The following is a 71,524-nucleotide window of genomic DNA, read 5'->3' as shown; positions in this document are numbered from 1 at the left end:
TTACAAGTAACGCGTTACTGTAACGTTACAAGTAACGCGTTACTGCCCATCTCTGCTTAGAACTGAAGAAGCTTCTCGGATGAGAGGTGAAACGTCTTCAAGCAACTTAAAGAAGTCCAGACGCTTTTCTTTGCAAGCTCCTTTGACTACGGTGACCTGGATGACTGAGAACCTTCACAGACTTATTTTTTAATATTTTTCCAAGCATTAAATGTTTTCTTTTAACTTGTAGACAAAGCCAGGATAACAGTTTCTGTGTTTAACATCTTTGTCTATAGCTAAGCAAAGCAAATAGGCTTCCTCTTATTTAGCAGATGGACATGAGAGTGGTATCAACTTCTGTCTTCTAATTAGGCAGCTGTCACAGTCGTGGGTTTTGGCCTGGTGTTCTTAGCTTTGTTCTTGGTTCAGTTAGTCATGTTCTTTAGGTTATTTGGGTTGATCTTGTTCTAAGTTACCTTATCTATGTTGTTATCAGATTTAGTTCAGCTGTGTGTTCATCGGGTGTTTCCACCCTGCCCTCATCTCCTCCTTAAATTTAAACCCTCTGCCTCTTTGCATTCTCTGTTGTGTCATACTGAGTGCTTGCCTTCTTGGATGTGTCCCGCCTACATTTGGATTTTTGGACTTTGCTTGGCTGTTTGACTCTTCTACTTCTACACCCCAAATAAAGAATGATTTCCTGCTTTGATTTCTGTAATTTAAGTCTACACTTTCCACTACAACATGTTTCCCAAATAGCAAACCAATCATTTTAGAAGATTAACTTTTGAAGATCTTTGTGCCTTTTTTTTTTAAAATACTGACTGAAAATACAAGGGAGAAAAAAATGTGTAATTTAACAAATTTTAGTGACATTAAACCCTAAAATACACCATGTGTTTGTCACGTCAGCCCTCATGCTGGCAACACAGTAAAGTCAGGCAAATAACAGGTTGTGTTCACTGAATTTCAACATCTGTTGTTTTCTTCTGCAACAGAGGCATACTGACCAGTCACATGATTGTTGGATTCAAACTGATAATACACATTAAATCATCAAACTTCTGAGCCTGACGCTCTAAGGTAGATGCCTTAACAATGTGCTTCAAACAGCGGTCTCAGACACAGGCTGTGAGATATGATATTAAAAAAACGTATCATTGCCACCTGCTCGTAGCTCTTTATCCGCACTTACCTCGACATGCAGATCAGAGGATACCTCGAAGGGGAATTACAAAGCCTTACATATGACCTTGATATAGCATACGCATGCTGTGAACGCTGTAGCTTTTCGTGGCACATGACAACTTTGATCTAATTGCTCACAGGGTGCCCGACTTAATAGCTCCCCTGTTTCCACCAATTAATTGTGTAAATTTTATAATTTAGCTCCTAATGCCTTGTGACGCGCTCCTGAAGGGAGCTGACTCAGTGTGATGTAGAAAAAAAAGAAGAAAAAAACGCCTGCACACATATATTGTATATTTTCCACATTCTTTGAAAAAGATGCTTTTGACCAGCCAATCACATCTGCCACACGCTGCATTCTTCGTCGCAGCAAAATCACTTCTCCCACAAGGCGAATCCTCAAGACATCAAACCGAAGCTGGTAATGTACTCCTCTGTTTGGAGGATGAGCCTTACAAAGGACATTTGCTTTTTTAAAAACACACGGTGCATTATTGTAATTTCATCAGCTCACAAAGCCTCATAGCAGTCATCCAAACCCAAAAAACAAAACCCTCCTACGCTTTCCAAAACCCCCTCCAGGAAGATCCAGAGAAAAGAAACAGAGGAGCCTGTTTTGATCTCTCTGTTTTGTCACTGAGTTGTTGGACGTCTTAATTGAAAGAACATATGTAATATTTTATTCAGAGTTTCAGAACAACTGCGCTGCGTTTCTTCTCTGTTTTTTTTATTTTCTCAAATTTATCTCTTAGATTTTGCTAATACTGTAACAAACACGTCTCGCTGATTTTCTTGCTTTTCTTTGAATGAACAGTACGCATGACGCACCAAGAAACACGGACTTTATTGTGAGGCAAATCTGTACATTAGGAAGACACAGAACATCACAGCAAGTGCATTTATTCCATATTCTTGCCTGACAGAGCCAGTGATTCACTTTTCCTTTGTGTGGCATGGCTGTCTTATGAATGGAAAGAATATCAGATAATGCGCTCCACAGACTTCACCAGCATAAAACAACCTGACATCCGAGGACACACTTTAAAAAAACATGACGGTTCGGGACACTGATTCGAATATTTATACTGCAACATTTTGAGAAACACATGAAGGGGAAATGCTGCAGTTAATGTATGAGCCATGAATTAATACGTGACATTTCATCCTGTCGATGAAGTGCTCGGGCATGATATACAACCTCTCAGTAAAGAACTGTCGTGCAAATCATAGGGCGCTGACATTTTGGATATGTTATCATGCAAGCTCTGCAGGAAGTACAAGTCGTGTACGTCAAGTGCGTCACGTGATGCTATCTGAGCATATGATTGAGTACTTTTTTTCTCCCTGTGAGGAATAATTACATGGTCTCGTGTTGATGTGCCACAGCCTGCAGCAACTAGTGAAAAGGAGCGGCTGAAGTTGTCCATTAAAGTCACACGGAGAAGCGCCTGTTGCAAAGATTTGAGTCAGATCTAAACGCAGGTTTATTTATTTTTGTGTTTAGTGGGTTTGTCTTTCCTTTCTTAAGCACTATTCAGCATTTGGTTACTAACCGTGAGCTTAAATATGTCACAGTGGGAGGAAAGGCACCAGAGGTGGTGTGTGAATAGTTATTAAGGGGCAATTTTGGTGTCAAGGATCACTGGATGAGGTGTGTTTTTTGTACACCCTCCTGTTCAGAGTAAAAGCAGAAAAACAAAAAGGCAGAGCTCCATTCTGGGATTCAGGGAACCGCCTCAGCTCACCATCTTTATCCATCCGATCTGATTTATCAGTAGATAAATCCAAATAGCTCGCTTGTTTGAACACACATTTAATACATTCATTCTAGATGTTTACTCTACATAATGGCTGTGTATTTTGCTGCTTGTAGGCAGCATAATGCATAAAGTGAAGAGTGTGAAAGCAGTTACAGTCTCTTCATAGACAGTTTGATGGATGACCCGAACTGTCCCCGCAGTCTGCTGCCGCTTCTGTTTGGCTCGTCACTAAATTTCGCCGAACCGTCTTCTCGGACCAGAGCAGCATGGTAAGGAGGTGTGTGCGTCATCTCCTCCCAGTCTTATTCAAATCTGACTTATAGCAGGCCTGTAAATGCACAAGAACGTGAGCTTCCTGCTCCGCATGTAATTAAATCACCAAATTATCAAAGCTCAAAGCTTGTTTATAGGAAAGATTTGGTTGGCTATGACTCTAGCTGGTCCCGTTTTTGTCCTCTCCAGATTCCAAAGAATGTGCCATCTGGCCACAATTTTCAACTGTGAGGTTATTTCTGAACTTTGTGCCATTTTTCTGGGTTTTGCACCATTTGGAGACAAATAACAAGATGACTTGCTTTCCCCTGCTGATTTTTACAACCTCGTTTCCAAAATGTTGGGACACTATGTAAATGAATATAAACACGCTCAATTTGTTTGATGACAGTAGCATGTTTCAGAAAGTTGGGAGCATGTTTCCTATTTTGTTTCATTAGCTCTTTTTTTTTCTTTTTGGAACTGCCTTCTTTAAGTAGACTAATGAGACCAGCTCCTGTAGGAAAATACTTTAGTCCCATTCTTAGATAGTAAAGGATTTCAGCTGCTCAGAAACTCGGGCTCCTCTGTATTTATTTTATAACCCTATGATGTTTTCAGTGGGTGACAGGTCTGGACTATATGCTGGCCAGTTTAGCACTAGGACTCCTTTACTGCATAGCACTGATGCTTGCTGTTGCTCCAAAACATTTAGTGTTATTGCGTATATGCAAGTTACCCATCCCTGTGCTTTGCCTTTTGACCCATACAGTGATCAAAGCTCCGTGGTCCTTTCCCTCTTTACCCTAGAGCAGGGGTGTCGAACTCCACCCCTCGAGGGCCGGTGTCCTGCAGGTTTTAGATCTCACCCTGGGTCAACACACCTGAATCAAATGATTAGTTCATTACCGGGCTTCTGGAGATCTTCAAGACATGTTGAGGAGATAATTTAGCCATTTAAATCAGCTGTGTTGGCTCAAGGACACATCTAAAACCTGCAGGACACCGGCCTCGAGGCCTGGAGTTCAACACCTGTGCCCTGGAGGATATTTCTTCTATGATTTCCAAAGTAACAGTTTTCTTAGATGTGAATAATCTTAAAGTATTTTATTTTTGTGCACAGCTTTAAAGTGTATTTGTAGAAAATCTGGTCAGTGGTTCTCAGAAGAGTTTGTGAGCGTTTTAAACATCTGTTTTTAATGCCTAGCTGCCCGAGGGCCCAGGGATCATATAGTAATGGTTCTGAGTGCTGTCCCTTATATACAGACTTTCTTAAATATAAAATAATTAATAAATAAATCAAATCTCTCCCAGTCCCTACTTGCCACAGTGGCAAGTAGGGACTGGGAGAGATTTGATGTGCCCCAGGGCAGCTGTGTCTACAATGTAGCTTGCCATCACCAGTGTGTGAATGTGTGTGTGAATGGGTGAATGTTGTGTAAAGTGCTTTGGGGTCCTTGGGGACTAAGTAAAGAGCTATACAAATACAGGCCATTTACTATTTTTAAACATAAAATGAACATATACTGGGTTTTTTAGTTTTTAGTTTTGTTTGTTTTTAAATTTCATTTACATTTAACATGTTTTTAGTTTATGATAGGGATTTAATGATATGCAAATCATTACATTTGCATGTAATAGTATTCCAACATTTTTGGAAACAGGGGGATTAAACAGTATAAAGTGCCATGCAAAGTTTAAAAACAAAGAGCAAGACCTTTAATTAAGTGAAACATCATCAACTTTACATATTCAAAGATTTTATGGTTTTATGGTTGTGCCCTCGTACAACAACTAATAGGAGGTGCCTTGTAGGCTATTACAATATGAATATGTTAACATGTCGATTAATTCTCAGTATTACCTTGAGGGTATCATATTGTATGAAGAGTTTAACAAAAAAAGAAGAAGTAGTAACTAACTGAAATCTAAAAGGCTCTTCAGGATTTTCCACTCAGACTCTACAGAGGCCTTTTGTTCCCATCGCTGGCATAGACATACTATAGCTGTTTGCACAAATGAGGGTGCAGGAAGGAGAGATGATTCGAAGGTACATAATGTTATTTCTTGATGTACAAAAGCTTGAATAACAAAAGTAGTCCAGACACCAAGGAAGTGACACAGCAGAGTGTGTCCTGAATGAATGTGGCAACAAGGACCGGTCAGCCCGGAGGAGTATACGACAGTGCTGCTAGCTGTCAGCCCCTCATCTGTCCGCCTCTTCTTTATTCTGCCCGTCCATGCGCTAGTCTATTCAACATGTCTGTGTGACTGCTCGCCAGGTTACCATGGAGTTTCAGTGTTTATCACAAGTCTGAAAAGAGGGATTTTGGTGACCAAAGCGTCCTTTATCCAGTGCCACCAAGAGCTGAGCATTTTCCATTTTTCCATTTTGGTTTTGACACACTGATTCAAAAACCCCTGTGAATATTTAAGGACCTCGGAGAAAGAAAAATCTGATGTTTTGTGGCTTCTTGACTTGAGCTGGCACTATCAGGGCTCGATTAAAACACTCAGCTCTGATGTGTCATAAAAAATCTTTTAATGCTGACAATGAGATGCGTAATTTTTACAGAATCTTTGCGTAAGTACAACATTTTTACCTTTGGATTTTCAGCAACATCACATATCTGCATTACTTTTATCAGCCAAAATGTAAAACGTTAAAAAATTACAGTTTTAGAGAAAGGAAGTCAAACAGAGTTTTTTCATCCAAATCAAAGCTTCAAAACCCTTTAAAGTCTTTTCAGTAGTTATTGAAATACACGGTTAAAGCCACTAACACTTTTCTTTTTATTCAGTGTTTCTCTATAGGATCAAGTGCTTGTGAAGAATACTGTTTAAGATGGGAAACAAGATCTTTTGTGGGTATTTATTAGAAGCTCAATAATCAAAAAGTGGATGGTTTTATGTTGACAGTGTTCTAACAACATTAAAAAAAGTAGCCTATGTTCTCTCTTGTAAAATTTCTAAAACTCTGTTTATAATAGCCTCCATTACTTTTGGGAAAGAGACTGAAAAATAGAGTGTCAGGATCTATAAATTCACTCGCAGCAAGGTTTTTCACATCAGCTTTCCATAAGACAACTTAATGTAATATCCTTTATGGAACTCTCAGATCATTTCTAAGGTATTTAGTAAACAAATAAGAAGCTATACACTCAGGATTTCATGCAGAAAGATTGCTCAGATAAACCATGTTTTCCCCCCAATTAAAGAAACTCTCAAAATACTATATGTAAGATTATTAACCAAGCGAACTGTGTCATTAAACCAGTTGACATTTGACCACTGGGTGGTGGCAGCAGTTGTTCCTCTTGTCAGAGCCATAGCGGCAATGAGATGCCACTGTCAGTTATTGCTCTATGGTTGTCATTGCTCATGTGAAATCCATTTTCTCTGTTTGAATACACTCTGTCAGGGAAGAAAAGATCCAAACTAAAATCTTCTCTGCCCAGTTTTTGACAGGGAGCATCTGACAGCAAATGGCTGCCTGGCCTCTTCACAGCCGAGCGCCATCCATCTGTCCTGGACTGCCTGCTGTCTTTCACAATGGCTTCATTTTCTTCATACTGGTTTGCACTTACTTTACTCCTCTGGACTTGATTATCTGCCCTGCTGAAGGAGACTTTCACAGTCATCCGTTGAGTCATCCGTTCATATAGTAAGAATGTTTTTTTTATGCATATTGCACGTTATAAAATAACTCTGGTTAAACAATAAAAGGAAATCTATTTGTGTCCCATTAGATTTCTGCTCATATAGTCATAAACAGGGCTGCGTCTGCCTCGTATGACTGTGAGAGAGAAACTGTGATTGATGTTTTTCTGTTGCTGTTTTGCATATACGGCAACAATAGCTGTCAATCATCCGGTGATAAACATCAGTAATTTGATCCCTGTTTTGTCACACACTTTCCACAACAAAAATCTCTGCATTATTAGATATGTGTGCTGCAGGAATACGTAAGGACGAGGAGACTTATCCATGATGATGACTGCTCTTAACCCGGAGGGATTTCACAGAGCTCCAACCAATATTTGACCTGGCAGCTTGTACCCAGCCTGTCAGACACTGCCATGGCTTTGAAGGAACTTTCCCTCAATGTTTTCACACCATCATGACACCCCACTCCACTCCGAATCGTCCGAATCGTCCCAAACTCATGCGGCGTCTTAATGCCATTAGAAAGCAGTCGGAATGCCCTCAGCTGGTCGCATGAGAGGCCTTTTAAAGTCTCGAACAACCGACTGGGGTTCTGCTGAGTTAAAAATGAGGACGATTCGCGCACAAAAATGGGAGCGTTTCCACAACTGTCCACGTGCAAATAAGTTTGAAGGTAGACGTAACACGCCCGTGACATCTTTAGCACTCTCGCAAATGTGGTTGTCGGTCAGCAGCGCGGTTATTAACCTGAAACCATTTGGAAATTCAATTTGGTGACACAGCTGTGCGAGAATTGTTGAAACACATGAAAATTACCAGGGAGCTATTTGTGACTGATTAATGCAATAATGACTTTCATTATCAGCAAAGTAACACAATGTGTGACTGAGCTCTGAGCTAAATACAAAAAAGAAAACAGAAAAAAGAAGAAGTTAATTTGGTGCATTCTTTAAAAAGTGAGACTGAGTCAGAGAGGAGTTGGAGAGAAAAGATTGCCAAAGCCAAAAAATCCAACAGAATTCGTTTAGTGTGGGAGAGATGTTTGCATACACTGTGTGGGTTTTTTTTTCATTATTGCCTCCTCCTGCATACCTTTAACCTGTAAGATTAGAGGATACAATTAGACATGACTAGCATCAGAGCCCAGAAATGGTCAAAGTGATGATTCTGATATTGATTTTTTTCTTTCTGAGCGGACTCGCACGCTGCTTTATCAGTCCAGCTCATTTATAATACGCTGCCAGATCTGGGAAACTGCTTCAGAAAGGAGAGGTGATGTGACACTTTACATGATGTGTAAAAGGCCAGTCTCTGATAGTACAGCTGCTGGTCATGAGCACAGCTGCAGCTCCTCTGCTGGCTTGTGATGTTGTGGGTGGATGTTGCTCGGAATCTGGCTGTCACTGTGGGAATGTTGTGCCTGGGTGCGGTTGGTGTTCAGACTTCAGCCGTTGCTGCGCTGCTGCGGAAATGTCCTACTGCTACCATTTGAACGTCCTGTGATACGTGTCTTCCTCAAAGACCAGAGTAGTCGTAAACGTGCACGCACGACTGCTGCGTGGAATCGGTGTTGGACCCATTAAGAGCAACACGTCCCGTCAAGAATTGCAAGAAGCAAAGCACAGGCATGGCTACAGCTGTGTCAGAGCTAGAAGATCAGCGCTAGTCTCTGTGCAGATTTGTGCCTTCGCAGAGATTCTCTCTGTGGTCACAGCCAGTGGCAGTCTACTACATGCAGTAGTACATGGATGTGTTACCTTCTGTTATCTTTATAGAGGTTTTCCTCTTTGACATCACTTTCACTTTGGACTTGCAGTTTATTTGGTTTAGGCAACAAAACTACTTACACACAATGAGTAGTTGGGGAAATGTTTTCACTGGGCTGTAATTGGAAACCCGTAGTTATTTAAGGAGGAGTAGAGCTAATTAGAGAAGGTGACAGTAGAAGCTTTTTCAGAACTTACAAGAAACTTCTAAACTGCATGCACTGCAACTCACCGCACTCTCTAAAAACATTTCAATAAATTCCTTAAGCCAATAATGATTAGCTTAACCCACATGTTTAGAGAACTGGAGTAAAGCAACAGGCCTATATATGCCTGTGCTTGTTTATAGGAAGAAACTATTATGACTTTTTCAAGCAATTTAAGTCACTACAGCTTAAATAGGTGTATTTTGTTAAGTATACTGCATCACTATCTCACTTTGTTATTTAAAAATGTGACTGTACTGGGTTTGTTTATTTCACAGGCTCCTAATGGTGCCAGAGTTAAGTTTCTTAATTGCTGGGATTGTTGCAAAGCAAAAATTCAACACTATGATATTATGGGCTAAAACGACTTTCTTTGTCCTCTGGTGACTAGTCTCATACTTTTTTTTGTCTTAGAAATATAACCAAAAATAATATTTAAATAGTGCAATGTGGAATTATTTTTTTCACCAAAGTGTAGGAAAATTTTCCTTTTCTTAGGGTCAACTGACTTGCGGTGTTTGCTTTAGAGGCCTTAACAGGGGCACCATTAAACTGCCCCACTGAAAAATGGATTGGTATTTTCAGACAAAAGAAAACAAGAGCCCTCTCCAAAGACCACATTTTCGACACCAGAACTGCATAAAACAAATCACCGATGTGTATTCTCTCAAAGTTCGAAAAACAGTGATCGGAGGTATCACCTTCCATTTATATTTATTTGTCTGAGAGGCTGCAGTGAGCAGAATCAGTCATTTTTGTGTCTTTCACAGAGAGCGCTCCTCTCCATAACAAGCTGGCCACTCATACTGCTGACAGACATTAGTAATTAGCAGTTTGAGCTGTTTGCACAGACTTGACTGGCACTTCACAGTGCTGATACACGCTGATGCACAACATATACAAAACTTTGGGAATAACACAGTCGTGTGAAAAAGAAAGTTTTCGCTCTTTGCAGTCTTGTGGAAAACCAAGTGCACCCTTATTGCCTCAAATGGAATTAAGAGGGAAAGGAGCAGCCAGGTGCTGCTATAATCAAATGTACTTGATTAATTTATCATCAGCAAGTGTAACCACCTCTATGCAAGTTTATCAGTTTGCTCTTTAGTGGGAGACTAATGAAGTCATACACACAAGATTACGTTGAGCTATTCCCACTAAAGGTGGATCTGCATGCTACTGAATCATTAGGGTGCACTTAGTTTTTCTAGTTTAGTTTCTATTAAAACTTTCTTTTTCATCTTGTTCACATTAGTTACCACTGGAAATATCGAATTAATATTTCAGTCAGTGGAGTTTTTGCCATTAGTGTCACTTGGTGAGTCCTAACAGATTTGGCACGCAGGTCATTCTAAATGGCTGAGTCGCTCTGAAACTGTTTATGCACATATTTCTGATTGGTTGACTGCTCTTGAGGCGTTTTGGAAGCCAGGACTTGTCTCGTTCTCAGATAAATGGATAAAGGCTCCTGTCTGAAATGGATTTACACACATTTCAATCTGTCTAACCCAATTTAGTCATTTAGAAATGGGGTTTTTAAAGTAAAATCCCAAAGGCAGTAATAGAGGTTTAAGTGAGAGTTCTTTTCACCTTATCCAATTATTTCATCTGATCATTTGTTACAAAGTTGAATCAGCTCTTTTAGCCAACTTATTTAGCGTTAACTTTTTGGCAGCAAGTAGCAGGCAATAAAGGGCATTAGCAAAAACCCTGCATTAGATAGTCTACCAGCCTTTTAATATGTTTATGTTCAAGACAAATTAGGACAGATGAAAGTGACTTCTCGCAGACTATTGCAGTGAATGTAAGTTGGGTATGTCGGCACAACCGCTGACGACACCTAAAAAGTGAAGTTTCTCATTGAATATGTTTTGACAGACTTCCCGAAGATTATTTATACTTCAGTAATGGAGTGCTCATTGTAGGCACAGCTAATGTAAACTCTGACTCTAATAAGGATAAATTCATGTGGAATTGTGCTCTCTGCTCAGTACTGTAATATATTAAATCAACTGTGGATAACAGTCATTTATTCACTTAATTATGTCCATTGAGTTAGTTTGACTGCAGCTGTGCCTTTTGTATTACACTCATTTGCTTAACAAGATAATGTAAGTCATTCTAAAACTCAATGCAATGCTGATTTGGCCCTGATAATAAGTCAAAACGCTGTCAGAATTGTGCATTTCATTGAAATAATATTTCTTACTAGGCACAGCCAGGCTAGCTCATATTATTAAGTGTAGCACAGTGCAGGACGTCTCATAATTTAGAGTAACACATGCATTCCCACTGTGCAGCGTGAGCCGCTGCACAACTCTCCCATCAGCCATACATTCTGCTGAAAGTCTACATTAGCAGCTTCAGAGGGGTTGTAAATTAGAAATGAAGAGGCATCTAGTGGTTCAGACCCTGCGACCCGTGCCGGGGCTCTCTGAGGCAACACAAACCACAATTTCAATTCTCCAAATAAATCCATCTGTGGCCAGACCGGCCGAGAAGTAGTATTTCACCGCTGCGCACGGAAGAAAGAGAGACTCACATGATGGCTACATCTCCCCTTCTCCAGTGACACCAGAACACTCCTCTCTGTGGTCCTCGGCCCCTAAAGCCCCAAAGAGCATCGTAGCAGTCTGACAAAACAGAGCTGTCACAATCTGTCTGCATCGAGACAGAGGACAGACTCAAAGTTATGTCTCGCTTCCTGCCTGCCTTTTCTTCTTTTGTTTTCTATTCTTTCCATGTTTTTAAGGGTTTTTTTTTTTATTTTTCTGTCTTAAAGGATGGATGGATGGATGGATGGATGGGTGGGTGGATGGATGGATGGATGGATGGATGGATGGGTGGATGGATGGATGGATGGGTGGATGGATGGATGGATGTTTAGATTGATAGATTTCTTCTTCCGTTCTGCATATCATGATCTGGATACAGCTCTCTGCTCTGCACACATTCTGATCCACGTGGCTCCCGCCTCATGTGTTGCTTGTGTTTGGACAGCGCTGAGGCAGTCAGATCTGTGTTAAATGTGGCCTCACACTGGGCTCCACACTGATTGGTGTGTCAACACAGGCTGGATTTCAACTGCCTGCTCAAATGTGACTGTGTTTGTTGTGTCGCCCATTCAAATCCGACCGAGATCTGATGAATAGGTGAGAACAAGCTCATCAGATTTGAGCAGGCAGTGTAAACCTAGTCTGTGTTGACTGACACACCAATCAGTGGAGAACAGAGCGAGAGTTTGTGTTTGCTTGGGGGGGGGGGAGTCGCTTTGCCTTCAGACATGATTTATTTTGTTTCTTTTTTATGTTATTCTTTATTTGTCGCTGCACAGGAAGGACAATGCTTTCTTTTATTTTAGTAATAAGGAACAGAAAGATCACATGTAGGTGAAAGAAATGACGGATTTGATCTGAGTTGTTAAAATGAAGAGGCAGCCGGTTTAAGGAAGCTCTCTGGAGGATTTCATGTTGCTGGTTGGGTGGGTGAGGCGGCAGAGTGAGAAGGGTTTTCGGGGCGGGGGAGGAGAGGAGGAGAGTCACATCCAAATCACTGCAATTAGCAGAAGCATGGGAGACTAGTGCCCCCCAGTGTTTGCTTAATGTATAAATAATTTCTGTACATCAGGGGGAGACTATCTGGCTTAAAAAAAAGAAAAAGAAAAAACTTGCATCGAATTCTGTGTATTTTGCTCTTGCTTTGTTTTTTATGTATACTCAACTATAGTCACTTAGAGACACACCTTTAATTATACAGTTATGTTAGGTAATTGTGTTTAAAATCCAAATAAAGCTACAGGGCTGCAAAATTGTTTTTGCTTTCTTTAAGATTTGAATTATGATCATCATGTATGTGATCGCTTCAAATATCACATCAATACAGTAATTTGCTGTAATCAAATCCAATCGAGGTTAAGTAGTGGAAATTATATTTTATTTTACATCTGTTTTGTTGTTGTTGTTTTTCATACATACATGTATATATAAAAATGGATTCATCCTGGATTGCTTTCTGATTAATATATGGTGTTAAATATAAATCTTTGAGAGCCAGTTCTTCATGGGAAAGCATAAAAATGGTATTGACCTACATTACTTTCTGTATTTTCACACAGTATGCCTTTAGCTCTTCTTTCTCAGTGTGACTCAGTACCCATAATCCCTTTGTATAGGCTGGATTGATGTCCTACATCGTCCAGTTCTCTCTTTGTCACTGGATGGTTTGTGTGTGCAGGGTGCTATCAATGAGTAACCAAGGTAAACCAGAAAGACCATACGCCTCGCCGGATCTCACACTGTGTCATTGTCCTGCATTTGCCTTTTTTGTGTGATGCAGGTTGAAATGTTACAGGCTTTTCATATGCAGCAGCTTATCATTCCAGGATACTGAAATATGAGGCAAAACCTTTATTAAATATGTGAAATCAAGCAGTATAAACTCATTCCAGTGTGGATCAGTGCAGGTGGAACACAGAAGGTAAAATCCCAATTTACTCTGTCAAAGTGCCAGCCTTATTGCTTTAATGTCACTTTCAGAACTTTATCTTAATATCCCATTAGGACTAATGAGGAATACATCCTTTCCCCCTGCAGCAAAAGTCCTGTTTCTGTGGGAACCAGCTGATAGCAAGTAGACTTTGCCCTGAAGGAAACTGAAGCTACAGGAAGAGCAGCCGAGCGCGGTCTCAGTCGTCACAGCAGAGGTAAGGCATATTTTAATAGCTTCGCTGGAGTTGTACGGATTGATTTCTGTTAACAGACCTGAGTCAAACAGCAGCTGGACACTTTTTTATAGACTTTAAAACTGTTGTCATCTCGTCAGAACGTGGATTTAATGTTCCAAACTTTCAGCCCGCGTAAGCCAACAAAAACAAAGTCCACTCCGTGCCTTAGAAAACACAGTTTTAGGCTTTGTTTTGCCCATCACCGCTTCCAGTTTGGAGAGATGAGCTGAAAAAGACGAAAAAGTCAAAATGTGATTTTTATCTAGAAAATGATTTATTGCTGCCACGAGTGCAAAAGCCATTACTAATTACAGATATTACAGGAAGTGGAAATTGTTATTCATTAAACCATAATGAATAGACGGATGTACGCAGGGAGCGGCTGTTTCTGTCAAACTGCTATGTGTAGTCACTGCTTTACTGCAGTTGTACATCATGCAGCATTGATCTTTGAGCAGCTGGTTATGACTTCATTTCTTTCATGATTAATGCAGAACTAGGGAACTTGGGGGGGAATTTATTATTCCCTTGTGTTCACTATACATATATACATTTTAAAAAATCCTTGCATTTATTGTCTGTCTGTGGATGACAACTAAATTTCCTCTGAGATCAATTAAATAGAATCTATTTGGCCATTAAATATACATACACCAAAAATAGATTAAGTTTTAGGGCCATTTTTATGGATGCCAGTCATGGAGGGCCTTGTATTTGTGTGATGCATGGTTTCATAATCACCCATTTGACATTGCCCCGTGTGCCAATTTAACATCACTGATGAAAGCACTGACACTGTCCAGAGGAATGTCTTTGTGACCTTAACTACCTTGTATGTCTAATAATTCTCTTTATCTTGGCAGTTTTGCGTCTGATAAAATTTGTTGACTTTTGGGCAAATGGACCAGACTTATGACAACAGAAACGGTGGATATCCTCAGCCCCCTCCGTACAGCCCCGGGGACCATGGACAGAGTTCGTATACTGGGATGAGCTATGACGTTAGTAGCAATTCACAATCATTTTTGTTAGCCTCAAACAGGAAAAAAATTAAATTAAGCAGTGAGAGAAACCATTTTGCACATTGATTTTAGGGTTTAATATGCCGCTATCGTAAAGAATGAGCCCAAATCCAACACACAACTAGCCTTTGATCATGCTATCATTGGGATGTGTAATTAAACGTGTGCTAACACGTTTAATTACACATGGATTATTGGTTTAATTCCATGAAGTTATTTGAAAATGAACACTAAAGCCTCTAATCACATCATTCTGCCTTTTTTATGATTTGCAAGAACATTTTAAAGTTTTGAATCTAAACTTCGGGCGCTGTCTGAATGATCCAGGTGGAGAAGGGCAGCGTTGCAGTGGTCTCCCCTCCTGGAACCTATGATAACATGGTCCATCCTGTGGGCCCGGGAGCAGGTGGAGACAACCAGCAATGTGATCAATCTCCACCCGTCTACTCTCCCGGCTTAGAGGATAGCGTCTTCAGTGATGCTGCCATACGGAGAGGTGAGGGTCGAAGGAAGTAGATCAATAAAGAGAGGGAGAAACAGGAGACGAGAGAAATGAGCGTTTCTGTTTGCGTGGTCAGAGCCGAACGAGGATCAGCAATATTTACTCCCCTCATTTGTTTTGCAGTGTTTCCTTGAAAATTGATTTGGAATTGAAAATTGTTCTGTGATCGCTGCTCGCAGCCTGTCGCAGCTCTTCACCTCCCACACAACGCAAATCATTTTAAATGAGAGGCAGGAATGCAAGTTTGGTGAAAACAGTCATTTTTGGCAACAGCGTGCAGCCTTACCTGCCTCAATGCTTCACTCTGACAGATTGTTGTTGTCGCATGTCTTTCTCCTGTCTCACCTCTCTCTGTGTTTCTGGATCTGTTTTTCTTTTTTTTCTGAACAGGTTTTATAAGGAAAGTCTACTTGACCTTGATGATTCAGCTGCTAGTGACTGTGGCGATCATCTGCGCTTTTCTTTACTGGTGAGACACAATCACACGAGGCCATTCTTGTTCCAAAGAAAAAAGAAGAAATGTCCTTTATTGTAATCTGCTGGCATTTAATTGTGTCATCGCCCACCAACACGAGGCAGAACAAGTGCACAACTGCACAAATTTAAACATGCACTGGGGCCCTTCTCAAATCACCATAGTGAGGTGAAACAAGGTGGTATATAGTCCGCCTAATGTTTGTGCTCGCAGTAGTTTGAAAGCTCCCTGTGTTTGGTATAATGGATGTGGTAGAAGACTGCAACAGTCATTTCTTTTCATAAATTGTATTCAGCTCCCATGTGCACAATGCACTGCTCTCTGTTAATATTTAATAAAATCATTCCACTGCTTCTATCAGATAAATGGCAGCTCTATTAAACACTTCTCTCTTTCTCCCTTCCATTTTCTTATTACCCCCCCCCCCCCCCCCCCCCCCCCCCACAAAAAACAAAACAGGGACACACTCAGGAAATGGGCATGGAACAACTACTGGTTCACCTACACCATGATGTAAGTTGTTCAAAAACGTTCTCTTAGATTTTCTGGATTTCGTGTTTGGAGAAAGGGCTTCACGTAAGTCCACGGCAGTGTTGGGAAGGTTACTTTTAAAATGTATTCCATTACAGAATACAGAATACATGCCCCAAAATGTATTCTGTAACGTATTCCGTTACGTTACTCAATGAGAGTAACGTATTCTGAATACTTTGGATTACTTAATATATTATCATGCTGTTTACAACTACATGAATGTACTATTGCTGTGATTTATTACTGTTACTGAAGGTCAGCGGCTCCGAACCGTAGTAAAGGCACCTCTGGCTAATACAGTGGGTTCTGTGTCGGGCTCGTAGCCGAAAACTAGCTTTACTTTGTTGTCTGGATCAACTTTGCTTGCGAGAGACAGAGAGAGGTGTTGAAAAGCTGCTTCAACAGAACTTATTGTTTTTGGAGGAAAACACGAACACGGTGTACAGTCGAGTCTTAATAGCTTACTTACAACTGGGCTCGTCAGGCACTCTTCTTGGCTGCAGTGGTTATTATTATATTTACATGCTTCCAGCTCCCGTTTTTGCTCGATGACAGCTCCTACTTTTCCTTTTTCTCCCTCCCTCGCTCACAGACACATAACGGGTATGGCAGTCCATTCTCCCTGCAGCACGGACTACACTGCCTATGATGCTACATTCATTAGAGCTATACCGGTAGCATTCTGCCTATTAGCTTAGCACAACAACAACAGGCGCTCTCTCACCCAGGAAACAAGCAGAGAGAGAGCGTCACCCTGTAACCATGGCAACCGTAACGCTGCCGCCTGGAACAGCAGAACGTAGCTGTCAAACAAAACCCAAACAGTCCTGACCCGCCACAATATGAAACAGGGAAGTACCGCAGTGTAATCCATTTATTTCAACAAAGTAACTGTATTCTAAATACCACCTTTTTAAATGGTAACTGTAACGGAATACAGTTACTCATATTTTGTATTTTAAATATGTAACGGCGGTACATGTATTCCGTTACTCCCCAACACTGGTCCACGGAAGTAAATCACAAGATCATCTTAATATAAATAATGCGCTCAGTGAATCCATAATGTTTCTCCTATTATATGCTAATGCCGGTAAACTCTGTATCGTGTGTGAAACAGGGCGGTGGTACTCGTCCTCATCGTGGCCCTGTCATGCTGTGACAGTCTCCGTCGTCGAGTCCCCCTCAATTTTATTGCCCTGGGCCTGTTTGTGAGTAGAGGCAGTACCAGCCAGGCATCAAATTAAACCACCACCACACCTGCTCTATTTCACAGGTTTTTTTTTTGGTCATGTATTTACTTTCCATTTGTCTCCCCCTTCCCTTCCCTTCCCCTCTCTCCCTCCCTCTCCCTGCCTGTGTGCCTTTCTCCCTGTCTTCCTCAGACTGTTGCAGAGGGCCTGATGCTTGCATCTGTGGCGGCGTGAGTGTTTGTTTACAAAGATGAGTCCCCACCTGATGCAGACTCATTTGCACAATAATAATCCTATTTGATCCATATCTGATAGCGTGTTCGATGCCAGCAATGAAGCCATCATGTCAGATAAGATGTTATCAGCGCTGGTTTACCAAATTAAAAGGCATATGGGATCACATTTTCTGATTTTTTTTTCCAGCTGAAGATAAATCTGAGCACATCACAAATAGTTCAAAACCAATTTCTCTGTATTTCTCGGTGCCTGTGTAAACACGAGTTACCCTTTTTCCCCCTCCATCTTTCTGACAGTTCTTTTTTAGCAGCACGTCACTCTGTCAGAAAAAGGCATCAGATGAGACCTGACTATCAATAATGCATTAAAATTACCATATTTATAGAATATTGCTATAACTGAAGCTATAGCTGATAGGAAATGCATGTAGGCAATGCATAATTCAATACTTGTCCAGTGGGGTGGGGTTGGGGGGGTCCAGTGCTCAAAGTTAAATGCATATTTCGAGAGAGAAAAAATTCTTATAAGAAAATAATACTTCCCTTTAAGATAGACCAAACCACGCTGTTCATCCACCCCAAGATAGACATGATTCAGCTCTTACTGCAATGTTTGATATTTCTGTCTGCAGGTATTTTGATGCTGAAGCAGTCATGTGGGCTGTTGGGGCAACAGCATTTGTGTCCCTTTCCCTGAGCCTGTTCGCCATGCAGTCAAAGGTAAGATCTGTCACACACTCGGAGCTCAGTTTGCAGTGCAGCCAAAAGTGAAACACGGCGCCTTAACTATACAGTCACTGGTAAATGTCCATACACTCAGCTATGTTTCCTGTGCAGTCCGAGGGAACGTGTAAAGCTCAGCTGCTGGACAGGTTTTCACCTGCAGAGCTTTCAAAGTCAGATGAGTTTGCTGTCATGACAAAACTAAGATTGCTGCTGAGATCAGTGTATTTGTAAGTTGGGTTAATTCCCTGCATCCAGAGGGTTAAGCCCCCGTGTGGCTGAGATAACTCTCGCCATATAGAATTCTTTATTGGCTAAGTCAGCCCTCGTCCTTTTCAGTCTGCCTCCTTTCATGAATTGTGGAAAAAAAAAGAAGCAAATAGGCTTTTTATCGAGAAAAAACTTCTCAACTTTGTGATTGAAAACATAAAAAAAATTACCAAAAACGTCATCTAAAATTCTATAATAAGCATCCCAACGAATCCCAAATAAGTCTCGCTCGCTGAGGATTTTTTATTCTTTATTTGATCATGCTCATCTTCTTCTGAGATGCCGCTCTCAAAATATATATAATAGCTTATGCTTGTGCACATGGCATTTAAAAGTTTCATTACAACTTGCAGTGTTTTATTAGCTGGAGCAAGTTAGGAGACCTTTTGAGAATCACTTCATTGATAGCTCGGCATGCTTCTTCAATAAACGCCTCATATTCTGAACAAAAGCAATCACACAGCCAGTGGGGAAGATGTCAGCCACATTCAGATTGCATTTAGAGCCTCTTTTAATTGCTGCTAAATGGTGGTTGGCATTTCACACACTTTGCCACTTATTGTATCTGAAGGAGCTGGAGACATTTATATTTTCGCTCACAGTGGATGGAACAAGCAAGCAGCTGTCTGATAATCATACTAAGAATATATCTGGTGCTTAATTCTCTCTGCTCGTTATTAATCAGCGGGAGGAAGGTACGCAGGTCAGGTTTAAATAGCCGACATGTAGAGGGAAGCGTACCCCTAAGCCCGTAATATAGTTTTATGGGCTGAGTGAGCGTCCGCAAACACTTGTAGTTTATTTTTTATGTCTTCGCTTTCATCTTGCCATTTCCAGCACCTCTCGCTCTGCAGTTCACAATGTTCACAGGGCTTTTTAATCTCTGTCACTGTGATGCATTGACACTGCGTCTGCAGCCCATAGCTCCTCAGGTGATCAGTGCTAGTGATTCTCCCGTAGCAACTGCCATCTTTTTTTTTTTATGCCAGTGTGGAAAAAATAAATAAAGGGCATGCAGGCGAAAAGGCCACCTTCATTCCCCCTGCTCAGTGCCTGCTGATTATTTATCCTCACTTGTTATAACCAGAACTGTCTTGATTTTCTTGAGTCTCGACTGCAATCTGTAGCTATCACAGAGCACAGCTGCAATGAGAACAACCTTCGATGTCCTGGATTTTACGAGAATGATGAGTACAAATGAGAGATGTTGGGGCTTGTCACATTAACTGTCTTTGTCATTTCCTATCCCTCCTTTGCGGCATCAGTGGGACTTCACCACAGCAAGTGGGTGCCTGTGGGTGTTTACCTGGACCCTCTTTTCATTCGCCCTCCTCTGTGCAATCCTCCGATCACAGGTAAATTAAAGAGCTTCTTTGTTAACCAGTGTGTTTGCAGTGGGAACGGGTTTTAAATGAATTGCTGACAGACCGGAAGTATAGCCTCAGAGTCTTTGGCATTAGAAAGCACAGGCCCGTGTGCTGAACAGACTATACAGCAGAGAGCGTAAACTCAAACCTCTTAGGATTTAAATGTACACTGGCGTTCACTGCATCGGCTGTTAGTGTTGCCAGCGGGTATAAATAAGCATTCTGCAGATCTTAGGTTGTAGTTGGACTCTGACTGCCTGTAAACCAATCAAAACAGCCAGAATGACCAAAAAAAAAAGTTTCTGGCTTAATTACTGCCTACAGCAAACAAGCAGCATGAAAATGTTTTGTTTTAAATTTGTGTTACTGAATGCCTCTCCTGAGTGTGTGTGATTCTTTTGCAGTATGTTTACATCGTATATGCCTGCCTGGGAACACTGCTGTTTTCTTTAGTAAGTACACTTTGGTAACAGAAAGTTCTTTTCCGCAGCACTTTTTTTCTTTTTGCTATCAAAAACAGAATTAAAATCCCCAATGGAAATAAAACGAAACCACCATCAAAGAGGGCTTATTGTCAAGTGAGTGCATATGATGCAACACGCGATCCCAGGGCGAAGCAGCCTGATACCAGTTGTTAGTGAAAAGAGAGCAACTTTGATGCCCCTGTGCCCTTTAATTTCAATTATGCACCACTTAACAGTAGTAGGCTTCCTTTTCACAGCCACCTCTCTGTTTGCCTTTGGCATTCGCAGCAAATGTTGTGACCCATCTCGTCAGCCAGTGGAACAAAATGCGGCTGCACACAGAGCTGAACAGGCTGTCAGCAGCAAGTCACAACTTATTTTCAGCTGCACAAGTCTGACTCCCGGATTATTTGTGTGGCCTGTTTATCTGCACCGTCCAATCTCTCAGAAATAGGAAATAGTGCCTGCGCTTGCTCGCAGGCCAGTTCTCGTTCTCGATTCACAGATCAGTGCTGAAGCCTCTCATTTTCTGTCCATCTCTCCGCAGTACTTGGTGTTTGACACTCAGATGATCCTGGGTGGAAAACACAGGAAGTATCAAGTCTCTCCCGAGGAGTACATCTTTGCTGCGCTCAACCTCTATTTGGACGTCGTCACCCTGTTCCTCTTCTTGCTGCAGCTCATCGGCATCTGCCGCTGACACTTAAACTCCATGGCAGAATTTCCCCTTAAGATACTCTTCTTGCGCACATGCAATCAATTCGTTGAGTTTGGTAAACATGGACAGCCAGTCTCCCAGACATGGCTTAAGCCCCCCAAAGCAAAAACACTGAAGATCTCCACAGAAAAACTTTTTTTGGTCCAAGTCTAGGCTTAAGCCATGTCTGGGAAACTGAGCCCATGATTCATATTGAATAAGTCTCCAGACATCTGTCAGTATATTCAAGTTTGCCTATGATTGTCGTGTGCTACGCACTGCAGTTTGCTTTATGGATGTTTACTTGTTTATTTTTTTCCTTCAGGAGTTCAGATTTACATACTGCCCTGTTGCACATCTTACATAGAACTACATATACTGAATATTTGTTTCTAAAAATTACTCTTTAACTCACAAACTAGTCACTTAGCTACTTGTTAAATCAAAGATTATATAAAAGTGTTTAATTTTGAATGAAAACCCAATAAAAGAATGAAAATAGTATTATGAAAATAAAACCATCTGCAATATTTCTTTGTCATAAATGACTATTACAAATGAGACAACCACAAAGTAAAACTCAACACATAGTTTATTGGCATCACACACCAAACACTTTTCATATAAAGAGGGAATGTATCAAGTATAAACTATGAAAGTGCAAATAGCATTTCAAGGATTAGTTGCTTTACAATAGAAAATCTCAATGAGTTACAAAATGTTATATACCTTTTTTTAATTTTTTTTAATAAATCACCTGAACATATGAGGTGACAGTATAAAGTGTGCCCGTTACATGCACAGCATACTACTAAAGAAAAAGGGCAACGCATGTTATCTCTTCTGATAAACGCACTTCCATTAACCAAGTCCGACAAAGTTAGTTCCATTAACCATATGGCACCCAGACACTTATCAAAGCAATCACTATCTTTAGACTTGGGCTATGTCCACACGTACCCGGGTATTTTTGAAAACGCAGATTTTTCTATGCGTTTGCACCTTTCGTCCTTTCGTGACCTTTTCGGTCACTGAAAACGGAGATTTCTAAAAACTCCGGCCAGGGTGGATATTTTCTAAAACTCCGTTTTTGCATTTATGTGTGGACGAGAAAAACGGAGAAAATGCAGCGTCAAAGGTGTGCGCCTTTTTTGACGTCACACTGTGCGCCACGTTATTGTTTCGGTGAAATGAATTTCTACAATACTGTTACTGTTAATTGTACTCTCTGCAGTGTTTAAATGCTTACATATACACACATAGTTACTGTCCCTCCACACATACGACTCGCTTCTGCTTCTATGCCCCATCTTTGTTTACCATTTCCCACCGAGGCTTCTAGACTTCTGATTGGCCAACATTTCTACACGGTTAGGAATATAGCGCCACCTGCTGCTTGGGCATGTTCCTAGCAGCGTTTTCCTTCATTTCTGCCTTTACGTGTGGACGGGATTATTTTTTAAAACGAAAACGGAAAATCTCCGTTTTCAAAAATACCCGTGTACGTGTGGACGTAGCCTTAATGTTGCTCTATACATCTGCAAGGGGACAGAGAGAGAGAAAAAAAAGGTCATTTACTTCAGCCAGACATCAGTCTGTACAAGAACATAATCACGTCTTAAAGGTAAGACACTGACTAGTGTGTTTTAGTTAATATGGGTTACTCACAATCCATTATTTAAATGAATTATCTTTATTCCAAATAAATACCTACTTTATAACTTTCCTCACACACAAGCGATACAGAACAGTAGGTTAACCTATTCTGAAATCAGCGCAGTGATTTTTAGATGCTAAACCCCGGGAACCACTTCAAAGTGTAGGACAAGAAGCCTTACTGCACAAACCCAGAGAAATAAAACCTTTCTTCAAAATATCTGGGAATAAGATATTTTCTTTAAAGTGTGACTTCGTCATTACAACGTATTTCACCAAATCGCTAAAAAAAAAAAGTCAGTGTCATCTATTAACATATCACCACAAGAGCCAACAAAAAAGCCTCTTGCTACAAACATTTTTGATGAGCACATGTCTGAACACTATCAACGTTAATGTGAGAGAAACGACTTTAAGGTAACAGGTGTTTCTGTTTTTGTTTACACTGTCATTTTTTTCATTAGCACTCGGAAAAAAAATGTGTGAAAAAAGGAAAAAGTGAATCGTGGTGATTTACACAAAGGCACTGTGTGTCTCAACTCCAGAGAGAGAACCGTTTCAAAGACATGGACTTCCCATGTGGATGAGATGCTGTACACATTCATGATTTTTAATTTTTTCCCCCCCATGCATTACCCTGCAGTCCGGAAAATCTGCAAAGATCTGAAAGGCTTTGCTTATTACTTTTAAAACAGGACCCAGAGATAAATTACAGTGACTTGGGCAGGAGTAATTAATTTACCAGAGTCTGAATGCGACTGCCTGATTTCACTGGCCTTCCCTGCAGCGTATGAAGCAGACTTCTCACTGTCTACTTACTCTGTCGCGCTCCACGTTCGGCTGCAATACTCAAAACATTAATTTAAGACAAGCTACAATGGAATTCAGAACATGCTGTGACAAAGGTGCAAACTGAATCACGCCGAGCACTCCCTCTGGGCTCATCAGCATTCGTTGTTTTTTGATTCAGCCTGGGGGAGTAAGAACCATTGTCAAGTCCATTTTGAAATATTTTTGAGGAGGCCAACTACTTTTCAGTTGAATAATTAATCAAAATTTTCCCAATGTGAATATTTTACATAAAGTACAAATCCATTAGGGTCTGAAGCCTCAGTTCTACACGGCTCACGGCAGCTTTTAGCCAGTGACATTTTCAGAGTATCAATCAGCCGCAATCTCAAAGAAAATTATGGCTCAACGCTTTCACATTAAAGTTTAGCTGAGTGGTTGAGATTGTAAAAAGCAGGCACAATTTGCTTTAGAAAATCCACTTGGTGACTGCAAACTGTGCTTTTGCTAGTCAGTGTTTGGCACCCATGAAGTAGGCAGAATCGGACAGGAGCGAGAACCATCTCAGCCGGCTTTGTTTCGATTGAATATTGGAGCAAACTGTTAATCTGCTCACTAAGTACAGCTGAATTACATCAGACCTGATCCAGACTGATACAGTAGGCTTTTAGTCCAGTGGAAAATAACTATGTAGGCTAAAGTTTCTAAAGCTCCTAAGTCTCTAAATCTGATATTTAAAAAACCCCAAAAAAACGCTACTTATTTGTATTTTTATTAGTACAAGACTCGTTTTATAAGTCACCCTTGAAACTGGTAACTAACTGTGATCTCTTCTATTTAGTACTTTCTTTGCAGAAGGCTGACAATACAGTAAACACATCTTGTTGCACTTAAATCTGAATCTGTGTCTTCCTCACTTTCCGGTCAAGTATGACACATTCCCCACTGTGTTTACATTCCACCTGAATAGCTAGCACAGATGCTCCTCCTCTTTATTCATTTTGCAATCTGTAGTGGTTTTTGGCCTTCCCTAAAAGCTCTTTGCCATCTCAGTTAGAGAGATCATACCAAGTGCACTTGATCTTCCCACTCAGATGAGCTGGTGCTTGGCAGCTGATCAGACACAGAGTCACATCGCGGAGTGTCGACGTGGCACACCTTTGAGCCTCTGCGCTCGGCATGGCCTCCGCTTGCGTCATGGGCTCCCATGTAAGGTAGCGGCATGGTGTCCAGCCCCACTAGATCTAACTGGGTCGGTCTCTCAGCGACAGTGCACTCCTTCTCCTCCATCTCACTCAGCCTCTGAGAGCAGAACCCCACATCTGCCATCACCTCCTGAGGCTTCCTGTTTTCAGGGAAGACGACCACCCCAACCTTGTCATCGTCTTCTTCTTCGCCCCTATGGAGTGAACCCGGGACTGAGTCGCTGTCACAGGAGGTTGGGGGTACCAGAGTGATACCTTGAGGATTCATGTCATGAAACCAAGCCATGATATTGCCCAGCAGGTTAGCGTTTGCTGCTAATGCAGAGGATGAGGATGGGTCGTGGCTGCCACATGTGGTTGAGTCTGTTGTGTCGGTGGAAGAGAAGAGGCCTGTTGAAGAGCTGCTGCCACCGGGAGCCACTGGTATGGGCACAGAAGCACCGTATGCCCGATGATGACTGTCACCGTGCTGTACAGGGATAGCAACACCGGTGGCAGCAGAGTACTGGCTGCTGATGTTGCCAAGTTTCGCCAAGTTATCTCCCAACTCCAGCAGTTCTGAGCTGCTTAGAGAAGCTCTGGGGGGGACCTCGATGCCTGGAGCACTCTGCTCAAGCCTCGAAGGCAGGGAGGTGCCAATAGCGCCGAGTGAGGCTTCGTTGGCAAGTACTTCATGACTGGACACACTCCCCGCCATCCCTGAGTCCTGGAGTGACAGCTGAATAGCCAGAAGAATGTTGGGGTCATCGTCATCCAGCGAACCCAGACCCTGCAAGAATAAAAGGATCCAGTGTCGTAGAGCATCAGCAGTTTTCAAACTTAACTTTAAGTATAACCTGCAGCACCTATTTCAAAAAAAAGTTAACAGTAGCAGCAGATGGAGATAGTGACAAGGCAAGGAAAATAGCAGCTGCTGCAGTTTTGACACTTTGACACACAAACCTGAAAGCAAAGACAGTTTTTCTTTATAGCTGCTTTGTTGCAGTCTGCTCACAGTGGGTTTTAAGGTTTTACATTTTCAAAACTATCATTACTACTCACTCTGTGTGTATATATAAAGTCCCAGCACACAACATTGCTGCATCACTCAGTATATTTCAAGTCATTCATGCCCCAACCCCAGTCCAAAAAAAAGAAAAAGAAAAAGAAAACCCCGTAGGTTTCAGTTTCAAATATTACTCTTTTATTAACTGAACATTTGGTGAACTAGTGAATATGAAAAAGCTAAGAATCAAGGCGACTTTAATAATTCACAGTACTAAGACAAAAATGCCTTCAGGAATAATTTCAACTACATTACTGTTTGAGCTCGAGATAAATGTTTACTCACCATCATAGGACCTTGCCTGCGTCCACTTCCAGCATCCTGTGTGTCTTTATAGGAAAAAAAGGAACAAAGAAAAAGTCGAACCTGGTTATTGAACTAAATCAATGCAGGATAAATCAATTTACTCAGTTTAATCTACTGCTAAGATTTCAATTTAGTAACATCCTCTTGAGTTTAGTCAAGACACTGATGAAGGACCAGCAACCCGTCACAACCCCAGGAACTGCACTAACTGTATCTGTATCTGTGAGCAATTACTCTTTCCTCACAAAACAGAACCTATTAGCTACCCTCCAGTTTTATCTATTGTTTTCAGCCCATACAGCCTAGATAAAAGTACCACGATGATGGAGAAAAACAAAAGATAAGAAATGCTTATTGAATTCAAGCAAGTGTCATTTTTCCAGAAGCTCTATTTTGGAAAAACTAATTAGTAAAAATCAATATTTCTAAACAAATAACTTAACTGAATCATTGCAGTGCACGTGTGCTTGTTTAAAAAAATAAAAAATAAACAGATCTGGAACTGATTGTAAGGCCTGAATTCACCGAAGAGCTTTGAAATGTTACCATTTAATTGTCTGTTTAAACAGACAGTTCTTTAAAGTAAGACATTCTTAATCCACACAGAGCTAGAGCCTTAACTTGAGTGCAAGAAAATAAGGCTTGAGGTAAGGAGGATGATGATAAGGTGGAAATGACAGGGGAGAGAAAGCGGTAGTGAAGGACGAGAAAGAGATAACGAAAACATCAGCCACTGTATTCAAGATGGTGGGGCTTTGCAAACCTGCACCTGCTCTTATGCAATTTTGATGGATTCATTCAAAGCCAATAAGACTGTGACTTTAAAACAAATTATAAAGCAACAGAAATGTGTGTTTATAGTAACAGAGACTTTAATACTTTCTTTGGCATTTCTTCCTCACCCTAGTAATTTAACTGTAACTTGTCTACAGCGTTTTTCACTTCTTTGTAACATCACAATTCAAACATGGAAACAAACATCATGAGTCATGCTTCTATTCAACTCATCCTTTGAATTACACGCGTCACTAATAAAAAGTCAAAAAAGAAACAAAAATCAAAGTTAATCACAATGTGAGAGAACAAATCAAGAAAGTGGGAATCAAGAAAATCAAGCTCTCATTTAATCTCATTCTATACTTTCAAACCACACCATCACTAAGATGAACTTCAATAGGTCTTTTCTGCAGTATCTAGTTCTCAGTTTATTAATGTCCTACCAGAACAGTTTCAGATTAGAATAACTCTCATTTCTAGAACTGACTTCTATAAAACATCCTATCACATGTACATGTATCTTTAAATAGTTTTCTACTCAAAAGATCATTCCACCTTAAATGCTTCGTACCAGCCATTACAAATTGCACTTTTGACCCATTCCATCCATCTGTTGGGTTTTTGTTTTTTCCATGCTGCAGCCATTTTAGGATGTATTCCAATTGGACTGATAACAAATGTGGGCTCGATCTTAATTAATCACACTTTTAATGAATATAAAAATATTCTTTTCACTAAGTGTTTCACAGTCACACTGCACTATTAGAAAAATGTATCCATGATTAGAAACAGAGAAGGTCTCATTTTTTCCCAAGAATATAGAATAGAATTTTGACGTTCTATTTTAATTAAGATGCAGTTTTGATCTATTATTCTGATCTATTATTCTGATCTATTATTCTCTAAGCATTTTTTTTTGCCGAGAGCCTGAAGCAGCTGTGATTATAAGAGATGACCAATTTAAGTTAATTTAGCTGAACAGTCGATCAAATCTACCTGAGGGCCATCGAACCCTGCTTTAATGAAAGAAATACAACTCAAGGGAACTTTCTAAACTTTACAAGAAAACTTATTTTATCTTTTATACACAAACAATCAAAATCTTTTGTAAACACTGCAAACCTTGAGGTGTCTAAACTGCGCACTTTCTGTGTACCAGATAGTTGTTATAGTCTCAGGCGTTTGGACCCAATCTAAAAATCAGACCAACTAGAACCCAGAGATTTTGCATTCACAACATTCAGATGGATCACACGATAAATTCACGTGGTAACTTAAGCTATGCAAATAACAAGCTGTGACAAGGGAGAAAAATTGAATATCACAATGTGAAATAGCCATCACAGGAGAAACCCTGTGTAAAGTAAAGTACCTAAAGTGCTGTCGCTGAGGTCGTCAGGGTCAGGTGTGTTGCTACGGAGACTGGACATGTCGCCTCGCCGCCTCTGCCTATGCCGCCGTCTGTACTGGAACTCTGCGTACTCCTTAAAATATAACAACAATCATTACTATAACAATGCAATGAAGGAGATTTGTACAAGGAAACTGATTCTAGCAGGTTTGAGTTAATAACTCTGTGTGTTTGTGTGTATGTGTGTGTGTGTGTGTGTGTGTGTGTGTGTGGTTGGGGGAGACTATATGCAGGTCTTTGATTCATTCACTAACTGAAACCGACCTTCTTGATTAGCTATGTCTTACAAACACAAGACGAACTTTATGTGGGTGTGCCTCTATACTCATGAGAAAATATCTGATAAGCAGGGTGTAGAGCAGTCTGATGCCTGAACCTTTGGTTAACAGGGATTATTTGCACATCAGCTTACCTCACTACTTGAAACTTTGGTCAGATTAGCATGGGAAAAAAACGTGGCAAAGGAAAATAGTTCCTGTTTATCCCAGCACACAGGTCTTATTTTGAGATCATATGGAGTCTATGCTTTTCTGGTTGACAGCTACTTTGACTGCACAGAAAGATGGGTGGTCTTAACCGTTTGGCTCATTGGTGTGTAGCTCTTCAAAGGGAAAAGCAGTGAATTTGTCTGTTATCTAAATCAACTCAAGCTAACATTTTTGAAATGGAATTCCTGTAAAGTCGAAGTCATAGATTTAAAACTGTGAGATGGCACTCATCCGTAGTCAAGTGCCAAACGAATGAAAACTCCAGTGCTGTTATCCCTCTTAAAGTACTGATAAATGCATGACCACTCACATGAAAAAGGCTACATACACCAAATCAACATATCAGTACCTCTGCACTCTTTATTCAATCATCTCAACTGCCAAAGTCACTGAGTAACATGCAAATATCATCAAAAGCAAAAGCTCTTTCATGCGTCCACTGTGCTAAATATAACCCACTGTGAAGTGATGCAGGTTTTATAAGAAGCATGGGGGAGACATATGTAAGTGTGTGAGGCAGTGTCATCTGGCTTTGTTACTATGGTGTTACCAACTACTGACAGTGACTGAGAGAGAAGCTTTTAGCCAGCAGGCAAAAAACAATAACAAATAAAAGCTTGGTGTTCAGCATCTGCCATCAGTATCTACTGTATGTCTATATTAGTGTGTTCCAAGCTAAATTTAATCTTTTTTGCAACATAAATACTTGCATCAGCTGGCCTATGTATTATAATCATTAATGTTATTGCACAGTATCGATGCACATTAAAGATAGAGATAATTAGTAGTTAGCAAAATCAATGCATGCAGGGATCTCCAGCTTGTTAAGAATGTCAACCAATGAGAGACAAAATAATGGCACATTTTAGAAGAAGCAAAAAACAAGAGCCGCTGTATGTAGTTTTGTTATCATGTCAGAAGACAAGTTACTGTTTTAGATCTGTTGGCTTAGTTTCTTGGCTGATTTGAATAATAATAATATTTTCTGTGGTGCTTTCCTGACAACAGATCTTTTTTAGCACACATATTTTGACTAGTCGTTGTAAATGAAGTGCAAATGTATAAATGTGTTTACATTCCATTTACGGAGGGTCCTACTGTACTGCATGCCGCTAAGTGACTTACAGGGCTTACTGGTATATTTAATGTAACTGAGTCATCTTTAATTCATTTTGTGCTTTATTTACTGATACAATTCAAAACATCCCCCCTTAAAATGTCTATTGGCCATTGCCAGCTTTGAAATGTTATAGGATTTGCACAGAAACCCCAGAGGCTTATTTTGATGTGAGATTTGAATTTTCAGATAGAAGCTACACGAGCCTAAGCCGAAAGAGTGATGATGCTCTTAAGCTGAGCAAATTCTTCTGAAAAAAGAACTGCATGTTTAAGAACTGGCACAGTCTAGAAAAATCAATAACAGACTTGTAGTAGTATCTGCAATGTACTGACATATGCACCATTACCAAGTGCATACATCACGCTGGGCAGAAAAAGAAGACAGGTCAGTAATCAAACCATTATGTGGTCGACACTTTTATGACTCTAAGTGTTAACTACAAACACCTGTTACTAATGTGTAATGATCAGGCGGAACCTACTTAGGTGTTCGCCAGCATACTGTGCTTTTAATCATTCCTGACGGTTGCACAGGGAACACTGAACCATCTGGCTTGCTCCAGTGTGTTAAATAACATGCCGATCTCTGGGTCACCAGAAACGTTAAAATGATTTAAATATACATACTGACTTTATTAAAAGATGTCATATGACACAATTAATTACACAACATAATTATATCTAATTATGATTTATATTTCTGCAATAAATAAAGTAATTTCTTGAAACAATAAGTACTCTCTATTAGAAGAAATAAGTGGCATTACAAATCACAGGCACTTGCTGAAAGGGCACTGATTAAATTAATATTATGCATAATATATATATTTTTTTACAGATATAGCTATACTATACTATACTGTATAGGGCAAACATCACGGCATCAATAACACTGACAGTTCATGATATTAAAAATTCCACATTAACAAAATTAAACTTCCAATGACATGCTGAAATCTGGGAGTGGCTCCACTATTACATTCAAGAACAGTAACGACAGGGGGAAAACAAAAAACAAACAAACCTTTGTTATCCAAAAATAATTTGTGACCAAAAGAGCCTTTGGTCACAAGGTCACTTTGAGAAAAATTTACATTTTAGGATTAACATGTCTTTTTCTTCCTAATTTGTACCAGTAAGTTTAATAATGAGTCCAAATGTGGTTTCAAAGCACTTCAGAGCACACGGCAACAACCTAAACAAGCCAGAAGCTGGTTTTGTTTAGAAACAGTGGCACCAATTATGATATGTGGGTGTGAGTGTAAAGGGCAGCTGCAAGTAAACCTGGACCAATACAATTATCTGGCTACATTTGTTAGCTTTAAGTGAATTATTTTTTGCTAAAACAAATGGGAATCACCAACTCTTACTATGTACCTCTAATCTGTTTAAATAACCCAATCATCTGACAAGGAAAAACCATCATCGGCTAAACCACTCAGTACACAAAAAGACAAATGCATTTTGTTCAAGTTTACAGTCCAACCAATCAGCTATTACCTCAGGTGATGCAAAGCCTAAATACTCCCAGTCCCACGTTCCACCAGCAAAACTGCAAAAGACAGAAATTAATGGCAAATTTGTGATAGCTGAAATCACACAGGAATTGGCTCTCAAACTAAAAAAATTTTTAAAATGTGTTATTTTAACAAAGTTAGGTACTGGTCTGTATGCTACCTTCGCCTTGGGGCTTCAGGTGAGTCATTAGGGGCCACTCCCCTGGCTACTGAGGCCAAAAACTCTTGCCTCTTCTGTTGTACCAGACAAGCCGCACGGATGATCTTGTGGCGTGGTGTTCGCAGGTAAGGCCTGTTAACCTTTTGTGCCAAGTCCTCAGTCACCATCTCCAAGTCGGTCTGGGGGCAGAAAGACAGGTGACTTAGCAATCACAGTGTACACATGCAGGATTTGAAGTTTCAATTTAACAAATGTAGTTGTGGGGCAACTGTTTATGTATCTACTTTAAAAAAAAACAACGATTACTTTTACAGGTGTTTAAGGAATTGTAAGACCTATGGGAGCCGTGCCGATTCATTTTCCAGCATCTGAAAGGCCACATTATAAAAACTAGCAGGAAAGTACATCCTGTATCTATATGGGTGATCATAAATTATACAGCACTAGATGTTTAACTAAAAGCTGAGATGTGCAGATATAACTGGGGAAGATTGTGAGAATCATGCAGTAGAAAGCTTTAGTCTCCCATATCTAATGGCCTAGACCACTGTGAACATTTGTCTTTCCTCTCACTAAGTAAGCCTGAAACCTGCATAAGCTCGTAGATCTCTTTCTTTGTGCTTTTGGGCTCCAGAAAGAAGCCATAAGGATAAGAGCACTTGAGGATGCGGCGAGTCTTTAGTAGTTCTAGGACTGCATCTTCAATGAATGTAGTGTCAGGTGGGCCTCCTTCCCCTGGGAAAGAGAAGGGGGAGAGTCAGATAACAAACATGAATATGGGATATGCTTTTGTACGGGACTTTCTTTACTCTGCCTCAATTACTTCACTTTGCTTTTAAGCCGATTGGTATTACATGACAAGAAATCCTGAAACAAAGCATATGAAAGAACTCCTTGACTGTACTAAAGCACATGAAGAGACTGCACTTTTAAGTTATAACTGAGGTGTCTCGTATGATGAGAAGTCTGGGCCAAGAATACTGCAGGCCTTTGATGAATAGTGACTTATAATTCACTTTTTAACAGCTACTGAGATTTAAAAAAAATTGGAAGCTAAGGGAAAATCATTTTCGTCTCATTTGAATAAATCTTTTCACTAAATGTGTAAATTAGCAATCCAGACATGCTGAATAGAAGACAAATTTCTATCTGAAATAGAATTTTTATCTGCATCTCAGATTCTGAACTGCATCAGAAAACACAATAGTGATGGCCAAAACTGATTATTGGAGACTAAAAGCTGTCAGCAGTCGTATTATGTAGGATAAACTGTGCAAACTTTCAGTTAAGCCAAACTCATGAAGACCAACTTGGAACCTTTTCCATTTCTGCCAGCTGACAGCCACCACCACTATGTGAGCTAACTCCACTGCAATCAGAATCTACTGTTTTACCTGATGTACATCAGCATCACTCAGCTAACTAGTCAGGCAGAAACTCCCTTTACTGACATGGTTTTGAAAAAGTCAAGTTAAAATGTTATCTTTCTTGTAACCTCACACTACTGAATGCTTAAACCAATACCCACTGTTGTTAAAATAATATTAAAACACCTCAGTTTTCTATCCCTTCTCCTCTACTTCCAAAAGCTCAATATTAAAGAACTGAATTAGGATTGGTATAATACAGGTTGACACCGTTACGGCAGACTGCATACTCACTTCCACTTAGTGCTCGACTAAGCTGCTCCATCTTCTCTTTGGCTGTTTTTAACAGACGCTGCTCTAGCTAATGGGAGAAAAACAGAAATGTTACTCAATAACAAAACTTATCTTGAGGTTCCTGCTAAACCACGCAATAGAGAGAATGCTATGTGAGACCAAATAAATTAACAACAGATTTATTTGTGATGAACAGAATGCAAATATACTGTATGTTAGTTAGAGCACTGGACAGTATCCAAACTATGGGTCATGCACCAGTTTTACACAAATTCTCACTGTCTGCATTCATTGTATAACAGCTGCAAATGCAACATCACTGGAAGACAAAGTCTGGTCTGTTTACCTGATAGCTGTGCTCGTGGTTCTTGAAGCGTGTGTAGTAGTGCATAAAGCGGTCGAGTTCCTGAAAGCTCTTGTGTTTTTTCTCAGCCTGCAAAACAGTGATGAGACACCAGCCACAGTCAAACTCCTGAGCATGGTGTTTCTTCTCACAGAGAAAGCCTAAATACTTTAACTGTAAGGAGCAAAAGTAAGTCCACCAAATGATACTATTTATGTGTGACTAGAGAGTACACGAGAGACTGGTCAGTGACCCTCTGGCAACCAAATGCAAACAAGCGCAACGTTGTTTACCTCTTTGCAAGCAGTTTCACTTAGTAACAGCAAGCAAACCCTTCCAACGAGTTGCCAGCCAGTCAGAGAATATACATCTTTCAATAGTAACGACTGGTTACCAGGAGGTCAGTGACTCTTGACGTACATGACTGTGGTTTTAGCAAATGATTTCACAGTAACTGCTATTAACCTCGAGCAACCATTGGCAACAAGCAGGAAATATTTTTCCCTAGCAACCAGCAGTTGCCAGGTAGTTGCCAACTGGCGTCAAGGCCTACATTACTATATACCTGTGTGTTATATACTTCAGCTGCTCAACTCCTGATCGTGTAGGAGTTTGCAAACAGACAGAGACTTGGTGTATTACAGTAAGACTGGGTTGTGCAGCAAAATAGAAAATCTGTAAATAATTAACAATTCCATCATGCGTTTCCAGGAAAATTCCACCAATTTTATGTATCGCCATTCTCCAGGCCTTGGAGAGTACTACTGCAGATGAGTAAACAGTTATATCATTTCTTCTGTGGTTCCACAGGGACTTGCACAACTGATAAATTGCTATAAGTAATGTCACTTAGGTCAATGTCTGAGTTTGAGAAAACAGAACCAGAAAGCAAGCTTACTACAGCTCTGTAGACGGTTGCTCGTTTTAAATTTAGCTGAGGAGCTTGAAGGTTATATTACTGGCTACTAGGACAAGCGGAAGCACATTCTGGTTAATGTATGCATGGCTTGAATCAGAGGAAGAATTAGTGAACTTAAAACAGACACGAGTTTATAATGCACCAAGTTTTCTGCTTTTTTGTTGTGAGTCTGATAATGGTGTAGGAGTACAATGACAAGTTGCTGAAAGAGTCATGACGTTTAGGAATAAAATACAATATGAAACAACCCCAGCCCCACTCCTTTAGGACATTCACTCTACATCATCATAACAGAGGGCTCCCCCAGTAACAACTGCCATCACTCAGCTCTGCTCCCTGTTGTTACATTATACCACTGTTGAGTCATATTTTACAAAGTGTTCGGTTAACTGGGCCGAAAGCGTTTAAAATATGAAAACACAGAGAATGTAATAATATCGTGTTAACATCTAGAGTGTATGCATGTACCTCTTCAGTCATCTCCTTTGACTGCTCCTCCACCTGCTGGATGACCTCATAGCGAGTGCAGCGATAGTAGCCCCCTGTAGATGAGCTATGCTTTTTCCATTCCTCCAGACAGATCCAGCAGAAATCGTACTTACACTACAGGGAGAGAGAACAGCTCTGGTCAGCTGTCACATCAAAAAATGGAAAGCCAATTACTAATGCTACTCCTGCTATACTGGGGTAATTTACATTTAATGACAAAATGAAAAAGACACATTTTTTTTTTTATAATTGCTGTCAGAGAAAAACAATTATCCTGGTATATGAAATGACAGCCAAAACGATACCTCTCCCCATCTACAGACATGTTTTCGTTAATATCCCCATCCAAAGGTGAGAATATCAGACTGACCCGACATCAGAGCTCAGTTGATGTGCTGTAACCTCTTTGAGTTATCAAGCACCAGGACAGAAAGGCACTTTTTTTTTCAAAAACACATCCTTTGTAAAAATCATAACTGAATTATAATTAAGGGTCAAGGACTTCTAAGACTCACTAAACTAATGTAATCACCTGTATCCATTTTATCTCTTTCGTCTTCTCATCCATTTCTTTTTCTACAGTGTACAAGTAGCAGGTGTTTGAACAGAGTCGTGAATCCTTGTAGCTTGCTGCCACTAGAAGGCACTCAGACTGCATTTGAGAGCAGCAGGTCCCGATGGAGAAAGAACAACAAAACACAGCAAAACACTACAGCCTCTGCAATCTGGAGCCTATTTGGGTATAAGTGATTTCTCCATGCTACAAGCACTTCTGTTGGTGACAGGTTAGCTGGAGTATCACAAAACCTTAAGGCTGAGGCCTCAGTTGTCCTGGAAACTCTCTGCTTATATGACACATCAGAAAAATCAATACAAAATCAAGGAGAGTGAGGGGACATGAATGGGTGGATGGAGAGACACAAAAAGACATGTGAAAGAGAATCTTGAGACAAGAAAAAAGCGTGAAGCCACACCAGAGAGAATGAAATGGCAGCGAAAAGACAAAGGTTCCTTAGCAACACTGAGTCCCGTGTTTCCAGGCAACAGGGGTAAAGCCGTTTCTTACCAGGTAATAACAGGTCAAGAGGCTGAGCCCTCTGTGGCCTCTCAGCTTGTGAAAGCCACTCCATTCACCCAAAACTAATGTCCATCTCTAGTCAGCCTATTTAACCAGTGCAAACAGTGACAGGGGTGTCAGAGAGACAAAAAGATCTTTGCTGTATGACTGCACTGCCTCCCCTACAGCAACAGTGGTAGTAACAGAGACAAAGTCAAGCAACATGACTATGTCTGATTGCTGGTCTCACTCTCTCCCTTGACCATCCATCCATCCTCTTCCACTTATCCAGGTCCAGATCACAGGGATAGCAGTCTAAGCAGAGATGCCCAGACCTCCATCTCCCCAGATACCTCCAGCTCATCTGGTAGGATACCAAGACATTCCCAAGCCAGCTGAGCCGAGAGACATAATCTCTCTTTCAGACCCTGGTTTTACCCTGGGGCTTCCTCCCAGTTGCACATGCCTGAAACACCTCAGGAGATGTCCGGGAGGCATTCTAGTTAGATGCCCACCTCAAGTGGCTTCCTTTTAATGTGGAGAAGTAGCAGCTCTACTTTGATCTTTTCCCGAGTGACCAAGCTTTTCAAATTATCTTTAAAAGAAAGCCCAGATGACCCTTGGAGGAAGCTGATTTCCATCGCTTAGATCCATAATATAATTCTCATTTACTTCCTACAGCTATGGCCATAGATGGCCTTCATACAAACCTTTTTGGTAATTTCACCCAATTTAACCCTGTATTATTCACACTGGTGGACCAATACAGAAGCTATCTGCTAACATGTAAACATGACAGCATGCATTCATACTGTAATTACACATACATTTCACAACATCAACAGGTACCTTAGTTGCCCCTTTGCTATGCACACTGCATTTCCTTTAAAAAGGTGTTAAGTGAGAACAGAACAGTATAAAACAGAGCTATTCTAATAGTCTGATCTGACAGAACTCAGAAAGTTGTAGTCATCTGCTAGACAGATCATGTAATACCATTGTGTATAAATACTACAACTTGTCTTCAGCGTGGTGTAAGAAAGAGAAAGGCTTGTGGAGAATCAGGAGTAAAAATGGCTCATTCTAGTGTTTAAAGAGCCATCTGTACAACTGAAAATGAGATTTTGACATTTATACGCATACTATGTGCAAATAAAGTTAATCTCCCACCTGACAGTTTGTTTGCACTGAGAACAGTACTTTACATAAAAGCCCTGAGTTATTATATCATTGCACTGTATGATAAAATACTGTGTCAATTTGTAAATGCTTCTTGGTAAAAAAAAAAAAAAAGAAAGAAAAGAAAGAATATGCCAATGAATAACTGGTGGCTACATAAAATATAATTAACTGATTAAAAAGAAAAAAATTCTAAATGAAGCTTTGCTGTACCCCTTTATGGACCTCCAAAACCCACACTTGCTCTAGATAACTTTACTGAAATTTGATAAATAAGGTAGTTACACATAATTAATTCTAATTATTTCCATGAGTTGCCAAAATCTGCATTTTGCACTATTTTTCTTTTAATTTTTATGTTCAGTATGTCAAAGAAGATGATTCTGAAGTCCATTTAAAACATAAACAGAAGTATACGGTGTTCATTGCACATATGTCGCTCATTTAAACTTCTTAGGTTTGTTTTCTCCAACAGAAAACGACTGATTCACATATCTTTCTAGAACAACCAGATAAACTGATCACCTGATTACTGTCTAGGTAAGAAAAATATGAGAGGCCTGACTGCCTACCTTGGCGCACTGCATGTGATTGCAGCCCTCGTTTTTCTGTATAGGAGACTTACAGTTGGCGCAGGGTTTGGAGTTACTGAGCAACCATAAGCAGTTGGCTGCATCCTCATAAGCTTCGCTCACACCAGCCACTTCAACATGGAGGAGGGGGGAGGTAAACAGAACAAATAAAGGCATAATGAGACAGAATGAGAATGGCTATTACCAGAGCATCAAAACAGACCAATGCACTGAGTGGGAAATCGTCCTGCCTGATTAATGTATATTGCTAATATATTTTGCTAACATCTCCCAAGATGCTCATGCACCCACCTACACACACACAAAGAGAATAATTGGCTATTATCAAAGCACCTTTGATGTGCTGCTGAAATGCCAAGATAAAACAGAATCTGGTGGAAATCGAAGTGGAAGATAGTTCCGAAACCAAATAATTGCTTTATCTTCCAACTGTCACATCAACCAAGTGGCACTCAAGAGCAGCTGGGGTATCTTAAATCATCTATTAGATTGCCCAGAGTCCAATTAATGTTTCTAAACACCACAAACTTTTATTGAGCGGGTTGCTCGTCTTAATTAATAATTTATCATCGACGTGGTGGATTTTAATTAGCCTAATGCTAAACGGTTTGTAATTACTGTGGTTGAGTTCCAGGCAATTTAACTCCAAATCAGTCACTTTTGTGCACCCTGAAAAATCTGGGCAAATAAAGACACTGGCTAATAAACTTCTTTATGATCCGTAACCTCCAGGTAACAACACAATTCTACTCTGTGGTTTAGAGCTGGGCGATATAAGATTTTTTCATATCACGATATGTTTTTTTCATTTCAGGCGATAACGATATATATCACGATATAAGCCAAATAAATATATATGAAAGATTTAAATGTGCTGTTGCTCACAAGTAAAACGTGAAATAATCAGCAACTTGTTTTGATTTAAATATTTACTTCCCATAATAAGTTCAACAGGGCAGATGTACTTAAAATGAGATCTTCAGTTTAGGCAAAATAAAGGCAAATATTACAAACTACACAAAAGGTAGTTTGTAATAGAACAAACAAAACAGACTACTAAATTGTCAGTTCCACTTAGAAACAAAATATGAATTCTAAAAATAAATCTTAGTTTATTTTACAGAAGAAGAGACAAAATTGACTAACTTATATAATATTGCTTTGGAAGCCCTGTCTGAGAGAAATGTTTATGTCCAGGGAGTTGGTAACGAGGATCCATTACCTTAATTAGCTGCTTGAATCCTTCATTTTTGACCGTGTTTATTGGTAGCATGTCTTTAGCAAGACAGTAAGCTATGGCATTCGTTATGTTGCTATGTCTCTTAGCTTTTTTGTCATATGGTAAGACGCTGGAGAAAGCAGACTCAATTGACTGTTGCTGCTTCACAGGGATTCCCTTGGTTGTTTTCGATGACGAATTAGCGCTTTCAGTCAGAGATTGAGCTTTCGGCACAATTTACAGTGCGTTACTCTGTTTTTTGTCAGACTTCAAATAGCCGAAATACCTCCACACTACGGAACTTCTCTGGCCTTTCCTTTCGACAATCTCTCCGGCATTGGAACCATCATCTGTTTTCTCTTCGGTAACCTTCGGTCACGGTCTCGGTTGATTTTTCACTCACTTCCTCCATTACCCAGCCGGCACGGCGGCTGGCTGCTTCCCAAACAAATACACATGTGCGGCTTGGCACTTGAGCTGTACGTAACAAGTTACGTGACGTGACGCTGCGGCTGCGATTGGTTCAGCTCTGCGCTACTTAATTTGTATTGGCTATTCATTTTTTTTATAAGAGAAGAAGAGAGAGAGAGAGATGAGGTCTATCACAATAGTTTCATTTTTCTATCGAGAAAACGTTATTTCGCAACACATATCGTTATCGTTCTATCGCCCAGCTCTACTGTGGTTCAACAGATAAAAATGCCATTTCACATTAGGTCTCAATACAAAACCACATACTGTACTGTACAAATCCACAATTTAAAAAAACAACAACAAGGAACAAAAACAAACACTCACATTCCACAGGCTTCATCTCACTGACTTTCTGTAGCCACATCTTCCACGTTTCACAGTCACAGGGCTCGTGGGCTTCACCTTGACACTCCCTGCAATACATACAGACCAAGGTTGTTACTAATACTAAACTAAAAATTAGAACCTAGTGAAAAACATTTTAGTGAAATAAATTAACTGTTAACTGTTAGTTCTATTTCAACGCTTTTAGGATAGCACCTTAAATCTTTGTGGTTTGGAAAGTAGCAGCAGTCCTGAATTTTCTGTTTGTTAGTTTCCTTTGTATGAGGGACCTTTCACAAATAAAAGATTTCTTAAGCAGACACTGTCAGTAATCACATTTTGTACACTTTTATCTATACAAAGTACCTCCAAAACTAAATCTCTTTACTTCAACTAGCTTACCCTGCCCTGATTAAGATGATTCAAAACCTTTTTCTTCCAAATGTACAGAAATCTACAAGAAAAAGGATCATATTAACACAACATCCTGTGGGTGGCTGTGGTTCAGGAGGTAAAGCAGGTCATCTAATTGGAAGTTGTTGGAAGTAGTTCAATCCACGCCTGCTCCAGTCTGCATGCCAAAATATCTTCGGGGAAGATACTGAACCCTGAGTTACTGCTGAAGTGTTCATTGGACAGTGAATATGTGTGAATGTTACACATGTAACAAATCAAAAACAGGTGTAGAAAAAAAGTGCTTGTATAAATGTATTGGTGAATGGGTGAAGGGATAGAAGAACTATTAAAATTGAACCACTACTAATGTCATTTCCAGTAACAAATGTTGTGCGAATTAAACTTTTGAGGGAAACTGTCAGCCATTTTCAGAAGCTAGATGATGAGGTCAGGCATGGTGAACAAACAAAAAAAACAATTGGTGAACAAAACTAAACAGAAAAACCACCCCAAATATTTGCCTAACAATATTTCTTCCCATTAACTCCATCATTACTGTTTCTTTTGGACAACTGGAGTTTTGAAAAGCAAAAACAATACTGACCAGCAGAAGAGGTGGCCTTTGCCACAATCTACAGCAGGGGCCCGAAGGAGGGGAAAGCTTAGGTGATCTGAGGTGGAGGTTCCAGGGCCCTGGGTGTTCAGGCGTACCGCTCTTTCGCACCCCGCCTCTGGACACCATCGGATTGCCGGATTGTTTTCTACAAATGCCTTCAATAAAAGCAAAAGTTAGTCAGAAGTTTAACAATCTTTTATTAAGATGTATACCTTTTAGTGTAGATGACACTAATAAAGCTTGAAATAATTTCCTCTTAGTGTTAATTTAATTTAAAAGTCATTTTAAAATCTGTTAAAGATGTTTAACTATAAAATTGTTCCCTCTGTATGCGTTCTGAGACCATCTACAACAGCTCAATATTTAAGGAATAGATTCTTGAACACAAAATAAATATAACAGCCTGAACATAATTCAACTAAAAAGGCTCTTTAAAAAATAAATAAATATATTTTGTCACAGAGAAAAGTTGGCATTTCTCACTAGAACATTGCAAAGTTGAACTCTTTCTGTTAAGTGCCCCTAAATTACTTATTTTACAAACTGCTAATGTGTAATTACAACTCTAAACTGAATGAAGGAGACATAAAAATATGTTGAAAGAAAAATGAATAATATTCATTGTTGCTTGTGGCACTTTGATAACAAAAAATGTCATTGTTTCAAGTAAAGATTATTTCACACATAACCGATTTAATTCCTCTACCTTTATTACTTATACCCTTCCATTTAAGTGAGTAATGGTATTATCATAACACAATACGGCAACACCAGAATCATCTTTTATCCCCGACAAAATTATTTGAATATTTTGTGCTGGAGGCTCACAGCTCAATTCATTTCAATTCCTTCCTTTTTTGTTTTCATCACTACCTTGATGTCAAACTGGAGGTAGCGCTTGTCCATCTCTCTGGAGACCACACCCTCTATGACTTCCACTGGTACTAGCTGGTAGCAATCAAAGGCTGGGCAGAAAATGTTGTGGGCTTCTCCTTCTTGGATTTTTAAATTCAGAAACCTTTGAAAGCATTCAAATAATAGTCAGAAATGAGGTATGCAAAGAACAAAAACACTGAATAAGATCTGCGCACGCATAGTACAGACACCCCAAGCAATCTGCAGAATCCTCAGGCCATACCAAAATATATGACTTACCCTTCCCAACATGATCTACAAAAGTCGTGGCCACAGGGCATGTCAACAGGTTCTTCAAAGACGGAGAGGGAAGACATGCAGATACCACACTGCGAGACGTAAATATCAAACCACAATATTAGCATCAACAATATACACTCTATTTAAACTCTTTAAATTTTTTGAACAAATTAAGTCAGTTTTAATCAATAAAAAAAATAAGTAAATCTGGTATAACTTCAAAAGGCCCTTGTGTTATAGTCCTGTTTTGCTCTGTTACATAACCGTGCCACTGTTTACAGCCTTTGAAAAAGTCACTGTGTTTTTCTATTTTTCTATTTTTTGCTTGAAATGCCAAAGTTTAAGAATGTCCTGGCTTGGGAATGCTCTCCAAATATTGCAACAGGAGGGCGATTTTAATGTGAGACCACATGTCAGAGGTGGAGAAGTTATTGAGTTGATATGTCAATGTGTACAATTATACACAACAGTAGCCCAAAGTAGTTTATGAAAAGCCACTGTGCCAATGTTATGACCTCTGCTAAGCATGTGGCTCATTCCCATTTCTATTATTAGATTTATTTTTCAGATACCCACAGAGAGTTGAATCACAAACAAAGAGTGTATTTGACACACAGTCAAATACACAGGCCTTGTTACAGTGAAAGACTGATCCTCACAAGACATAAAGAAGGCAGTGTGCTTCAACAAAACAGGTATTGATCTGTGAAAGAGCAGAATGTGATAATCAACTCTAACCTTTAAACGGGCCTTTGAGTACACTCGGTCGATTGACACAGGGCAGTTCAAATACGCCTTTTCAGATGCACAACTTCAGATACCCTCAGACATTTGTCTGACATGTTCATATCTTTGATATTTCAATCCAGAGTGTTTTGGTGTTTTAAGTAAACCCCTGATAGAGAGCAACTGAAGCTGACAGCCTTGATTTATAGATTAATAAAGTGTGTCAGCTTTAGCTATTATCCATCAACACACATCGCCAATGGATATATTCATTCATCCAAAAAGATACGTCTTTAAACTTTTCAGAAACTGTCAAAAACTATCTGATTCTCCCTCCAGGTACCATCATTTTAGTTTAAAAATCATTACTACAAATTTGAAATACATTTAACACCCAAGAAAACAGCATTTTCTTCCAAAGAAGCCTCATAAAGTTATATATTAAAAAAAAAAAAAAAAAAGTCTGCAGTATGCATTTCTCACACTGCACTGTCATCTCAATTCCCAATTTTGCAAACTATTCCAGAATAAAGTCTAAACCCAAGCTAACCGACCTTGCTGACCTCACAAACCCTGATTTTTATAAAGCATTGTTATCTCCAATAGCGAGCAGTAAACAAAATGAGTTGCTGTCAGCAATAAATGAGATAAAGGCTAGATGCCTTGTAAACTTTGTTTTGGTGCAGGACATATTACTTTTTGCTCACAAAGAAGACAATTTCCGAACATTTTTTTTATAATTATGGGAAATGCCAGACTAGATCAGGATAACAGGTGGGCAATTAAACAGGGAGTTTACAACTCCTTTCACAGCAAGAGGCCAATAAGGTTCCTTTCCCTCACTGCAGGCTTTGTAAACACGGTGGTGGAAAATACACCTTTCATAAGCTTAGAGAGCACACTTTAATGCTGTGGGAGGAGTAGTTGTTGAAAGCTGAAAAATAATTATCTACAGTGACTGAACTACAACTGTCCCCCTACCTAACTCCCTCAACCCTTCACCCAAAAGGCCAAAGGAGGGAAAACCAAAACTATTTTACTTACGAAATGTATGCACCCCCATTATATCTCAGTGCAGACTGTAAGTGTCTAGCAGCTACAGTTGATCACAATTCACTCACCTTCTGTAAGTGCTTAAAAAACTTTCCAGTATTTTTAATTAGTTTAAAACTAACCCCTGGTGATGGCATCACTGTGGACTACTACACCCCCACAAAACAGTCGCACAAGGATCAACACTCTCCCTTACGTGTAACAATGTTAAAACTGTGAAAACAATAACGTGACATCTTTAGTGATACGTGCCCAAACATACAGCAGTAATATAACATAATATAACATACGACATGTGCAGCCGTCAATCATGTTTGATAAAGGAGAGCGCAACATGAAGGATGTCGTATCTTAAATTAGCATATTTTATATAACATAACAAAACTCAACACTGTTCAGGACTTGCCTACATGATAACTGACAAAACACTGGATGACATATGAGAAAAGGAAGCCCTGCTTCTGTTTATGTTTGCAAGGTAGACCACTGGCATGAATACTAATGACTGCTAGCAACATATATTTACTGGGAAAGAGTGAATCATTATTCAGAAAGACATCTGTGATCATAAAATTTTAAAGAATTCAGCTGAAACACTTCAGAAAATCTTGAGACTCCATGAATTTTATTTAAATATGCACTGCTATACACATTTTATGGGAATGCTGCCAGTTAATCTATGCACCTCCATGCCTAAAGCTATCCCCTGCTGCTATAGGAGCTTCTTTGTCAGAAAAACATGCTGTGGCCGACTGTGATCCTTTTTCATTTGATCGTTCTTTATCAATAAGTACAGTTAAACAATGGCTAAAACTTTTTTCTGATTTACTGATCTACATTTATCAATCTAGAGCTGTCACAGTGTTTTCAGCAAAAAAAGAAAAAAAATGGCAAGTGGATTTCAACCCTAATGTAGTGATTTAAAAAGCGTATTTAGGTACATTACGTCCACCTTATAAATTAATTTGTCTAGCTTTATCAGTTCAGGATGTAGCAGTAAACAAAATTTAGTAAGAGATATTTTCCTTTACTTTGGTCAATTTTATTAGAAAGCGTGCCCAGTTTTCCAGGACTCTTTGAATTGTATAGCTGATGGACAACAACAGCAGCAATGTGAGTCTGGATAACACTTTGTGCTAAACAGCAGGCTAATCTCAAACATTACGTGCCTAATGTATCAGCTTGAATGCAAATAATTCCATATTTTCCTTGGTGAGAGCCATCTTATCTTACCAGAGAAGACTCCTCATCAGCAGGCATGAGGCTGATTTGGTCTGGTGAAGTGATGGAGGAGCGGGTGGTCCTAGGCGTCCGGGGAGAAGGTAAGGTGTCCCAAGCATTGCAACCACTTGGGGGTGGGTTGGGCATTTGCACACCTGAGCGTTGACAGCACTCCGCCGCATTGGCCATCCAGGCCTCTAAGAGCTTCTCTCGGTCCCAATCTGACACAAAAAAGACATTTATTAAAGCACCTTTGAAGTGAATTCTTTTAGTATATACTACCTAGAGGATGAAACTCTGCTTGTGGCATGATGTTTTGATCCGAACGATCAGACCAGTGACTGGAGGTGCAGATGTCGGTATGCAGAGAATTTTAAAGGGGAAACAACGCAGGCTTCTGTGCAATAGGTGCTGTTGGACTGGGAGTCAGACACACATTTTTATAAGATAACTTGATTCCTGCTGTCTAACAAAAAGTTTACGATGATCCTTGTGTGTGGCTTAAAAAAAATTATAACAAGGTGCTGAAGTTAATTGGTTGCTGCCGTATTTCTTAAAGTTTTTTTCATGAGTTTATTTAAATAACTGAAGCATCAGACATCAGCAGAATCAATGCACGAGCTTCCTAAAAGCTGTGTGCATTTATGCATGTGACACAACAGAGATAACTTAATTACTTGTAATAAATTATTCCTGACACTGACACAGGATAGCTCAGGATCTAAGAGCAAATTACATTGTTTCTTTTCAGAAAGGTATGATGTCCCACAGGCTCACAGCTTATAACCTACAATTTAGACTGCCAGTGCATTATACGTCACTTTTTGTAATGTCTAATTTCCAGTATAGCACATATTGGTTCATTTAGTAAGTGCTGATAGGATGTTTGAATAAAAGAAAGTTGATGTAAAAGAGACAAAATGATGATCTAAGGAAAAAAGAAGCTTCAGAAAGTGTATTTCTTTATGCAGGAATCAGGTGTGTCATGACCAGAGTAACAACTGAAAGTGGTGATGGGACAGGAATTGCTCACTATAGTATGATAGTGATCCAGAATGTCCTGCCCTTTGGGAAGGCAGTTAGTTTACTATCTTTATTTAAGTTACTAAGGACATTATCAGCAGAATTCAGGTTTTTCCACTCCATACACAGCGTTATTGTGTCTCCTGCACAGTTGCTGGTGGCAGTGAAATGTGAATGCTGACAATTTTAAAAAACCACCCAAGAAAATATGCGGCAAACTCACGGTGGAAGTAGACGGGTTTACAGAATGGGAAGAACGATTCCAGATCAGAAGAACAGTGATGTTTAATCATCGCGCCGGCTGATGTTAGTGTGAAAACAGATTCTACAACCTTTCCTCTTGCCAAAAATGTGGTGATCTGCTCTGAAGAGCTCAAAGCCTGCCAGCTACAGCGCAGAGTCCAATATCAATTCACAGAACCTACTTTCTGTGAAGCACAAAATGGAAGATAAAGAAAAGTCTTTTTTCCTTTCACTAGCAACTATAAACACGCAAGTTATTGTCAAGACACAAATAAGAAGTATGCAATTTAGCAGGGCCAATTAAAAACATTTTCTGACTGTTTGAAGATTACATTTTTTACAATACTTTATGATTAGGCCTAAAACAGATATAACCAGTGTTGGGACTAACGCGTTATTAAGTAACGCGTTACAGTAACTACGTTATTATTGTGGTAACGAGCACGGTAACTAGTTATTATGCCAAAATCAGGAACGCGTTAGTCGTTACTGGGATTTAGATAGGGTCGTTACTCGTTACTTCGTGTGGTGGCTATCACGGAGCTTCCACAGATTCTGTAACATTAGCAAGTGATGGAGGCCAGCAGGTGGATGAGGGAAAGGGGACGCAGAAGGAAAAGCGACCCGAGGCGACCGCCGGTCCAAGTGTGAACTGAACTTCAGGTAAGAAGTTATGACCTGCAGTATATCTGGGTCAGATATAAACCAAGTTTAGGTGGAGTTTATTTTCGTTATTCTGACTTTTTCCGTACTGCGTACTAGCTAGCATGACGGAGTTTCTATATAGCTGGGTGGGTGCTATGAAGTTAATGATGTTGAACTTTATTTTGTTCATAAGTTATTAGAGTTGCCAACCGTCCCGTCTGGTATTCAGAGAAAATATTAGGCGTTTCTTATTGAGGTGAAAAGGAACAGTTTGTCCCGTAATTCAGCTACAATGAAAAGGGCACAAAGCTGGAGTTATTCTGTGTCTTTGCTGCACAGCTGCCTCTTCTTCTTTCATTCTCCCCCCTCCCTCTCCTGTTTCTACTTCAATCATGAAAACTGATCAATGATCAGCTGATCGGCTTTTCTCTCGTTTGTTTATCGCCCACTTTGCGCCAGAAAGAGGAAACCAGCGGATGTCGCGCTAAACAACACCAGCACGTTTAAGCTTGATCAGCTGTTGTTAGAATTTATTTAATATTAATTTCTAGTATCAGCTGATGTTTGCTGGAGCCACAGCTGCAAAAAAGCTGCTGGTCATGATATCGGTTTGGTTATCTGGTGAGAGGGAAACATGAAGATGAAACCAGGAGATGTCCTTACTGAATCATCAGAGCTGAGCAGGTGATGGAGAAACAGGTTTGCCTTTTAGGTCACATGAATGAGTTGAAGGGAAGTTATGAACTGTTTCTGAGAGACAGATAACCCCAGGATCCTTTTTTAGGTAGCTGACAGCTGGTAACTGTGCAGGTGTGGATCTAGCAAAGTTTTGCCAAGAGGCCAGGTTGGGCATTAACAGGGAGAGGGGGGCACAAAGAAATACTTTTCTTTCTTATTCTCATTTAAAATGTCTAGCTTTTAAAAAATAATTATCTGAATCTTACAACAAAGGATTGATAGATTGATGCATATATACCATCAAAACAGTGTACATCACTGTCACAACAGCGTTTGTTTTCATTCAAAGGCTTTATGATTTTTCCTATAATGGTGGGCCGGTCTCTAGTCAAAATGCCCCGGCCGATTTTTTGTCCCAGTCCAGCCCTGTATGCAGCTCATCTGCAGTCTGGTGTTACCTACATCTTCCTATTCAGAAGGCAGAATTTCCGAGTTCTGAGTACAATCAAAGCACCACGACTGCAGTTTTTGTGTTGGATGTAAAAGGCGCACATGACGCTGTGATGTAGGCTAGAATCATGGCAGCAGTCAATGACAGTCCAGGCGTGCGATTTCTCTCGTGGAAATATGCACATTATCTTTTCCTTTCTATTGGTAGGTGGCACAGTGCACTTGTGGCAAGTAAGCAAGCTAGAAGACTGGCAAAGTTGTGGAAGCAACACATTAACAAGAGAATTCTGAGTAAAACCAAAGTTACTTTCCCTAGTAACTAGTTACTTTGAAAGTAACGAGTAACTTGAAGTAACTGAGTTACTTTTGATAGAAGTAACTAGTAATGTAACTAAGTTACTATTTTAAAGTAACTTACCCAACACTGGATATAACATACTGAATATATGAATTCCCATTTAACCTGTCAAAACAAGACTTAAGTTTGAATTTCATGGACAAGAAATGCATTTCAGTGAATCTCATTTTACATTTGTGTGGATTCTCAATAGAAATAGTCCAGTAGCCACTAGCATTTAAGCCTTTTAAACTGCCAACAACAAAGACCTGCTGCCATCTGGTTTTCTGTTTTAGAATAGCTGTTTAATCTCACATCAGGACACGGACAGATTTGAGAGGCTCTCAGTATAAATATTGGATGACTTGTGGACTGTGCCCGAGTCCAAATAGTCTACCCTCCTAAAATAAGGAACACGACCAGGTCAACTGTGCAATTAGGCCATTATCAGCCTCAAGACAGGTTTTGCCACCAATCAAATGACTAACGCTCTAAATGGCCTCCTTTAGATAATGACTGTCGCAACAACCCCCATCCCAATCTAGCTCCATTCAATTAAAACTAATCAATGTGTATGGCCCTATCTTAAAGCCTTTAGCCATTACATAGAGTCTAAAAGTGAAGTCTTCACATTTAGTCTTAAATATCAAAAATTAGTTGGGAAATACAAATTGTTAGGAACAAAGAAAGATGGAAAAGCAAGCAGTTCAGCAGACGAGCAATGAGGAGAAGATAAGAGATTGTTACAAATTGTGGAAATGACGCTTTTTCGGAATGAAATGACATGCGAGTGCAAAAACCCTTCTCCAGGACATGCAAAATCCTGAAATGTTTCAGCAGTCCCATGATAAAACTGAATAAATATAGCACCATTCTGGGGTCAATCTCCCGCCTCTGAGCTCTTAAAAGTGTGTCTCATATGTAGCACACAGCTCAACAGACAGCCCTTAAGCCCATTTAATTAAAAAATGAGGTGGTGAAGTCATACACAAACAATTTTGCCAAGTTGTCTGAAGTAACGATTTACAAAAGCCTCAAATCAGTAAAACTTTCAAAACACTTGGACATACTATCTTGTGTCCAGCTGTAAATGAAGCAAGTTTGAAAACTGGTGGGTTAAGACTGCAAGTCTAATAAAATCTAATATATTTACTCAGTACTTGGCCCGGCCTAAGTTAAGAGTGGAATAATTAAGACAAATTCAGGAAAGCATATTTTCTCTGCAGCACACTACTATTTCTAGGAAAAACATAACAGAAAGTAATAAAAATAAATTAGACGTGCCAAGGATTTTACATAAAAACCCATGGTTCACGCTGCGGATTATTTAATCTTATTTACAGTAAATCAGGCGTGAGCCTAAGTAACCTAATTAAGCAGTGTTTGTTCTCAAATTGTTTGTTGAAATGAATACGCTCACTAAAACTACATTTAGATCATGTAAAAGCTCTCTCCAGTGACAACAGAACAAGTCCAATTCTTTCAGCGTACTGCATATTTATAGAAAATAAATCCCTTATCCAAATCCAAAAAACACTTTCTGTATTTTCTTTTTTGTAGTCATTTCTACATTTAAAAAGCATGGTAACCCCATGTAAAATGCATCGTTACACATTTTCACAGCATCACAGCCACAAGATTAGAATCAGGGTTGCATACAGAACCTCCCTAGAGAGTGACCAGGAGCAGCTTTTCTTATTTTAAGCTTGTTTGGTTTGGTCTTACAAGCTATTAAATTGTGTGGTGTCATGTTTAGGTCTGAGGTCTGCAGCAAAAGGCTGGAGATATCTAAGTCTGTTAAGACTTAAAAAAGTCTTGAAGTTATTCTCAAGATCGGTCATTCCACTGTATTAAACAGCTGCCAATTTGTACCAGACTCCTTGCTCCAGCAAATAAACCCAAACAGAACAACATAAAAAGTATAATAAAAATACCACAACATTTCATCAAAGGGTCTTCAGCCATTTCTTACTACTGGTGTCAAAAGGCGTTCATTTACAATAAGATGCAGGGAAAATCTGAACTGCAATGCAGACGTGCCTTGCTTATTGAGAGGATCCTGCTTATTGGTCTGAATCCCACTGAAATGTTGTGTGGACTTTAAAACAGGCAGTGTGTAAGAGAAACCTTAGATTAAAACATTCTGTAACTGACAGGATTTGTATGGAAGAGCGGTCAAAGACTTTAATAAGCCAATATCTGAGACAGGTGAACAATTATGCAAATCATGGCCAAGGGTATACTTACCTCGTCCACTAAAGTGTATGTATGGATGTGTGTGTGTGTGTGTGTATGTATATATATATATATATATATATATATATATATATATATATATATATATATATATATATTTATATATTTTAGGGGTGCAACGATACTCGTATCGATATTGAACCGTTCGATACAGTGCTTTCGGTTCGGTACGCATATGTATCGAACAATACAACATTTTTAATTTATTTTATCAACTTTCCTTCTGACGGTGCTGTCTGTGTTGAGCGCTCAGTGGATCTGCGCTCGACAGTGCAGCCTAGGCGGAGTAGTCGAACACAGATTCACTGAGCGCAGGGCAAGCTAGCTAGACAGAAGTTAAGCTCGTTGCAACATGGCAAATTGAACCTCCCCCACCCTCATTCAGATCTGGCGTCTGGAACTATTTTGGTCTTCATGTGACGTATGACCCTGAAGGTAAGCGAGTCATGGACTAAAGTAAAACAGTATGTCAGATGTGCCAGGCAATGCTCAATTACATGAGTGGGAACTAGTGTGTTAGCGCAGTTAGCTCGTTAATGTGTTGACGCTGTCCAGCCCCACACACGGGGCAATCCGCGGTAGCTCGTTAACGGAGATTTGCCGTGTTGTGGCATTAACCTCATTTCAGATTAAGGCTGACAGCACTAGTGGGAACACAACGAATATGACTGCACATTTACCGATAGCATCCTAGTGCAAAGACAAGTGGACAAAAACAACAAGCACGCATACAAACTTTACCGAGTCATTTAGACAGCCGTTAGCACATGATTCTCCTTATGGGGACCTGATATGTTTAATATGCTGCTGAGAATATAGCCCAGAAGAAGCGTATAGTATAGCTTTTATTTTGGAAAGAGACATTTCTCTGTAATAAACTCTCTTTTCCAAAGATGAGTGATTCCTCAATCAGATACAGGGCTCGCAAAATCGCTAGCGATTTTTCCAGTCGGGCTGCCCTGCTATGCTCGTCAGCCTATCGTAGGAAGGAAAAATATATGTCAATGCTTTTGCATTCTTTCAGAAATGTAGCTGGGTAATTATGTCATTGGCATCGGTGAGCCACTGTCAATATGTGACATATTGAAATCGCGTTTGAATTTGCGCTTGTTTTTTGCTTTCACTTTGCAATCGCGCGAACTGTGTATAGAGAGCGACAGCACTGATTGGTGAGTGATGATAATTTGCGCACCAATTCCTCTGACATCGTCTTATCAATCGTTAGCTTACTATGCAAACATGACAAGTGAAATCTCCCGCAGCTTAAACATGTGAGAGGTTGATCGCGCAGAGAATCGCTGAGCGTTATGTAAGTGCGTGTGTAAAAGCAGCAGGATATATATTTTAGTTCTGCTGAGCCAAATAAGACAGGTCAGGGTGAAGAAGTGACAGCCAAAGAAAAGCTTACCACAAAACGGAAAAGTTATGACAAATCAGACTATAAGGCAAAAAGAAAGTGCAGCTTTATGGTTTCATGGACAAAAGAATTTCTGTGGCTGCAATATGACGAGCTAAATAACCAGGTCTACACATAAGTGGTCCGCAGGTGCGCATTCGCTGTCAAAATAAAAAAACGCGCACAAGATAAGAAGTTGCAACGCGTGTTTGCATACATAAGATTTCCAGGAGGAGGACAGACATTTGTTTAGAACTGTTAAAGATGTCGAAGAAGCTCCTTTAAGCAATTACTTTGGTGTTCCTCCACCTCCAAAGAAATGTCAGGAGTCCGAACCACAAAAGAAGCGCGTATTCTCGGAAAAGTGGTTGCAGGAGGTGAGCTGGCTTCAAACAAATGATGAACGCACAGAGAGGTGGTGCAGAATGTGCCGTGAAAATTTAATAAATGACAAATTAATAAAAAGGCATGAACATTTTTTTTGTATCGAAAAAATATCGAACCGTGACACCAAAGTATCGAACCGAACCGTGAATTTTGTGTATCGTTGCACCCCTAATATATATATATATATATATGTAGAAAAGTGTTGAAAAGTGTTTTATGTGGTGTTAAATTAAATCTAACCACTGTATCAAATGCTTCCTTGTCCATATACTTTAACTATATTTGTCATTTGTTTAACTACTATGTTACTATGTTTACCCATTAAGCTGTCAGGATATTACTAGTCCAAACAATTGAAAGGACAACCAGTACTGTGTTTGTTTAATAGTACCATGGGCACGTAGCAGTGCTTCTGCAGTGAAAAGAGGGGCTTGTAGCATGTCAGCTGTCTCCACTATCAGCATGTCCTTCAGCTTCCGAAGATCCTGTGGCCGCAGGCCCTCGTACAACTAGAGTAAAGGGTTGACAAGAACATAATAAGAGAAGAAATGTAAGGACAAAGATAAGAAGTAAAAGAAAAAAAAGACAGGTTGTCAGAGAAAGGTAAAGAAAGAGACAAGAGGACAACAGTGGGTGAGATTGGGGAAAAGGGTGATGGGTGAAATAATGGTAGGAAAGAAAGATTGTGAAAAAAGGGGAAGAGAAAATAAAGCGAAAATAAGTACTACAACCACCTGAAACATAAATGATTGCTGACACATGACTTAGCCAGACCCAGAGAACTAAAACTGATGATGATGATCACATGTTTTAAGCTAGACTGTTTTGCGTGAGTAATTTGTGAGTCTGTTTGTGTCCAACCAAAACAAGTTCAAGTGAAGAATGTGACTAACTCCTGCAAAAATGTAAACACTGAAATACAGTCAACTAGCGGATGTTTCCAAGAGCAAAGTTACCATCATATGTTGCTTCTATTCCTTACTTATGTAGCTAAAGGGTTATAAGGACAAATCAAGCGTAACAATACAGAAACTGTGTGGGATCAGCCAGGCTAGGATGACCAGGGTAGCTCATTTAAAACAGTTTGACCTAATTCAGCAACAACAGGGAAATTACTTTTTGGGGGGATTTTTTTTAAACAGCATGCTGTGGACTAAAGTTTGGTTCTAATAACATTTTAAGTCACACCAGCTGAGGGTGATAAACTGAAAGCTATACACCCACTCCTTGTTGGTGTGTTATACTGTACCTCTCTTCGATCTAGGGCTGCATATTCTGCCTCAATACCCTCTGCCTCAGGGGCAAGAGAGAAGACCATCTGCGACTCCAGGCGCAGGGCCAACTCCTTGTGGTGCTGCTTCTCTGCAGAGTCACATGGAGTCTCGCGGTTTTCATTCTCCGCAAACAAGTCCGCTTCTCTCTGCACCAGCATCTGAGCACGAAGAAACAAGAGGAATATCTGGCATTGAACAATGGAACACATCGTGCATTCAAGAACAGATACTAAAGCTCGCTGACTATATATATAGTTCCAAACACCTGTGATTACTTGCACAGTGGAGTACCACTCACCCTGTAACAGTAATCAGAGGAAAGTATCCAGAATTAAGGCATGAAACGGTAATTACAGTTATTTTGATAATAGACTGCAATTATGACTTCAGTAAAAAAAAAAAAAAAAAAAATAGCAACAACTTACCCACCTCGAGAAAACTGAAAAAGAGTTCACTTATATCCACTTTACTTCAAAGTTCTTTGTAGAGTATGGCACACTAAGTCTTGATGATCAAGTGCCAATTAAAGGAGCTCAGGTAATTTTTGGGAGGTGGTGGCTTCTGTTGGTAACTGTCATTTCTGTGCTTGAGTCTACTTTTTTAAACTGTCTGTGAATGGCATTTCTTGACACCCTGGAAGTAGGGTGTCTCTTTTTCCGTCACAACATACCTGTCTGCATCTCCAGCCTCGACATTATGTTCTGCACATGGTGCAAATTGCATTTTGTAATAAACTGCATGGATTCTGGGGGGAAATTAGAGTGAAGACAACAATAATATTTCTATAATGAAGAGTCATCTAAATAAATGACAGTGTGCAGAAATGCGATCATTTAAAATTAGTACCAGCTGTACAGCAGTTCTTTCTGGGGATTTCACAACTAGTGGCTGCTTGCCTTTCCTAAAGCACATTTTAAGAGCAGCATTTGTAATTTTGTTCTATTACATGCAATAACAATAAAGTTACACGTAATCTATTTGACTGTTATATCTGGTGTGAGCTGTCCAGGAGATTAATTAAGTTGTACCGTGTTGCACAGCATCTTCCAAAAACTCACCAGCGAGGGCGAATGAGAAGATGCAAATTACAGTTCCCTACCAAAGGGACTCTAGGACAAGGCCACACGTGAGGATCTATTCTACAAATATTCATTACACAAAAGAGCAGACGCTGAATGATGTGTGTGAGCATCAGAGTTACTCTGGCCTCATTTATTGTCCTTCCCCTCATATACTCTCTGCCCTTGTCTTAGTGAAACTGGTCAGTTTACAGCTACAGAGGCTTTGATCATAACCCCCCAAAAAATTTCACACTTAAGAAAATTTTACACTAGCCCAGAGAAAATATCTGCAATATCTTTTTTTTATAATCTCACCTCAACACAAGTCTTCATGCCTGAGGCAGCCGCATAGTGTAGGCAAGTGTTTTTCTTGTTGTCAGTGGCATTGACATCAGCCCTTTCATACTCTCCATGATCCAGCTTAGCTCCTGTCCATGCTAGCACGATCTGAAGGCATTCCCCTCGTCGCTGTTCGTCTTCATATGGCCTTGAGATGCGGGGATGCAAAGCTCCCTCTGAAGTCAGGATCTGAGGCCCCATGCAGAGAAGGTGCAGAGATGTCTCATTGTGCACGTTGCGCTTGTTAGGATTGCCATCTTTGCTTAGGAGAAAAGACCTAAAAGAGAATAACGACATGACAGGATGGTTAAATTGTAATGCGTTGTCTTTTGTGGGATACTGTCAACAGACTGCAAATTCTTATGACATCGGTGCTGATTCAGAACGTAAACATGATTTTTTTTTTTTAAGATTAAAAAAGATGAGTTATGCATAGTGCATGTAGCTTTTAGTGTAACTGAATATTTTACAGCATTTCAACTTCACAATATTCTAAAAAAAGGAGAGCTGTATATTGCAACACAGGTCAATTACTTTCCAAAATAGTTTAGATTTCAACATTTCATTGCTTTTGTGAAAACCATAAACTAGAATTATAGCTATACAACCACTTATATGACTTAAACTACTGTTCTTGTTTTTTTAAGAGTAAGGCCAGAGTGGGATAAAAACAAGCACAGTCTGCGCTGTTAGCTTGTCAGATAGGAAGCTCTTGGAACGTCATTCTATTCCAGCTCAGCATGTTGCATTCCTGAGAGCTGATAACAGATGGCTATGTAGAGACACAGATGGGACAGAGACATATAGAAGAAAAAAAAAACATGAAAAAGGAAAAACTGAATTTTAAAATACAGCAAAAGTAAAAAGATGGAATAAGCTGCCATTGAGTGATAAAAAAGAGAAGTCAGGTTAAGGGTTACTAGACATAAAGCTTGAGAACCATCTACGACCCAATCATTATCAGGCCCTGTCAGAATAACAATTTTTCCACACTGACAACACTCAAAAATATGAAGTATACATTCTGTCTGCTTGCGTATTTGTTTTTATTTGGGCCATATCCTAACCTGAGTAGGCGTGTCATGGCGTGCCGGGCAGCATAGTGCAGTGGAGTGTTGTGCTGATAGGACTCTCCATATGTAGAGTTGGGATCTAGAGCCTCCTTGAACTGTGGGTTGCTCTCATACAGTTGGCAAGCCAGCAGTTCATCTCCATTGATGAGAGCCTTACGGAACTTGGTCGCTGTGTTCCCCATTTCGTCCCCTACCGTGGGTCCAAAGGTCTGACTGGGACAGCAGCCTCTTAAGTCGTCTTCCACCTGTTCAAGTCCAATAAGCCAGCATACTGCATGTCCTAATAAAAAGACAAAAAATTGGAGTAAAACGTCTTTATGCCTGAGCCTAATAAGGCTCTTCAAGCGAGAAAATGGACAACAAGTTTGTCAGTCATACAAGTCTCCACATCCTCCCAATAAGTCAAAAATATTTTCACCAGTTTCAGGAAAAGCAACTTTGCCTCATTTTGTACAGCTGACTTCCACTCCCTCTGGTCACAAAACAAGAATTCAGTCTTCAAGGGTGCTCAGGCTGCTCTGCCACAAGCTCCTGCGTCAGCATCCCCACTGCACTGTAAACCAGCTCCCTGATTCTCTTTTTATTTTTTTTTTAATTTATTTATATATTTTTCTTGAATACCTAAACATAGTGAGGACAAAGCCCACACAGAGATGGACAAGGCTTCCTCTGGCATCACCAGGAGTTTCCGCTTCACCGTGCCAAAGCTACTCATCCCACTGAGGCCAGGGCTCATTATGAAGCAAGATATCCTCAACTGAAGAATAGCACACAGCAAGTCCGCTTTCCGCTTCCACCAGGGCACCATATGGTCACGACCGTCAGGGCAATGTGATACCTTTATGTATTTTTAGTAAGCGGCAGCACACCGAACACAGGACACAGCATAATTTGTTTTATAATAACACGCATTCAATTTCCCAATAACAAAATTCTCACTGGTGGAGACAAGTTATGTGTGCAATGGAAGGAATGAATACTCACCGAAAATCCCCATCTCCCATTAATACCAAGCATTCCATAGGTTAGAAAGTAACTGAAAACAGCTAACTACTTGCGCAGTTATATAAACAGAGTCAAGACCGTGGACAGGTCTGACACACTGTTCTAATCAGTCAATCTTTAAACTAAGTAAGGAAGATAAGAGTGAGACCTTTGGTAGTCTTCTGGGAAAGTGTGTTATTCACTGTAACACAACGAATACCAAAGTTATGACGTGGTTATCTATTCATCAATTAGAATAGCAATATGGCACAGACGTGTTTTCACTCTTTAGTAAGATTGGTAGAATGGAGACAGGTGGAAAAGAAACAAGTATTACATATATGAATGATTTCTCATTTATTCACTTGGTAAATACTGTCTACATTTACGTGTGCTAATATCGACCATTTTAACATATGAAATCATCCCCTGCCATCATTGTCGTACATTTAAATAACGCTATGCATCATGTAAACAGACCAGCCAGTGGAAGTGAACACCACCTTAGATCAGGCGTGTGCCATGTGATTACCCCAGTGACCAGACACCATCACAAAGCAAGACAAACAGTATGCCACCTTGGCATACAAAAAAAAAACAAGAAAGAAAAACACCTGATCTTTGAACAGTTATATAATCTCATAGTTTGTAACACATATTACTCAACGAGCGTGCTCTCTAAATGAATAACTACAGCATTAACCTATCTTACAACAGTCAACGACACTCCCCCGTTACAGCTTCAACCAACCACATCTAACTAAAGCTCACAGCAACAGCTAGCGTTAACATGAGAAAAATAAAAACGTTATTCCACGTAGCCGCCACTTGTCACTAAACTACTTCATGCAGGCCTGTAGCCACGTCGTGCAGTGTTTACCATTTTCGCTAGCAGAAAATCGACGACAGCGTGTCATGTTGTGTTAATGAACAGACCCCGATAACGCTTTGTTCCACTGCTGGTTGAAAATAAAACCAATCTGCCGACAACCAACCTTAGAAAACGTCAGCTGCAAACCATTCCTTTTGTCGACAATGCCACTGGTACTGACAAAACACTCTGCTGCTTTGCTAGCTATATAATATTCAAAAACAAAAAACCTCATGACGCTAGCATCTGCGTTGACCAACGTCAGTGTACACGCTAGAGGCTGGCTGAGCTAGCGTGCTAATCTCGATGCTAGCCAACTTGACGGTAGCAAGTACAGTTGAAAAACTCCGTAAACAATGAATAACAAGTATTTCGACTTACACTGATTGTACATCTTGCTGTTGTACACCTGGCCTTGTGAGTGAATTGTCAGTCGCAAAGGGTAAAGCAAAGATCTTTCTCGTTATGTGGGGCAAACCTGTATAAACAATGTGAGCTATGAGCTGTGCTGTTGCCCCAGTCAACTCTCCGTTGACTCTGGTGGCTCCTGCTGGCTACTAGTCGGGTTGCCAGGTTTCAAAACAACCCTCTAAAACAGGCGAGAAAGACGTGGCCGGCTTATTTTTCAAAGCCTAAGCTTTGCTTGAACATTAATTTCAACCAAGTGCATGTTTTTTAGTTTAGTTTGTTTAGTTTGTTTTTTTACCCTTTGAAATCACAGCTATTCACACCTTCATAAAGCCGGACATCATATCTGAAGCGGAAATAGGTAAGATAAGTACGGCGTACGCGCTTACGCTAACGGAAAAATACCTGAAATCTTTCTAAAACGGGTAAATCTATAAACGCTTCTGCTTTAGGCTTCTCTGGGGTGAACATGGGATGGGGTAGACGTTCAACTCAACAGGCTAATCATTTGTAATAGCCGCCATTACAGAAAAAGACCACTAGAGTGCGCCAAAGTCCGCAGAAAAAAATCACACTGCTGAGTGGCGCCGTTCTTCATTTTTCATCTCCTGCACACGCCTCGTGAGTAATTGCAGAAAGTATTTCTCAGTTGCATTCACAACCTACACCAAACAAATACTAAATACATACTACACTGTATTTAAGCAGGGGCTTAGCCGTCTCCACTCACTTGAAATAACCACATCGAAACTCAACATAACAGTGTGCCTTTTATTATCAAATAGTTGAACTTTGCATTTAAGGTATATACAGCATTTTGTTCTCATATATTTAAGAATGCACACATTTCATATGAACAGGCCTTCAATATATAATCTGTAAACACATAGCTTAATCTCAGTGTAAGGGTAGATACATAAATGTATGCAACAATGAAATGTAACACACTTTTTTAAAAAACAAAAAACAGGGCACCTTAAACGAATGCTTTGGCACTTTGTAAATTTCAGTTCAATAAAAGGGGAGTTAAAAATATATATATATACGGTTTGGGAACAAACAAAAAGCCTTAAGACGGAGACGCTCAATGTACCACGTGCATCTCTTATAATGCCATTATTTTTCTTCATCATTTTCTGTCTTGCCACAAAAGAAACAAAAAGACATTTATCACTGTCAACACAAAATAAGGGTCTTCATATAACAAAAAACAACAAAAAAAAAAGCTAAAACAATATTTCTCATTCATGGTAGCAGATGAAGACCAAACAAACGTTTAAGGGTTTGTGTAAAATGGATAGTAAGCTGCCATGCTTTTGGATGGGGGGGCTTCCTTGCTGTAGCCATTGTTGGTGGGAACAGAGACCAAGTCCTCACACTTGGTGTTGCTGGAGGATTCCTCTGTGCTTGGACCGTTGAGAGACACACGCCTTCTTTTGCAGGCCAGAGAATAGGAATTGGTCTTGTCTAAGGAAAGAGCTGATGGTTGTGGCTCTGTCCAGGAGCTGATCAGGGCTCCGCTACCATTCACCTCCTCTTCCATCTGTGCTTTAACCTTTTCTGAGTCTTCTGCGAAACTGGCAGTGGGGCTGGGTCTGGGGGACCAAGGCAGACTGGATGTGACTTTTCTTTGGTATGCTGCTCTAGACCCCCACCCTGCAGACATTGTAGTAAACGGGGAGTCTGGGTAGTAGCTCAGAGCGTGAGATGTAGGCATGGGCAGTGATTTGATACCATAAGGAAGCAGGGAACTTGAATATTCTCCCTCATAGGGTGTCAGATCTAGCTTGTTGGTGGTGCCACTGCTACTTCCCCCTTGCTGCACTGAGGTGACAAACCACCTCTGCGAAGCTGCGTCTTCTGACTGAGGCGAGAGGAGGCTGTTAGTCTGCGGTACAGCTCTCTCACTGTTGTAGAAGCGATTCTGAGGAAGGCTGTTGACAAACTGATCCTGGAAGAGGGGCTGCATCGCGTAGCGGGTGCCAGGGACAATCTGGTGGGCACGGGGAGAGTCCGTAGGAGACGGCGTAAGGCGGTCGTTCTCTGGAGCTGTGTACATCCTAAAAAATAAATAAATAAATGTACTTATGAGACATGAGGTCAAGACAGTTCAATGTGAAAGTTCTTTCAGAATTAATTGGTGTAGCCACAGTATGATGTATTTGTTTGCTTTGAAAGAGATGCACAGCAATGTAAGCGCATACAAAATACTCACGAATCATAATTGTCTCTGAATCCTTTGGCAAAAGGGTTGTGATCAATTTTCAGCTGCGTGATCTAAAACAAGGTTAAGCTACATTTTAGATTTGGAAAAGCAAAGAATAAAGGAGCATCATGCTTGTGTAGCTATAGACCTCATGTTTGGCTTGCATTGGAAAACTATGGCTGATTAAAGTTAGAAATGGCTTCCCATGCCAACTGAACAAGTTTTAATAAACGGGAATTCTAAACTGATTAAAAATCTATAATATGCAGTATGTAAACGATTAAATATAATGCATGCATACGGCTCTGAGGACCTATTAATGGGAGCTTATATCTAAAATAAAATTTAACAACAACAACCAAGGGAGGCTGGAGTTTTTCCACACTTACATCCGTGTTCTGGTAGGCAGTGACTGCTATAAACTGAGTCTCTGGAAAAGTAAAGCACTGGGTCTTAAGGTCACTGTTAAGGTCTTCCACTCCATCCTCTGTCACCTCCACAATGTGCAGCCTTGGCTGGTACTTATGCAGGGATTGCAGAACAATCATCTATTGCATAAAAAAATAATAATAATAATTTTGAAAAAAAAAATTAAAGCACTCGATAATTTCCAACGTCACCGCTATTCACAAAAAAAATAAAAATCTATAAAAGCTTCAGTGAATAACTTTGTGTCCTGCAATTATATGACTTAAGCATTATTTTTGCACTACTGTAGTTTAATTTCATCACATCATCTTTGCATAGACACAAAAATATCTAAACTAATTTCCTTCCTAGCACAAATTAAAAAATAAAACAAACAATGTAGTTAGCTCTTCAAGTCTGAATTAGTCCGAATACAAAACTCTTTCATTGTGCCACATTAATTATCAAGGTGCCAATGAACAAAATATAGTAAAAGTACATCACTACAGTATATATTAAACAGACTAATCTATATTGAAAACAACAACTGAATGAAGGTTTGGTGTAATGGAAAATGTTTTGCCATTTGCAACCTATTTTGAGGGTTACAGGCCTTTAGTTATTTTCAGTTTTGAGTTTAGTACCTGTGAAGTATTGTGGCTCGTCCCTTTGTTGTTTGTGAGTTTCAGTTTGCTGAAGGAGATTTCTTGTCTCATCCAGTGAGCCCCTGTGTTTGGGGACTCCGGGTGGATATAGATTTTGTTCCCTTAAATAAAGAGAAATACATTTTCCAATATTTAAACTCAAGATTTCCAAAACAAATTACACAATATTCTACTGAAAACATGGGACTTTCCATTAGGAAAAGCTGGGGAACCCATGTTTTCCTCCACGGCCTAGTTGAGAAGTTAGGCTTAGGCTATAAAATAAGTAAATTTCTTTTTCTTTGTTTGTCTTTTTCTTTTTTAAACAGAAAAAAGTATTTTGGGGGATGAAATTGTCTTAAATCCGGGTGAATTTTACTTTTAAATCGCAGGGGAAATGTTTAATTCAACTCAGTTTAAAATATATTTCTTTAGAAAAAAAGAAAAGAAAGAAAATAGGCACTATGTACCCTTTTCGGTACCTTGGCTGCTGTTGTCCGCTTTCCCACAGGTGACCCACTTTCCCCCCTGAAATCTCCAGTGGTTTGGATCCGCAAGCACCACTTCCACAAACACGTTATAGTGCGCTGTCACACTGAGACCAGCTATGTTAAAGCTGAGGAAAGGGAACATCCGTCTGCAAAAAACAGGGGAGGATTCAAAGAAACGGAACATTAAAATAAAAAATATTTTGCTAATAAAGAAGAAGAAGAAAAAGAACATAAGAGACATTGACAGACAGTTAAAGGAAATTAAAGGGGAATGCTTCGGCTCTAACTTTGCACACTTTTCCTGCCATCTCACCTGCCCTGCTTGGTGATGATCATCTCTGTCTGGTGTCGGTGGAACTTGAGCCATAGAGGTCGGTTGCAGAGATAAACCTGGGACCTCACCCCCGGGCCTGTGGTGGCGGGGGGTAGAGCCATGTTACCGAGAGCGGAGCCCGAACTGGTGTATGGAGGGTAGATGCACCCGGGACTCTGTCCGAGCTGGTAAGTGGGACTAATGTGACTGCGCCCGGGGGCTGAGGGGGGGAATCCGGCCGGTTGCAACACGGAGCCCAGGTGCAGTGATGAGGGATACCTTCCAGCACTGGACGGGGTGTAAACCGCCCCGCTGGGGGTGTAGGGGATAAAAGAGCAATGACTGGCTGCTTCGGGACTTGGCTTAGAAATAGCGGATGGGATATAGTACCGGTCAGCACTCATCCCGTGCTCCGTGTACCTGTTGCTAACAACCGGATCATCCCCCTCCACAGCCGGAGACTTGCGCCTCTCATCTGCCGTGTCTTTGGAAGAAGAATATGAACTGCTCTCTCCTTCACTCCCGAGCATCTTTGCTCTTCTCTTGGTTTGGGCTCAGCTGATGTTGCTCTCTATCAGGGATGTCACCTTCCCTTCTTTTCCTTTCAGGTGTCTGCTCCTAAAAACAGGCTCCCCTGCAAACATCCACTGGATTCTGAATGACTGAGACAGACAGAAGCAAACAGTGGTTACAAAACGACCTGAAGTCGTCCCTAATACACATCTCAAGCTGTCAAGTCGCATGCACAGTGAGACGGTTGCAGGAAATGACCTCCATATCACCGGAGATATTTGTGGGCGTACCAGGGTGTGGTTGTGAAGTATGTGAAGTCAGTCTTAAAGTGCTGGATTTCAGTTGTCGTGGTCTCCCCCAAAATAGTAACTTTACTGAAAACAAGGCTCTTTTTTTGTTGCCATTTTCCGCCCTCTTACTTTTTCCTCCGCTGTTTTAAAAAACACGATTAGCTAATCAATTAGGCCTAAATGCGTTCCAGTGCGGCTCATATACTACACGTTTTATTAGATTTTATTTGCTCTTTGGTGATATACTACATTCACAAGTTCAATAGTTCGGCTATAATAATTAAAAGAAAATGATATAAGTGCAACTGGGTAGCTCAGGATTTACTGTTATTGGAAATACTGGAGCGATATTAACAAGCTCGCTGGGACTCGCTTCGAGGTAAGAGCCAATTTCTTGTAAATCATATGACAAACGTGAAGCAATGCACAGATTTACGGGGGTAGACGTGAAACTCGCCCACCAGTTTTGAAAGTCGTAGCGTTTTCAGTATCAAAACTAAATAAAATTGCAGATTTGTCCGACCTAAATATATTCCGATGGAAACGAATATTTATTCAATTTAATGCTGTCCAACAAAAACAAATAATTTGAACAAAAATGTATGCATGTTTATTTTATTTTTTTTAATGTAGGCCTACTTCTCCGAGGAGTAATAATACTAATAATAGCAGTTAAATCGTGAAGATTCTTTTTACGTGTAAATAAATAATCTTATCAGCATTCAGAGGTAATGGATTTGCATGCATTCAGTTCGAATGAGGTTGTGTCCCAACGGGATGGCCGACGTGAAAAAGAAAAATAGCCAATTATTTTTCCGTTTGAAGAAACCTGTGATGCTTCTTGGATCAGACAGTCGGATGTGAGAAACCAAAAGAACCGGAATTAAACGATATTAATACAGAGGTGGGGGGGAGAAGAAGAAATGCAAATAAACCAGACACTAGAAACTTATTTACTGTGGATTAATTCGTTGCAGGCTGAATAAATAAGTTGTTTGTTGCATTTATTGCACATTTAAATGTAAAATAAAGCTTTATCATCATAACAAATAATAATAATGAATTCTGCAAATGCATTAGTTGCATTTGAAAATATATATAATTGTATTTGCAAACTTACCAAGCCTCCAGGGTCCTCCGGTGTTTCTAATTAAAAAGCTTCAAGACAAGAAAGTATTAAAAACTTAAGACAAAATCAGCACAGATAACCGGTGAAGCTGTAAACAGCAAACGGCATCATGCTGCGTTTGTGTCCGGAAAAAAATAATAATAATAAGGCAGCAGAGTTTATAATAAAACCGGAGCCATGCGGAGGCGGAGGCGGACTGATCGGAGCGCAGAGACGCAGTCCCGCTTTCACCGCTGCTCTCTCCTTGTGGCCATGACGCGCAGACAGCAGCCTCTTTTATCAGATCTCCCTCCGATCACCAGGGGAGGGGCAGGGGATCCTCAGCATCACAGCCAAGGTGTGTAAAAGCGAAGCTGCTTCCAAATCCAGCCGTGAATTGCTCCCATTTTCTAATCTTAAACAAAGACATCAGCAGAATAAAATAACAGGGCAAAGTCGGTTGTGCTGGGCTTATGGCAACCTGAGTGTGTTAGACAGTCATATAGGTAATAAGGTGACTGATTGTGAAAGTTGTTGTCTATGAAGAAAAGAGATGAGGGCTTTGGAGTCTGCTTTAAGATCATGATCTACTTGGAATTGTCAACATACCACACTGAAGTTTTAGATGAGAGATGCATGAAATTAGCAACACCCAAGAAAAGTGAGTAAAAGTAAACTCAGATAACCAGGCAGTCCACGTTTTAACCAGCAGTGGTATATGAAACATGTCAGAGTATAGGGAAGCTGTTTACCACTATGAACATGATAAATGTTTTTGTTTTGGTTTGTTTTGTTTTTCTCCTGGATAACAGCATGTATGAAAAGCACTTCTGCAGAGGTTACAGATACTCTATTTGCTCAGCGCTAATGTGCTAATGAGGATGGAGAGTGAGGAGCCCCACCTATAACAGCAACCAAGTGAAGAGGGTCATATTGCTGCTTTGAGATTTATTCATAACTGAGCTAAATAAATAAATGAGAAAGACATTCATGTCTTTCAACCTAAGTGACGCTGGAGCCAAAGGTAATTTTATCCCACATATCTGCAGAAGGAGACGTTTACCGTGGAATTCACATACAAATCTACCTCTCGACTGTCTCCTTTGTAAAAGTAAAAGGCCATAAAACTCAGAGGAGGCTCGTGTAAGATTGTTTCCTCTCTTTGACTTTTTTTTTTTTTTTTGTCTTTCCACTTTTAAGTTCAAAGGAAAAAATCCAATCCAGACCTTGACTCATGCTGAATTACCCTTTCAATGGCACACCTATTCAACGTCTTAAATGCCCACTCGTTTCTCCTCGGTAGACAACACTTGGTTGGAAGTTAACATGACAAAGACAAAGTGAGAGGATTAGTGAAGTGGCTGAACTCACCACACATCAAACAGGACAAATGAAAACTACCTTAACTGCAAACAGTGGAATACGCTTCTGTTGTTTGTGCTGATAAACGGATTGATTTGTTTTGATTGTTTCACGGAACCGATGAATATGGAGGTAGAATTCACAGGGTTTTTTTGGTCTTAGGTTTCTGTGGCGCTAAATTTCCTCTGAACTTAAGTACTGAAGTATTTCCACCTGGCTAACTGTTTCCATCTTCACCAGCCATACAACAGGTTTCATTGAACTTATTTTTTTATAATTGTTAGTATATATTACTCCCCAAATAGATAATTTTCTAAGGTATTTTTTAAAGAGGCCACTCTCTTTGTAGTGCCGCTTTGTAGTGATTTAAAATGAAAAGAAAACTTAATTGAACTTTCTTCCCATTTACTTTCTCTTTTTCAATTTAGCATACTATCAATCTGACACAGCAACACATGTGATCACCTGTTTTGATGGTAAAATCTATGAGTCACAAGTGAGAAAGCAGATTCTCGAAAAGTTTCTAAATATACTATTTTTCACAGGAGTGCAGGGACTTGCACATTGACGTGTGAGGAACAGTAAAAGAAGAGAAAAAAAAAAAGGCATTACCTGCCTTTAAAATCTTCTCCTTCTGGCAAGAAAAATGCGCCTCTATGTATTTTATATAGTTGGATGTTTAACCTTATGGGGGGCGATGTGTATGTGCAGCGTTTGATACTCAGAGGGTGTTGTCACGCTCATGCGCTGAAGGAGGAATGCATGTCAGCATTCAGATTAACCATCAGTTCAACATAATGCATTTTTTAAAAAATCTAATAATTAAAAATGCGGTTTTGTGGCATCATGAATTTCGAGCCAGTGAGCATAAAGTGAAATTCTGAATATTTTTAAAGAACTGTTAAAATACTGACTAAAAATGTTGTTCAAAGTAGATTACTTATGTATTTTTTAATCAAATGAGTTTATCTCATTCAAAAACATACTTCAATGATTTTATTACACCATGCAGCTACCTTATTGTTATGTGTCACTGGGCCGATCGTCTGTGGAATAGCCTCACTCTCTGTCACGCTCAGTGAACACCTTCCCCTAGCTGTGCCTCCTGTTTGACACGTCTAAAGGGCTGTTTCTGACATCTTGCCATTCTGCTGGTTCCCCCTCCCTGCAGCGCTCGTGCATGCGGGAGGAAAAAAGCTGGTGACCTGGCCATTGCTGCCTTGCCCTAGGCCACTGCCACCCTGCTGGCAGCAGAACGTCTGCTGGTCTGAGGCCATGCCAGGAACCCTGCCCACCATGGCTTGTGATGTCACGACAGATTCTGTCTCAGACAAAAGCTCTGATTGGCTCAGAGGGTTTGTATTTCTCACTTTCTGGGAACTGCCCTCTCGGCACTTCACAGACATAGAAATCAAATTAATTATCACTTTAATTGAATGTAATCTCAGCTTTCTGTCCTCTATAGCTGATCAGCTGCATTCCCAGACAGGAAACCAGAAATATGTTCTCCACGCACATATGGGATGTGATTTGCATATTGGATGGGGAGTTAGTACTGCGTGAAAAGTTTTTTTCACCAGATCCAAAGTAAACTTTTACATACATATCTAAATCCATCTGTAACAAAAATATTTATATATCTTAACAGTAGATATTGCAGACACAGCTATACTGAGCACAATGATGACTGGATAGATGGCTGATGTAGCTATTTCCTAGAGGATAGTCCTCTCTAATACAGTCAGGATTGTTATAGCAGGGTTTAAATGGGCATCTAGCTACACGTTTCCTCTTCCCTCCCCTTTGCTTACATTTATGGTTCGGTCCTACATCCTGTTAAGAGCAGCAGCAGGAGTGGACCATCACATTTGGTGCTCAGCGTGGGGGCAGTTGGGGGAACTGTCGTGTTCCAGCTATCCCACGGAGATGCACTTCTGCCTCTCTGTGAAGATTTGGTGGGTTCTCATTTGCATTTGCTAATGAGATCCCGTTTGCATGACTTTATACTGGGAGGCTATCTCTCTGAATATCTCTTTACAAATACAGGAGGTGGATGAAGTCCTGTTTATTTAACCTTTATTTACCAATTAGTCCCATTGGGAAGTCTTTTTTGGGGGGCAAAACACCGGCATGGTAAAGTAGTGGAGACAAATTATTTGACAGATTCTAATTCAAAATCTTAATATGTGAGTGGATGTTCTTTTACTTTTGGTTTCTAAAAGCGGGTGTTTCTCAGGAACCATGTTGTAATCTATCACCTTCACTTTGAGTCAGTGAAGTAACGGTTGTAACAGCTTCACGGTGATACTATAATGCTTTTGTGCTGTCTGTCAACAAAGGTTATGTCTCCATGAACATGTAGTGCTAAGCTATCCTAGTCTGCGAAATGTGTCCAAACCAAAAGTTAAACACCTGTTATTTCTTGAGTAGCAGAGAATAAGAGGGCTCCGAGTCTCTGCCCTTGCCAGTCCGCCCTATTCACAACTTCCCACGCATGCTTCGTCTTCGTCTTTCCTCAGCCAAGACCGATGACTTCCAAAATCACCTATCTGATGGGACGTTCTTAAAGTCGCAGGCCAAAAGCAATTAAGCCCTGTTTAGAGTGCAACGTTATTATCACCCAATCTGTACTGTTAAGAATTTCTGCCCACCAATCTGCCAGTGTCAGCAGCCCCAAAAGATAACCACATTTGGTCCAGGGTCACAATCGAGAGCTGAATCCTCAGAGAGGCTGATGCATTTAAGATCATAAGCAAAAGCAACAAGGGAAATTAAAATGGCCTCAAAGAAGCCTTGAACACGTTTGCCTATGAGGCTAGAAGAAACTAGAGAATCAAATTCTGATGACTTCGAGTGCACTCTTTGTTTCATTTTTGGGGGAAAGTGGTTAGAAGTCTTTACCGCACATATTAAAGTGACAACTTTTCTTGCTGCTTAGGTGCTGCTGAACGAAAGATTGCACACTAACCACTTAAAGGTAGCGGATCTCTCATCTGTGTCATTAAGACAACGATAGGTCGAACTGAGCGTAGCAGCGCTGCAGCAAAAGATTGGGTTTAACGATCAGCTGTTATGTACAAATTCTCTCATCAAACTCGATCTGTACACAGAGTGCACATCGAGATCTCCATATTTATCGACATAATAACAGTTCAAATAAATAAATAAATAAAAACCTCTGTATTTTTTAGAAAAGTGTCCCCCTCTCCAGCGAGGTGGAAAGAATATTTTCTGCATTATGTCCCCTCTCATAACAGACGAACAGGACCCAGAGCGTGTTTTTTTTTCTCATATGGGGAATCTGCTGACTGTGGTATCACATTATGATTAACAATTTAACTATGATCCCCGTCTTTCCCATTGTTATTCCACAGATGACTGGGAGTAAGGGCGAAATGCCAGCGACGGCACGCAGGCTTCATTAGATTCATTGATTGATTTATTGTTTTCCATGGTTGTAATCACTTCCCCCAAGGTAATTTGTGAGCTCTTTATGGTTCAGAGGTATAATCCTGAGAGTTAATTAATCGGCTTTGTTTAGAAGTTTGGAAGTAGAAATGAACCTCGGAATTGGTAACAGCTAGGAACAAAACTGCATGTGTGACTTAGAATTCCTTGTTTACCACCACAAAGGATCAAAGCTAAGAAGGTAATAATTAGATTGGGGGTGATTTGTAGATCTTTTGCATTTACCTTCAGCCCTCTTTACCCGTTTTTTGTTTTTTTTTTAAACTTGACAAATCCAAAGTTGGAAATTTGCCATATCTTGGAAATCTCCAGATTTTTAATTAAAACCACTTGTTACGGACTTTAGCACACAATAAAGAATCACTAGCACTAGACAGTTTAATGACAAATCAGTGTAAATTATTCATGAAATTGAAACACAATTCAAAATTGAAAGCACTGAAATTCACAAAATATGTTCAAATATTGCAGAAAGCGACATTTGTACAGCATGATCTTACTTCTAGAGCAATATTCTTCACTTTAATCAGCCTTCTCTGTCCACAAGAGAGTGTGTGTGTGTGTGTGGTGGGGGTGGGCAGCAAGCATTGCTCCTCTTAGCTGAACAGAAGCATTATAAACCCAGGATCACATAATGGAGTTATGTTCTAAACCAAATTTTTACCACGACCTAAAGTAACACACATTCCTAGCCCCTTTTCAATACAGTGGAAAGGGGCTTACCCCTCTAATATTATCTGGCCTTTGTCAGTCTTAATTGAGGTTCGGGCTTGCTTTAATTGGCTTTTTAATGATTTGTGAATGGGAGCTGCTGTTTATGGGTTAAGTGCATCTTAATCAGAGCTTTAATCCAGTCATTAACAGAGAAACATGAGGTGTCGAGAGCGTCAAGGAGAGGTTGATAATTGAGAGGCTGCTTCCTTGCTCCCCGTGCTGTGTGTGTGTGTATGTGTGTGAGTGTGTGTGTGCTTACTTCAGCTGTATTTTAGAGGAAAAAGCTTCCCGTTGGTGATGTCAGTAAAATTTTTCACGGCACCATAAAAGACAAACACTTGCTGTACATATTTTGCCACATCCTTATATTTTTTGCTCTGATTATTTCAGAAATAAAAATGTCAGGACTCAATGATGAAAAAACACCGGCTGAAATAAAAATCAACAAAGAACTTTTCACATTTTCTTTATCTCAGTACATATATTTGTTTCCCCAATGATAATATTCTACGTATCAATACTGAAAGTAAAACTAGATTGGTTTTGTCCGCCCTCCCCTTTCCTCTCTGCTGTTCAGCTGTCACAATTTCTGAGTTTTTCTCACTGTATATTTTAGCACCTACCCCGCGTGAGGCCTGTGTGCTTCTATACCCCCACTCTCGTCCCCTTCTAATGCGCGCACACACGGCGTGGAAACAACGAGCCTATATTGAATAAACATACTGTTTTTAGATAGGTTCCTAATTTGCATCATCCTTTGCGAAGTGTATTTTTCACCAATTTTAGTGTAATTTATTACAGACTTACACACACCTTCTGATCCTATAAAAGCACTGTCAATTGCTCCCAAACCTTCAGTGCTAGTCACCCTCTTACAGCAGATCATCGACAAATAAAAATCCCAAAAATAGCCCACTCATACTCTGCTGGTGGCAAAGCAGCTGAGAAAATTAGGCTACCAGAGAGGCTGTGCATTTGGATCTTCTGAGGATTAAGCAAGTTTTAACTGTCACTGACTAACAAGTCAAGTCAAAAGAGTTAAAAGTAAAAAAAAAAGAAAAAAAAAAAGTTTTTTTTAAAAAATTAGAATCACAGTAATTTGGACCCGGATTCAAAATCGCCAATACTGTAATAATGTTTTAACCCCCCCTTTTTCCGTACATACTTCTGCTTTATGCAACACCATGTCCGCTTCATTGTGTCACTACTGTGCATATTTGTGTATTAATATAAAGTGCAAAGATGAGGTCCCGATGACGGGACGAATACTGTGGCCCCAGTTTCACCACTAATCGACTCTCCCTGTGAAAGTGTGAAAACATTTAGAGGCCATTAACAGCACAAGATGATGCTTCCTCCCGGGTCAGCAGATCAAAGGCAGCTGTCAGCCCCGACAGGCAACGTCTCTCTCTGATGTTGACGACTCACCCTCAAGTATTCATTTCCGTAAGTTTCCAGTCCGTGCATGCATACAAAGATTAAGACTGGATCTGCAGGATACTGAGGAATATTAACTATGGGGCTGATAGCGTGATGACATAATGCTTCTCTTTTTAAGAGTCCAGACGGTGCTTTTGTGCATTTAGAAGTCACAAATGGGATTTTTCTTTTTCTTTTTTACCTCGAGCGTACACACAAACACACTTGCGCGCACGCACGCA

General features: G+C 40.1%; 3 protein-coding genes across 6 annotated transcripts; 1 reads left to right on the top strand and 2 right to left on the bottom strand.

Annotated features, from left to right (window-relative positions):
* Positions 1–13,166: 13,166 nt before the first annotated feature.
* zgc:110410 (protein lifeguard 1) lies at positions 13,167–21,540 on the top strand. The gene is made up of 12 exons (XM_006794927.3): positions 13,167–13,293; positions 13,410–13,519; positions 14,404–14,541; positions 14,890–15,058; positions 15,455–15,533; positions 15,999–16,052; positions 17,194–17,284; positions 17,459–17,496; positions 18,135–18,222; positions 19,761–19,850; positions 20,267–20,314; positions 20,874–21,540. Exons 3-12 carry the CDS (start codon positions 14,440–14,442, stop codon positions 21,024–21,026), a joined length of 912 nt encoding a protein of 303 aa, XP_006794990.1. The 5' UTR covers positions 13,167–13,293; positions 13,410–13,519; positions 14,404–14,439; the 3' UTR covers positions 21,027–21,540.
* Positions 21,541–21,597: 57 nt separating this feature from the next.
* Positions 21,598–58,493, bottom strand: LOC102790386 (ankyrin repeat and IBR domain-containing protein 1-like). 4 transcript variants are annotated; one of them, XM_006794928.3, is made up of 20 exons: positions 58,320–58,493; positions 56,078–56,363; positions 54,987–55,287; positions 53,586–53,768; positions 52,728–52,845; positions 44,934–45,142; positions 41,922–42,010; positions 41,640–41,784; positions 40,755–40,921; positions 39,755–39,843; positions 37,717–37,847; positions 34,888–35,022; positions 33,504–33,590; positions 33,158–33,224; positions 32,086–32,231; positions 31,497–31,675; positions 31,320–31,371; positions 28,174–28,285; positions 26,004–26,047; positions 21,598–25,442 (listed from the first exon to the last, which is right to left on the bottom strand). In XM_006794928.3, the coding sequence occupies exons 2-20, from the start codon at positions 56,263–56,265 to the stop codon at positions 24,531–24,533; spliced, it is 3,354 nt and encodes a 1,117-aa protein (XP_006794991.2). In that variant the 5' UTR covers positions 56,266–56,363; positions 58,320–58,493; the 3' UTR covers positions 21,598–24,530. The 4 variants fall into 4 exon arrangements, with proteins under 4 accessions (XP_006794991.2, XP_006794992.2, XP_035765420.2 ...); XM_006794929.3 differs by lacking the exon at positions 58,320–58,493 and adding an exon at positions 58,063–58,200; XM_035909527.2 differs by lacking the exon at positions 58,320–58,493 and adding an exon at positions 57,948–58,044.
* Positions 58,494–59,300: 807 nt separating this feature from the next.
* Positions 59,301–64,484, bottom strand: eomesb (eomesodermin homolog b). The gene is made up of 7 exons (XM_006794932.2): positions 64,332–64,484; positions 62,409–63,070; positions 62,087–62,241; positions 61,605–61,726; positions 60,942–61,100; positions 60,562–60,623; positions 59,301–60,406 (listed from the first exon to the last, which is right to left on the bottom strand). The coding sequence occupies exons 2-7, from the start codon at positions 62,936–62,938 to the stop codon at positions 59,623–59,625; spliced, it is 1,812 nt and encodes a 603-aa protein (XP_006794995.2). The 5' UTR covers positions 62,939–63,070; positions 64,332–64,484; the 3' UTR covers positions 59,301–59,622.
* Between the last annotated feature and the right edge of the window lie 7,040 nt (positions 64,485–71,524).

The sequence above is a fragment of the Neolamprologus brichardi genome, chromosome 11 (genome assembly GCF_056152115.1).
Source record: "Neolamprologus brichardi isolate AB-2024 chromosome 11, ASM5615211v1, whole genome shotgun sequence".
Classification (NCBI taxonomy): Eukaryota; Metazoa; Chordata; class Actinopteri; order Cichliformes; family Cichlidae; genus Neolamprologus; species Neolamprologus brichardi.
The sequence above is the reverse complement of the archived record's forward strand: the minus strand, read 5'-3'. Positions and strand labels throughout refer to the sequence as shown.

Excerpts from the sequence above, each read along its gene's own strand:
- zgc:110410 (XM_006794927.3), top strand. The coding sequence starts at position 14,440 with ATGGACCAGACTTATGACAACAGAAACGGTGGATATCCTCAGCCCCCT. Across the intron at positions 17,497-18,134 it reads ATGCTTGCATCTGTGGCGGC|GTATTTTGATGCTGAAGCAG; the intron begins GTGAGTGTTTGT and ends TTCTGTCTGCAG. Across the intron at positions 20,315-20,873 it reads GAACACTGCTGTTTTCTTTA|TACTTGGTGTTTGACACTCA; the intron begins GTAAGTACACTT and ends ATCTCTCCGCAG.
- LOC102790386 (XM_035909527.2), bottom strand. The coding sequence starts at position 57,984 with ATGACACGCTGTCGTCGATTTTCTGCTAGCGAAAATG. Across the intron at positions 41,785-41,921 it reads TGTAGATCATGTTGGGAAGG|GTTTCTGAATTTAAAAATCC; the intron begins GTAAGTCATATA and ends ATGCTTTCAAAG. Across the intron at positions 32,232-33,157 it reads TAGTCGAGCACTAAGTGGAA|GGGAAGGAGGCCCACCTGAC; the intron begins GTGAGTATGCAG and ends TCTCTTTCCCAG.
- eomesb (XM_006794932.2), bottom strand. The coding sequence starts at position 62,938 with ATGCTCGGGAGTGAAGGAGAGAGCAGTTCATATTCTTCTTCCAAAGAC. Across the intron at positions 60,624-60,941 it reads CTGCCTACCAGAACACGGAT|ATCACGCAGCTGAAAATTGA; the intron begins GTAAGTGTGGAA and ends ACCTTGTTTTAG. Across the intron at positions 60,407-60,561 it reads TTCAGAGACAATTATGATTC|GATGTACACAGCTCCAGAGA; the intron begins GTGAGTATTTTG and ends TTTATTTTTTAG.